Raw genomic sequence first — 72,089 nt, forward strand, 5'->3', positions numbered from 1 at the left:
TAAGCAAGCTCGTCGTTCCAAAATTTGGAAGGAAAGGTAGAATATCTATTTGAAGATATATTTAAATATACTTTTAAAGAATTTGAGGAGGTCATTAATTAATTATTTCATAGGTATGAGAGAATAAATTTGTAAAATGAAGAAAAAATTTCAAATCTTAATGTTGAAAATGAATTTTTTAAAAATGCAAAACTTGAGATAAAAAAGGAAAATAAAAAATTGAAAATGGATTTTAAAAGATGTGAGATGAATCTCAACATTGCAGGAAATGATAATGAAAAACTACAAAATGCTCTTAAAGGTTATAAAAAAAAATTGATTGAATGGGTTTCAAGAGTGAAACTAATAAATTCTTATTCTAAGTTTTTAGAGAGTTTTATTTTTGTATACTAACAAAAGGATCTAAAGAAATTTTAAATACCAAAAAGCAAGTGAGAATCTATGTTGCAAGCAAATCAATGTGATAAAAGGGAGAATCAGAATGTCTAGAATCGATATCTTTATCTTAAAGAATCGTTTCTTTTGGCATGAAGTACTTTTCAAAGGACTCAAAACTCCTTATGTAGCTTGAAGTAGGCATGAGAATCAAGATGAGAATAATGATGAAAAATTGATAATATTGTTGTAATTGTCTTGAATGTTTTGTCATGACATGAAACGCCTACATTCCTCATGGGAAGTCATCCAACTTTCTCTAACCCTTAGGCATAAAGACAAAGAATCTAGGTTTGAACTTAGCATCTTAATGATTTTCACTGAAAAGGTCAGAGAATGTGATCATAGTACTCAAATAAAATAAATGTACAAGTCAAAGTGATAGGATCCATTTAAAGAATGTTAAAACTTCGAAGAAGGATGATGAAGGGGTAAATAGCTTTTCTTATAAGATTAAACGAAATGTTATTGGTCTATTTATCTACCATAACTCTAGTGCAAGTCTGCTATGAAACTTTCCCAATTCTCTTCACCCCAACCGGTTCATCAAAATAATCACCAGTCATGGCCACAAGGCATGGAAATTCTACTAGAGACCAAAGAGGAGAATCATTGTCAGGGTCTAATCACAGTTTTAAGAAGAACTTCACTAATAAAAAATAGAGACAAAGGTATTTGTATTTGTTTTCACACCTTTAAGTAATTCCTAGTTGTGAACAGGTAGGGTACTATCACAGCCCAAATTCTCGGGCCATGACCGGTGCATGGGCCCAATGGGCATAGCCCACCAAGCCCAAGCAAGCCTATTATGTAATCTTGCTTAACATCCCATCAACTATTCTCAAGTCACCTTTCATAATTCCAACTTATAATCACTTTAATAATGGGCTATAGCAATCAAGAATTTCATTAATATAAACCCAAAATAATGTTAACATTTCAACTCATGGTGGCATTAACAGTTAAAATATACATATTTCGTCTAAGACATGTATCTTAGTATTTTACATCACATGAACGTACTCATAAAACAAAATGACTCTTGACTTCCAACGGAGTGACCACAGTGAAGATGCGGCTATTGAGATGCCATAGTACCTACCAAGAAAGCGAGCATATGTGTGCAACTCAATCTAGGTCCCAACTGTCTCCAAATCTAAAAACATGAATTTTAAAAACATGAGTATAAAACTCAGTGAGTGAACATAAGAAGGGAACAAGCAATCAATAGGAAGAATTTGGAAATCATGATGCACTTGTTTCCAAAAACAATGCAATTGATTTAATTTCTTACTAAAAACCCCTCATTTCAAACCTTGATTAATACCCTCATAGTGTTTCACAATCCATGATCAATCCATGAAGTTAAATGGGTGAAAAATATGTCAAAAACCGAATAAGGTAGCATGTAGGACAAAATGTTTCTCGCTGCAGCGAGAAACAGTACCAGTTTGCATGTGTTTCAGTTTTTCTAAAATATCTCCCACTACAGAAGTCCAATTGACCTGAATTTTAGACCATTAGAAAGCTAAGAGGCGGGGATACAACTTTGATGTTTACCACTTTTCCCAGTTCGGACGAGAAAGTGGTTAAAATCTTCATCACAAATGAACGCACTGCACTAGAATCCAAGAGTTTCTCACTGCAGCGAGAAGCAGGGCACCTAAGTGAAAAGGGGCCTCCTTTGCACAAAAAATCCATTTGGTGCTGCAATAAAGATCAATTTCCAAGAAAACGAGAATTTCTTAAGATTCATCATGCCAAATTTCACATGCATTACAACCATATACCATTACTCATAAACTTCCTATAACACACATATTTACATATGTATATATATATATATATATATATGTACCCATCATCATCATGCACACCATCCCATCATCATCGACTCATGTGCTCTCCCTACTCGCACATGGCTAGGTCATCACCGGTTTATGCGCACTCCCTACTCGCACATAACCTAGTCATCATCGGCTTATGCATACTCCCTACTCGCACATAACCGAGTCATCATCGGCTTATGCGAACTCTCTACTCGCACATAGCCGAGTCAATATCATTACACAACAATATATTCATACGTATATATATATCAACATAATGTAGCAACATATGTGTCAAGCCCAGCTCTATAATATACTTGCCATATCATTCATGTACTTGATAGCATGTCTGCATATTTGGATGCCTCGAAATATCGTTAAAAGTTGGCATTGTACTTAGTGGTACAATTAAGTCGATTAAAACCTCGAACTAGTTTAAATAAAGATTTTAGGATGTATTTGAGAGTTATTGAACCTTAGAATGTTTTAATATGATGATTCGGAGTTCGAGGATTAACTTGAAGTCAAATTAGGAATTTTTATAACGTAAGGGCAAAATGGTCATTTTGCCACCCGAGGGCAAAATTGGAATGTTGGACAAAATTTTTGACCAAGTTTGACTAATTGGAGCATGATTTGAATTTTAGAAGTGAAAAATTTTAATTCCAACATTTTTTCCGAACATAAACGCAAAACAGTCATTTTACGTGTCCATGGGGACGTAATTGAAATTTTTAAAATTTTACACCACCATAACACTTATCAAGCCCATGAATTTCACCTATTATTATTTTATACTTTGGATAATTAAGAAATTACATGTGGTGGTGAGCAAATGCTTAATTGTTAAGTTATTAACCATGAACCAATTATATGGTGACACGTGGTAAATTTTAATCCTTTTATAATTCCCTTTAAAAACCTGCACACACTTCTCCCAAATCACTCTCTCTTGGCCGGCCAAAGCAAAGAACAAAGAGCAAAGAATAAGAACAAACCCTAAAGAAGAAAATCCAAGAGAAATTTGTTGAATTTTAAGGAACCAAACAATCAAATGTAAGATTTATCAATTTTAGCTTAAGATCTACCTTTGCCATGCTCTCTTTTTCATTTTTCCATAGTTGAAACTCAAGATTTCATGAAGGATAGATTGCTGGCCGAACCTAGGGGGAGAGGTTTTGATCACGGGTTTTGTTAGATTTCATGCTACATACGCGTTTTTAGTTGTTTTGTGATACTCGGTGTGAAAAACAAGCATGAAAACCACATATTCTTCATCAAACTCTCCTTGGTTGAATTTACTAAAGGACATATTGATGATGAATCTTGTTATATCTCATGTTACTTAGCTCATATTTGATGAATTGTGGTGCCAGATATTGGAAACGGTTATGGAAACGTATGGTTCCTTTAGTAAACGATTTGAACAAAAATGAGAAAATCAAGTTCATTGAGGTACGTAGGTGTATTTGGAATTATGGAAGTGAAATGAATGTATTTGAAGTTGAATTAGATGTTTTGGTTAATTCAATAGTATATAGTTCGAGTTAGGTCGAATACAAATTCAGTCCGATCATAATTGAACCCGCGTAGAACACCATCTTTAAGTGATTATTCGGACAATTCTCATTCAATTTCATGCACTCATATAGAGCCTGAAATAGTTTTATAATAGTTTGGCACAAATATATTGGATTACGTGTCATGTATTATGTATAGGTGATGAGCCCTCTGACAAGAATAAAGATATTGCACCCAAGGATCAAGAATAGGAGTACTCCAAACTCTCGCTATTATGAGTAACAGACTTTCATCTTAACTATCTAAAGTTGTTTCTACTCGTTTTTATGTTTTAAAGAATGAGTTTAAATGGTAAATTATTATGTTTTAAAATTGAAGTGTTGGTTAAATAAAGTGAGTTTTATAACTTATTTTGAAATTGAATACTGGTTTTGGAAATTGAGTAAGTGGAGACTATATACTTGTGTTTGGTATATGGTTTGAATTGATGGCTTATGACAATGTGATGGCATGAATGGCTGGATTTGTGTTTTGTGTGGAATATATATAAACTGTTTTGTTTTGCCGTGACACAGGCTGGATAATATCATATTAGCCATGTCATGCTGTCGAAATGTTTATTGATTTGTGGGTTATTTGATTAGCTTACTGTACTGGGCGGGTTTTTGGGGACCAACTATTTGAGGGGCACGGTAAACCCCATTATATTTTACCTTAATATGAGAGGCGCGGAGGGTATCTCCTAAGGTATATTTAGAGTTCACTTCACACCGAACCATCACGTGAGGGTGAAACTCAGCCAACGCCAAGGAGCGGCTACGTTTTTAAACGTAAAAACATGTTTTATGTGTATATATGGTTTTAACAGCCTTGGTGGACTCGGTTGGATGCCCAGGCCAAGGTGTCACCGAGTACAAGTTTTAGCACGAGCTAATTTTTAAGAGAGTCATAAACCTTACTAATTGTTCTTGTTGATTATTTTGATGAAATGTAATTGTTTTATATGAATTGAAATGAGCTTTGGAATGTTATGAATTATATTATGATTGAATGATTTAACTATCTCCATTTACTCGGCTTTAGATGTTATAGATGAACTTTTGCTTACTCACTGGGTTTATAAAAACTCACCCCTTCTTCTCACCCATTTCAAGCTCTGGATAGTCTGTAGATAGCTGATTTCGTTGAGGATCTACTTTAAGATTTACATCCTTAGAAATCGAAGGTCTACCTTCTTGTACATATTTGTTTATTTTGGGAGCCCACATGTCATTGTAGAATATTTTGTATACCTGGCTGTGTGTGCCACTGTATGTATGAATTTATTTTGCTTTTACGCTACAAAAATTATTTACGCAGAGTTCTATAAATATTGTTTTATAAGAAAATGGAATATTTTATTTAATATTTTTATTTAGTTTGATTAGCCATAATTACATTTCAAATGGATGATTTAGATTACAAAAATTTTTTTTAGATAAGAAATGTATATTTTTCGATCGTATACTGTACTTTTACCAGGTTTCAAAATTTTTGGGTAAAAATGACCAAAATACCCCTAAGTGGCAGAAATTATTTTTTTGTTTGTTTTGATTTAAAAATAGTTTATATTCCCTTAAAACATGATATTTAGTAACTATTGCTCACAGGGGAGATGTAAAACTGATGCGAGAGCCTTGCGAGGTTTTGGTTAACATTTTGGGTAATGAATGTCTATCAAGACATCGTAGCGGATGTCACGAGCTCGAAGGGAGTACCAGGTCGTGACATTTCGATTGGTATCAAAGGTTTTGGTTTTAAAGTTATTTTCAAAACTACAGTGTCAATGTGGCCCCAAGTTAGATTAGATTGAGTTGAATGCATACAATTGCATATAGAACCTAAAGTTGTCTAAATTTGTTCTGTCTTTTCTTAAAGATCATTATGCCTCCTTGATGTGGATGCCCACCTCTCTCTAGATCAGTCGAAAGGGGAAGAGGTTGTTCTCAACATCGTCAGCCAGATCTTGTAGAGGAGGAATCGGCTGCGTCTACTTTTCGAGTAGCACCTGCTGCCAAACAAACTGAGACTCCTTCACATCCTCCACCTCCTCCACCACCTACTGGTATTCCTACCATGTCTCCTAAAGTAGTTCAGGCATTGGTAGTTTTCCTCACTGCTATTACTAGCAAGGCTCAAGCTAGTCAAGCTCCTTTTGCTATTCCTTCGGCCACTCCTTCAGTGCCACCACCACCTCTTGTTCCACCACAAATACCTGATGTATCCATTTCTAAGAAACTTAAGGAGGCTAGGCAACTCAGTTGCATTTCTTTTACGGGTGATCTGGATGTAACCGCAACTAAGGACTGGATCATTCAGGTATCGGAGACACTTAATGATATGAGACTAGAGGATGATATGAAATTGATGGTGGCCACTAGATTGCTGGAGAAGAAGGCTCGTACTTGGTGGAACTCAGTGAAGTCTCATTTTACAACTCCTCCGACCTGGTCAAATTTTTTATGAGAATTCGACGGTCAGTATTATACTCATTTTCATCAAAAGAAAAAGAATAGAGAATTCTTGAGTCTGAAACATGGGAGTTTTACAATAGAGGAGTATGAGGCTCGTTTTAACGAGCTAATATCTTATGTGCCCGATCTGGTGAAGATTGAGTAGGATCAGGCTAATTACTTTGAGGAATGGCTCCGAAATGAAATCAAAGACCATATGATAGTAACGGGTAAGAAGCCGTATAAAGAGGTTGTGCAGATGGCTCTACGGGCTGAAAAGCTCACGACTGAGAATAGGAGGATTCGGGCCGAGTTTGCTAAAAGGAGGAACCCGAATATATCTTCTAGCTAGCCCTCGAAAAAGGGCAAGGATTTATCTACTTCAAGGAGCTATACCACTACTTTAGTAGCATCTACCCGACCCCAATCTCAACAGTCGTAGTAGAAGTCTTCTAGATTCAGTAGATCAGTGACGAGTGCTCTTGGGAAGAGTTTTGTGAGTTCTAACAGATGTCGAAATTATGGAAGATTTCATATCAAGCAATGTAGGGAGCCCGTACGATGTTTTTAGTGTGGTCAGCAAGGTCACATGAGGAGTGTTTGTCCGTAGTTAGGATGAGATACTATAACTGTTTCATCTCCCCAAGCTCGCATAGATATTTAGAGGAGAGATTCTTCTGGGTCATAGCCGAGATAAGGTGTAGCGATACGGTCCAGTGTGGGGAGTAATACCCCGTTGTGTCCACCCTCTAGACCACAGACTCATCCTTCGACGAGAGTTTATGCTGTGACAGAGGAAGAGGCACGGGTTCGACCCAGTGCAGTGACAGGTACCATGTTTTTATTTGATAGAGATGCTTATGTCTTAATTGATTCTAGTTCGAACAGATCTTATGTGAGCACGACATTTGCATCCTTTTCTGATAGGAACTTGTTACCTTTAGAGGAAGAAATTGTAGTTCATGCCCCTCTAGGAGAGCAGTTGGTTAGAAACACTTGTTATAGAGATTGTGGAATAAGGGTTGGTGAGGAAAAATTCAGGGTTGATTTAATTCCCTTAGAAATTTGAGATTTTGATTTGATATTGGGTATGGATTGATTGACTACACATCGGGCGAAAGTGGATTGTTTTAGGAAGGAAGTTGTACTTTAAAATTCTAAAGGAGTAGAGGTTGTATTTGTAGGGGAATGTCGAGTATTACCATCTTGTGTAATCTCGACTATCAAAGCTTTAAAACTAGTACAAAAAGGGTATCCAGCTTATCTAGCAAATGTGATTGATACCTCAAATGGGGAACCTAAGTTAGAGGATGTCCCAATAGTAGATGAGTTCTCTGATGTGTTTCTGGATGAATTACCGGGACTACCTCCTGATCGATAGCTGAAGTTCTCTATTGATTTACTTTCAAGTACCGCACCTATTTTCATTCCCCCGTATCGGATGGCTCTGGCCTAGTTAAAGGAGTTGAAAGTCCAACTACAAGAATTAGTAGATAAAGGTTTTATTCATCCTAGTACTTCTCCCTGGGGTGCACCAGTATTATTTGTAAAGAAGAAGGATGGCACTCTTCGATTATGTATCGACTACCGTCAACTGAACCGAGTGACCATCAAGAATAAATACCCTTTACCAAGAATTGATGATCTTTTTTATCAACTACAAGGTCTACGGTGTTTTTTAAGATTGATCTGAGGTCTAGGTATCATCAGTTGAAGATCAAGGAGCAGGATGTACCCAAGACTGCTTTCAGGACTCGTTATGGGCATTATGAGTTTCTGGTTATGCCTTTTGGTTTGACTAATGCCTTGGCAATTTTTATGGACCTCACGAACAGAGTGTTCCACCCGTACTTGGATAAATTTGTGATAGTATTCATAGATGATATCCTGGTGTATTCGAAGGACGATAATGAACATGCTACTCATTTGCGCATTATGCTGCAAACCTTGCGCGAGAGACAACTCTATGCCAAGTTCTCCAAATGTGAGTTCTGATTGAAGGAAGTAGTTTTCTTGGGACATATTGTGTCTGGAGCTAGAATTTAGGTCGATCCCAAGAAAATTGAGGCAATCTTACAGTGGGAGCAACGAAAAATGGTGATAGAGATTCGAAGTTTCCTTGGTTTAGCCGATTACTATAGGAGGTTCGTTCAAGGGTTCTCATTGATAGCTGCTCCTCTAACTCGTCTGACTCGTAAAGGAGTCAAATTTGAGTGGGATGACGTCTACAAGAGTCGATTTTGGGAGCTGAAGAACAGGTTGACCTCCGCTCCCGTTTTGACGCTTCCTATTAATGGGAAAGAATTTGTGGTGTACAATGATGCCTCTAAATTGGGATTAGGGTGTGTGTTAATGCAAGATGAGAAAGTAGTAGCTTATACTTCTCGGCAGCTAAAAAAGCATGAGACGAATTACCCTACCCATGATTTAGAGTTGGCAGCAGTAATTTTTGCATTGAAAATCTGGAGGCATTACTTATATGGTGAGCGTTGTCAGATTTTTACTGACCACAAAAGCTTGAAATACTTGCTCACCTAGAAAGAACTCAACCTGAGACAGAGACGCTGGTTAGAGTTGATTAAGGATTACGACTTAGTGATTGATTATCATCTGGGGAAGGTAAATATTGTAGTAGATGCCTTGAGTCGTAAATCCTCATCTTCATTAGCATTACTTCAGAATTCTTATTTTTCGATACTACTTGAGATGAAATCTCTAGGGATCCAGTTTAGTAATGGCGATGATGGAACCCTACTTGCTAGCTTTGTTATGAGACCCTCACTGTTGAACCAAATTAGAGAATTGCAGAAGTCTGATGATGAGTTGAAACGAGAAGTATAAAAGTTGCGAGATGGAGAAACTAGTGAGTTCAGACTTGGTGATGATGGTATTTTGATGCTTGGGAATCGGGTTTGTGTCCCTAAGGATGATCAGCTGAAACAGGCTATTTTGGAGAAAGCTCATTCTTCTTTCTATGCTTTACATCCTGGAAGCACCAAAATGTACAAGACTATCAAGGAAAGTTACTAGTGGCCGGGTATGAAACGAGACATAGTAGAGTTTGTAGCGAAATGTCTCACATGCCAACAAATCAAAGTAGAACATCAGAAACCATCGGGTACTCTTCAGCCTCTACCTATCCCTGAATGGAAGTGGGAGCACGTGACTATGAACTTTGTATTGGGTTTACCGCGAACGCAGAGTGGGAAGGATGCTATTTGGGTAATTGTGGATAGATTGACTAAGTCCGTCCATTTCTTGGCTATCCATAGCACGTATTCCATTGAGAAACTGGCTAAGCTTTATATAAATGAGATAGTGAGATTACATGGAGTTTCAATTTCTATCGTGTCAAATCGAGACCCCCAGTTCAGTTCTCAATTTTAGCTGAAATTCTAGGATGTTCTCGAAACTAATTTGAGGTTTAGCATTGCCTTTCATCCATAGATAGATAGTTAGTCTGAAAGGACCATTTAGACTTTAGAGGATATGTTACGGGCGTGTGTCATTGACTTTACAGGGAGTTGGGATAGACACTTGCCGTTGGTGGAGTTCGCATATAACAATAGTTTTCAGTCTAGTATTGGGATGGCACCATACGAGGCTCTATATGAGATAAAGTGTTGAACTCCACTCTGTTGGGATGAAGTGGGTGAGAGGAAATTGTTTAATGCAGAACTGATTGATCTGACCAATGACAAGATCAAGGTTATCCGAGAGTGATTAAAGACAGCTCAAGACAGGCAGAAAAGTTACTCGGATAAATGGAAAAAGGATTTATAATTTGAAGTTGATGATAGAGTTTTTCTTAAGGTCTCTCCTTGGAAAGGTAATAATTTGAATGCTTTAAGGTATTAAGTCTTATTTGATTATATTATTGTAATAAATTGTGGTATCTTATTGGATAATGAAAGGTGTGATCTGGTTCACAAAGCGAGAAAAGCTCAATCCGAGATACATTGGACCCTTTCGTATTATTGAAAGGATTAGGCTAGTGGCATATAGACTAGAGTTACCCCCAGAGTTCGATCGGATTCACAATGTCCTCCACGTCTCAATGTTGAAAAGTATGTACCTGATCCCTCCCATATCCTCGAGGCACCTCCGATTGAGTTGCAAGAAGATTTAAAGTTCGAGGTACGGCCTGTACGTATTTTAGATCGAAAGGATCGAGTATTGAGGAATAAGAGCATCCCAATGGTTAAGGTGTTGTTGAAGAATGCTCGAATGAAAGAGATGACGTGGGAAGTTGAGCACTAGATGAGAAACCAATATCCTTATCCTTTCTCCGAGTTTGGTAAGTAAAATTCTGAGGTCAAAATTTTATTTTAAGGGGGGGTAGTACTGTCAAGCCTAGCTTTATTATATACTTGCCATGTCATTCATTTACTTGATAGCATGTCTGCATACTTGGATGCCTCGAAAAATCGTTAAAAGTCGATATTGTACTTAAGGATACAATTAAGTTGATTAAAACCTCGAACTAGTTTGAATAAATATTTTAGGATGTATTTGAGAGTTATTGACCCTTAGAATGTTTTAATATGATGATTCGGAGTTTGAAGATTAACTTGGAGTCAAATTAGGAATTTTTATAACGGAGGGGCAAAATGGTAATTTTGCCACCCGAGGGAAAAATTGGAATGTTGGACAAAATTTTTGACCAATTTTGACTAATTGGAGCATGATTTAAATTTTATAAGTGAAAAATTTTAATTTCGACATTTTTTTTGAACTTAAGGGTAAAACAGTCATTTCACGTGTCCATGAGGATGTAATTGGAATTTTAGAATTTTACACCACCATAACACTTGTCAAGCCCATGAATTTCACCTATTATCATTTTATACTTTGGATAATTAAGATATTACATGTGGTGGTGAGCAAATGCTTAATTGTTAAGTTATTAACCATGAACCAATTATATGGTGACACGTGGTAAATTTTAATCCTTTTATAATTCCCTTTAAAAACCTGCACACACTTCTCCCAAATCACTCTCTCTTGGCCCGCCAAAGCAAAGAACAAAGAGCAAAGAATAAGAACAAACCCTAGAAAAGAAAATACAAGAGAAATTTGTTGAATTTCAAGGAACCAAACAATCAAAGGTAAGATTTTTCAATTTTAGCTTAAGATCTACCTTTCCCATGCTCTCTTTTTCATTTTTCCATAGTTGAAACTCAAGATTTCATGAAGGATAGATTGCTGGCCAAACCTAGGGGGAGAGGTTTTGATCACGGGTTTTGTTAGATTTCATGCTACATATGCATTTTTAGTTGTTTTGTGATACTCAGTGTGAAAAACAAGCATGAAAACCACATATTCTTCATCAAACTCTCCTTGGCCAAATTTACTAAAGGACATATTGATGATGAATCTTGTTATATCTCATGTTATTTAGCTCATATTTGATATATTGTGGTGCTGGATATTGGAAACGGTTATGGAAACGTATGGTTCCTTTAGTAAACGATTTGAACAACAATGAGAAAATCAAGTTCATTGAGGTACTTAGGTGTATTTGGAATTATGGAAGTGAAATGAACGTATTTGAAGTTGAATCGGATGTTTTGGTTAATTCAACAGTATATAGTTTGAGTTAGGTCGAATACAAATTCAGTCCGATCATAATTGAACCCGTGTAGAACACCATCTTTAAGTGATTATTCGGACAATTCTCATTCAATTTCATGCATTCATATAGAGCCTGAAATAGTTTTATAATAGTTTGGCACAAATATATTTAATTACGTGTCGTGTATTATGTATAGATGGTGAGCCTTCTGATAAGGTTAAAGATATTGTACTCGAGGATCAAGAATATGAGTACTCCAAACTCTCGCTATTGTGAGTAACAAACTTTCATCTTAACTATCTAAAGTTGTTTCTACTCGTTTTTATGTTTTAAAGAATAAGGAGTTTAAATGGTAAATTATTATGTTTTAAAATTGAAGTGTTGGTTAAATGAAATGAGTTACATAACTTATTTTGAAATTGAATATTGGTTTTGAAAATTGAGTAAGTGGAGACTATATACTCGTGTTTGATATATGGTTTGAATTAATGGCATATGACAATGTGATGGCATGAATGGTTGGATTTGTTTTTTGTGTGGAATATATATATACTGTTTTGTTTTGCCGTGACACAGGCTGGATAATATTATATTAGCCATGTCATGCTGTCGAAATGTTTATTGATTGGTGGGTTATTTGATTAGCTTCTTGTAGTGGGCGGGTTTCTGTGGACCAACCTATTTGAGGGGCACGGCAAATCCCGTTATATTTTACCTTAGTATGAAAGGCGCAGAGGGTATCTCCTAAGGTATATTTAGAGTTCACTTCACGCCGAACCACCACGTGAGGGTGAAACTCAGCCAACGCCAAGGAACGGATACGTTTTTAACTGTAAAAACATGTTTTATGTGTATATATCATTTTAACAGCCTTGACGAACTTGGTTAGATGCCCAGGCCAAGGTGTCACCGAGTACGAGTTTTAGCATGAGTTGTCACGACCCGAAACTCCCATCGAGCCCGTGACAACCGCCGCGACGTCCCGATAGGCATTCGTTACCCCGAATGTCGATCGGAACCCTACAAGGCTTAGCATCAGCTTCTGCATCTCCCCCGTGAGCGACAGTTATTAAATTTCGCATTTCAAGAAATCATAAGTCGTTTCCAAATCAAAATAATAAAATATTATTTTCTAGCTCACAGGGGTATTTTCGTCATTTTCTTTTTTAAAAATACCCAAACCCGCCAAAAACATGGTGTAAAAGCTAAATATGTTCATACATACTTTAATTCAAATAACTGAAGTATAAAATTACTTTTACAGTGACACGTGGGCCCCCAACTGACCAAGAAGATGTAAGGCTACGAACCCTTACTTTCTAGGATGCAGCTCCGAGATTAATTCTCATCTTAGTCAACTATCGACAAACTGTCCTGAGCTTGAAAAATGGATTAGAAGAGAAGTGAGATTACATAATCTCAGTGAGTAAACAATTACCATCAAAAGCATCTAAAGCCGAGTAGATGGAGACAATATAAAAACGTTATATTTCAATAATGTTCATAACGCAAAATTTGTTTCAATCTATACCAAACAATTTCTTTTCTTCAAAATTTTTCGGCTTATGAATTTCTTAAACTTGGCCCCTATCGGAATAATTCTCACGAGTACCTTCGTTAAGGTATCCCACTGAGACCGCCAAGGTTGTTAAATGTCTCATACCCATAAACATGTTTTCACATCTGAGACACAACCGTTCCTTAGCGTTGGTTGAGTCTCACTCTCACGTGGTGGCCCGAACGTAAGGTGCACTCAAATCTTACCTCAGGAAATACTTCATCCAACATCTCCCCCCGGAGGTAAATATATAACTGGGTTACCGTGCCCCTCTCATAGGCAATCCACGGAAATCTCTACCACTGCAGTGACCATGTTATATACCACCAGACCCATAAAATTTTCAGTAGCATAATATGGCGAATAAAATTTAATTCAGTCTACCAAAACCAATCCAAAACTATTCATATATTTTATGCCAACCCCAAAAATTTAGCCATCATGAACCATAGTGTCATAAGCCACAATTTCAATAATATATAAAATCATAAATTTCAACACAGTCTCCATATACTCAATTTTCCCAAAACAATATTTGATTTCAAAACCAGTATAAATCTCATTTTTATTAAAAAAAACATTTTAATTGGAAAACATAATATTTTATAATTTAAACTCATCATTCAATAAAAGCATCAAACAAGTATAATTACTCTAGATATTTAATATGATAAATTATCCACTCAAAGTATTAGGAGTAGAAATACTCCTATTTTCAGTCCGCAGGTACAGTCCTTTACCCTATCCAATGGCTCACCACCTAGCCATAATCCATGACACATATTCTAATTAAATTGTGCCTAACAGTCATAAGCTATTTCAGGCTTGATATATATGCATGATATGAAATGAAAAATGCACAGGTAGCCATCTAGACTCGGTATTGGCCTAAGTCGATTTTTCATCCGATAAATTGGTCAATGCGTCCAATTTCACTCCAACTTGCTCCATTTCTTTTCCAATCCCTCAACTCACCAAACACAACTAATTAACACACAATTAGGCAAAATTTATCTTCACTTTTCTTCTTGGAACTTTCGGCCAACAATGGTACACTAACTCTGTGATTTTTCCTACTTAATTTTCTCTCCATAATTCATTAATTCCTACACCAAAACTATTATTTCTTAATCAAATCACCTAGAATAACATCCCATTCTTCCTCATTATTCACTTAGAGAATTCGGCTATTGATGGGCACCAAACCTTTGGTGGTTTTCTTCACTTGTTTTCATGCTACACATCATTAATCACCTAAAAACACTAACATACCTAAAAATTAAACCAATCCAAGATCATTCTCTCTCCATACCCATTTGGACCAGCCATGAATTCACCATGAAAGCATGCTTTTCAATGATGGAAATTAAGAGAAAATGCATAGGGAAAATAGTTCATAAACTAAAATCAAGAAATTTTACCTTTTTCGACTTGATTTCCTTGAAAATCCATACTTTTCTCTTGAATTTCTTTCCACCTAGGGTTTGTTCTTCTTTTTCCTCTCTTTGTTCTTGCTATGGCCGGCCATAATGAAGAGAAAATGGTGGTGTGGGCTGATTTTTATAGTTAAATAATATAATAATTTAAACTTGCCACATGGCATTCCATGATTGGTTCATTTTTTAAATTCTTATCTTTTAAGCTTTAAATCTCCACCACACATTATTCAAGGGTCAAAAATGATGATGGGTGAAGACATTGTGCTGGAAAAATGTTCTGGGGGTGCAAAATTACCGTTTTGGCCCCGGGGTGATAAAATTACCATTTCGCCCCTATACTCTAAATTATACCGAAATTAAAATTTTTCACTTATAAACCTCAAATCATACTCCAATAAGTCAAACGGGGCCAAAAAAATCTTTTCTCAAAATTCTCATTTTGTCTCCAAGTGGCAAATGACCATTTTGCCCCTAGATAATGAAAATTTTGATTTGACTCCAAATTGATCCTCGAACTCCGAATTACCATTTTGAGTCATCCTTGGACCGTGAAACTCTTAATTTCACCTTAAAATTCCTATTTGAACTAGTTTGAGGCTTAATCGACTTAATGGTACCATTAGGGGTAATATCGTCTTTTAACGATTTCTTAAACTTCTTAAATATACAAACATTCTATTGAGCATGTAAATGACATCGTAATTATTTTATAGAATAGGGTTTGGCACGAGCCAATTTTTAAGAGAGTCATAAGCCTCACTGATTGTTCTTGTTGATTATTTTGATGAAATGTAATTGTTTTATATGAATTGAAATGAGTTTTGGAATGTTATGAATTATATTATGATTGGATGATTTAACTATCTCCATTTACTCAGCTTTAGATGTTATAGATGAACTTTTTCTTACTCATTGGGTTTATAAAAATTCACCCCTTCTTCTCACCCATTTCAAGCTCAGGATAATCTGTAGATAACTGATTTCGTCGAGGATCTACTTTAGGATTTACATCTTTAGAAATAGAAGGTCTACCTTCTTGTACATATTTGTCTATTTTGGGAGCCCACATGTCATTGTAGAATATTTTGTATACCTGGCTGTGTGTGCCACTGTATGTATGAATTTTTTTTGCTTTTACGCTACAAAAATTATTTACGCAGAGTTTTATAAATATTATTTTATAAGAAAATAGAATATTTTATTTAATATTTTTATTTAGTTTGATTAGCCATAATTACATTTCAAATGGATGATTTAGATTACAAAACTTATTTTTAGATAAGAAATGTATATTTTTCGATCGTATACTATATTTTTACCAGGTTTCAAAATTTTCAAGTAAAAATGACCAAAATACCCCTATGTGGCAGAAATTATTTTTTTGTTTGTTTTGATTTAAAAATAGTTTATATTCCCTTAAAACATGATATTTAGTAACTATTGCTCACAGTGGAGATGTAAAACAGATGCGAGAGCCTTGCGAGATTTCGGTTGACATTCTGGGTAATAAATGTCTATCGAGACATTGCGGCTGATGTCACGGGCTCGAAGAGAGTACCGGGTCGTGACAATATGAATCCATAATAGCCACATATCACAACACAAAGATAATCTATCAAGGGCTTGTTCCCAAAGCACCCATTCTTAAGAAAAGTTTGATAAAATCGTTTAATGTCTTGTGCAAACACATTCACATTCCCAAAAATACTTTGAAATGCAAGTCACTCACCGGTCTTGTTGATTCTTTTGCTTGACTCTAACCTCAACTAATGCTCCAAATGGACATGTGAGGCCTTGTTGGAACCTATACACACACAATATCACAACCAACCCAAATTGGCATTAATACCATTCCAAAACTATTTTCTAAATTGGGTTCTACTAGTCATTCCTAACTAGTTTCCAACCACCATTAAATGGCTATTGTTTGCACTACTCTAATCACACTAAAAATAAGTAAACAACTCAACAATAAAACAGCTCATAATCCCAATTACTAGCCATTACCAACAACTTAAAACTAGGCTTAGTTCATCACTCACCTTAGGGTTTATTTGTAGTTGAATTCTCTTTCAATAGCTTCCAAACAAATGTGGAAAATCTCTTTTTCTCTCTCTAAAACCTCCAACTAGTGAGAGAAAGTGCTGAACAAGGACTTTTTGAGGGTTTTAAAGTGAGAGAGTGAAAGAGCACAAGGGTTCTAGTTAAAAGGGCTCAAGGGTATGAAAATTAGAGCTAAAGAGAGAAAGTTGTGAAAGTTTCATATCAAGCTTCCATGGAAGATGGAAGCAACGTGAGATGGAAGAAGAAGAAGGAGAAGAAGCTGCTGGAGAATGAAGAAGATGCTGGAGAAAAAAAAATATTTATAGCTCAAGCTTATCCATTCCACTTGAAATTACGAAAATGCCCTTAGCACATTAACTTGTTCTCCTTCAATCCTTGGTGCAATCTTTTTACTCTTTTGATACTAAAACAAGTCCATAATGGTCTAGACATGCTCGGGTTTACGAAACTTAAAAATTTTGACCCGAGGTGAAAAATGACCATTTTGCCCCTGTGGTGAAAATTATTGAAACTTCTAGTTTTCTTTGTGTTTTCATCATTACACATTATTTATTCAGTCTTATGCCTATTTAGACCCTAAAATATCATAAAACCTTCTTCTGTGAGCTTTTTAGAAGAAATGACGAAACTACCCCTAGCTCGTGTTATTGCGTCTATGCGTAATTATGAGCCTATAAGGGTTGAGGTCTCACAAGTACTTACTAATTTTAAGGTACTTGAACCCTAATCTTTTAAGAAATAAAGTACTAGAATCCTATTAAGTACTAGAATATTTTTTAAAATTACTACCCTAACCTTAATCCTAATACATCACCACCACCCTGTAATTACCCTAACTTGTTTAAAAACCCGATTATGTAAAAAAATTATTAAAATGTTATTCATGAGTACCCAATTACCCAAACCCGAATCCATACCCATATCTATATACAATAATATTTCTCCTACATATTCCATATAATTTAGTAATAATTAAATTAATAAAAACACACAAATAATAAAATTTAAATGTAAATAATCAAAAACAAATATCTCAAACATAATTAATAATTTTATAAGTTATAACTTTTGTAATGTTAACACAAAATAAAAAGTAAATATATTTATATTTAAAGTGTATATATACTAAAATACTTTTAGTATATATATAATAGTAATTATATTTTTTATAAATGAACCCAATGTATATAAAGTACATATATTAAAAGACATTACAAATCAATTAATAATCATAGTTTCATTAATTAATTTAATTAACTATATGGGTTTGTCCTTAATTACATGAAATTAAAAAAAAATTAGGTTTCAAAACTACTCTAATGTCACAACTTCCCTTTAGATTTATATATTATAAGTTTATATATTGTAATTAATAATTTTATAAGTTATAATTTTGTAATGTTAACACAAAGTAGAAAGTAAATATATTTATATTTAAAGTAGATATATATATACTAAAAGTATTTCAATATATATAATAGCAATTATATTCCTCATAAATGAACCTAATATATATAAAGTATATATATTAAAAGACATTACAAGTTAATTAAAAATTATAGTTTCATGAATTAATTTAATTAACTATATGAGTTTGTCCTTAATTACATGAAATTTTAAAAAACTAACTAGGTTTCAAAACTATTCTAATCTCACAACTTCTCTTTAGGTTTATATATTATAAGTTTATATAAATAAAGGTATATATATTATAATTAATAATTTTTATAAGCTGTAATTTTTGTAATGTTAACACAAAATAGAAAGTAAATATGTTTATATTTAAAGCATATATATACTAAAAATATTTTAGTATATATATAATAGTAATTATATTTTTTATAAATTAAGACAATATATAAACTATATATATTAAAAGACATTACAAGTTAATGAATAATCATAGTTTCATGAATTAATTTAATTAACTATATGGATTTGTCCTTAATTTCATGAAATTAAAAAAATAGTTAGGTTCCAAAACTATTCCAATCTCAAAAGCTTTCTTTAAGTGTATATATATTATAAGGTTATACAAACAATGGTATATATATTATAATTAATAATTTTATAAGTTACAATGTTTGTAATATTAACACAAAATAGAAAGTAAATATATTAATATTAAAGTATATATATAATAGTAATTATATTCCTCTATAATATGATATGATATTCATATTATTTAAACACAATTAATAATCTAATAATTTTTTAATTTAAATATATTAATGTCATCACATTAATAATTAGAGTAACCATAATTTTCATATATTTGTTAGTTTTTCACAAAAAGAATAGCTTGTAAAGTTGGTAAAAATTGTATATTTTTAATTTAATTATTGAAATAAAAATAAAATATTTATAAATAGTAATCGGGTTCAAGTAACGAGTACCTAGGGGGTGGTACCCAAACCCGATACGGTTAGTAAAATCACTATCCAGACCCATTCTAAACCCAGTTATACAGTACCCTAACCCTATATAACTGAGTCAGATATCCGCGAATACTTTGTAATAGAGTACCCATTGCCATCCTTATACTAAAACACATCAACTTCTTAATAAAGTTATATTAAAACATATTAAGTTCCTAATAGAGATACACTAAAACATATCAATAAACAATTTAAGAAATTTCATTGTTGGGATTTTCATCACCAATCAAATGATCAATTCGTCCTTCAGCAAAAAAATCAACTACATCCAAGTGTGTTTTATCAACTTGGCTATCATCTTCAACAAAATTTGTTTCAATATTTTTTCCTTTATCTTTCAGTGATGTTTGATAAAATTCAACAATATGTTTTGGCATGTAATAGGTACGTGACCAATGGCCTTGCATACCATATTTTTTATATTCTATTTATTTTGTCCACCTTTGTTTTTTTCTTATATCTCTCCAATATTCATCCACTCCTAGTGAGTGTTCTTATTATCAAAATAATAGTTTGTGTAATCACAACAATTGCAATAATTATGGCGACCTCTTGCACATCCATGGCTATGACCATGATTACAACCACAACCACAACCACGACAAGTGCAGACAAGTGCATACAAGTTTTAACTTTCTATAGTTCAAATCTCATTCAAGGCTTCTAAAACTTGTTTCTAATTGTTGGAAGACCCTTTTATACTTGGAGATTCAACTTTGATGGCAATTTGGCAGTTTTATGCCCTTTGAAAACAATTGAGGATGATTTCTAGCCGTTAATCTATCTTGTAATGTTCTGGTTCAATTTACAGACAGAGAACTCTTAGTCGACTGACTTGGTCGACTAAGTTGGTTCTGTTTCAGGTTTAAGATTTTGGCATAGAGCACTTAGTCGACTAACTTGGTCGACTAAGTTGGTTCTGTTTCTCAAACTCTTCAGCCCACCATTCCTCCAATTTGAAACTTGGTCAACCAACATTCTTCTTTGTTTCACCAATAGGCTTCCTCCTTGTTAGACAATTACATCTTGTTATTTTTATCCCTCTTTTTCTTTTGATATACTCTTTGAAGAGTTAAATAATTAATTTCATATATTAATTTTCCTGCACACTCAAGTAAAGACATTAGACACAAATAAATGGGAATGTTTTATTATCATCAAAACCTAATGGAGCCAACAATCTCCCCCTTTTTGATGATGACAAAACATTCCTTCATTAACAGCATAGTATCTTTTTACTCTTTTCAATTTTCTGTAGAAAATGAGAATTGCTCCCCCTAAGTATATACTCCCCCTTAGTGTGTGCATATTTTGCTTACTTTATTCCAGCGAATTTTATTCTTGTCATATAGAGAGAATGACATTGTACACTTAGATTATATATGTGTATATACATGTGCAGAAATCTGGAATGATTTACAGCAATGAATGTTGACAGATTTTTCATAAAGAATTCAGCAAAGTTTTGTCAATAACATACAGTCATCAGATTTTATTTATTCCCTTCATAATTCAATTGACATTCTATACATAACATCTATATCTATTTATAAACAAAAGTTATTTTTAATGCCATATTGAAAATCATTTATTAGCGTGTAAATCAATATCAACATAGCATCAGCAGATTTTGTTCATGACAGTAAAAATACCAGGATATCAAAATATCAGTAGACTTCAATTTGTAGTAGTTAGACAACATAGACATATCAGCATTCACGTTTCACACACAACTATATAAACAACAGAATTAAACTTAAGTGTTCAAGTGCCATCATGGCACAAATAGCAGTAATCAAAAAATATTCTGAAATTGCCCTTGGACTGTTTTGCTTCTTATCTCTTATTTTTTTAAGTTCCTACTCCTGGTTCTGCTTTCTTTTCTTTCTTAGGTTCTTGGTTTCTCCACCCTAATATTTTTTTTATTATTATTTTTAAAAAATTTATTCTCTAGTTCCTGCACCCTTAGTTCTGCCATTCTACTTCTCCTTTTTGTCAGCATCAAAGGCAAGGGCTTCTATTCATCTGATGTGTCAGAGGGTGAGGATTCAGTGCCATAGAAAGGGTTTAGAGGAAAATGAGAGGGCTCTCGGAGAGGTGATAACTTTCTAAGGGAAGGTTCTGGTGAGGACTTGTCTGACACATGGATTGAACTCTGAGAAGAAGAGGCTGAATGTCAAGCCCGACCTTATAAAATACTTTCCATGTCATTCATATGATTGACAATATGCTTGGATACTTGGAAAGCCCCAAAAGAAAAATCGTTAAAAGACGACAATATACTAAATGGTACAATTAAGTTAATTTAAGCCTCGAACTAGATCAAATAAAGAATTTAAAATGAAATTAAGAATATTAAAGTCCCAGAATGGTTTAATATGGTGATTTGGAATTCGAGGATCAATTTGGAGTCAAATCAAAATTTTTACTGTCTATGGGCAAAATGGTCATTTGCCACCTAGGGACACAATGGGAATTTTTAGAAAAGAATTTTTTTTTTGGCCCCATTAGACTTATTGGAATATAATTTGAGGGTTTGGCAATGAAAAAGTTTAATTCCAGTGATTTCTAGAGTGTAGGGGCGAAATCGTAATGTTACCACCCGTGAACAAAATTTTAGATTTTAAGAGAATTTAGATCAAATTTGACAAATTGGAGAATGGTATGAGTATAAGGGATGAAAAATATGTCTATGGGCAATTTTTCAGTTTTTGGGGTAAAAATGTAATTTTTGACTTTTACGAGGGCAAAAGTGTAAATTTCAAAAATTACTCCACCAAGACTTTGGATAAGTCTGAGAATTTTATCTAAGCTATGGATATGTGGGACAAGTGTATGGTGAAAATTTGGAAACAAATGGATGGCTAGAATTTAAGGAATTAATAAAACATTAAAAAAATGAATGAAATAATATTATATTATTTTAGCCTTTAAAAAGGTAAAAATTCCAGAATTCTCATCTTCTTCAGCTGTCCAAACCAGGGGAGAAAAGGGGGAAAAAAACAAATAAGAACCCTACCTGAAAATTTGGGGAAAATCAAGAGAAATCAAGAAATCAAGCATTGAAAAGGTAAATTTCATTGATTTTCCTTGTGATTTTCACTACCCATGGATTTTTTTCTCATTTCCATGCAAAATTAGAAAGTGGGTATGGACACCCATGCTGGCCAAACCTCCATGGATGAGTTTTGAGCTTGATTTTTGGTTGATTTTAATTGAATTAAGTGATTTTAGTTAAGTTATATTGAAATATAGCAAAATAAGCTAGAGATATAATTTTCTCCCATTGAAACCCATTATGCTGAATTTTCTAGGGGAATATTGGCTGCTGATCTTGATGGTTATTTTAGGAATTATGATGAATAATGATGAATTATGAGCCTAGAAAAATAATGGAAATTTTCGGAGCAAAAATACAAATTTTTACCCACTAGCGGTATTTTCGTAATTTGCTATCATGACTGATAATTTGCACCACACTAAGGGACATTAAGTCAATTTGGGTGCAATTGAGGTATAGAAACTGAAAAAAATTAATTTTGAGTTTAAACGGACGCGTATATCAATTTATTGGGTAAAAGACCGAAATAGGCTAACACCGCATTTAGGCAAAAATTTAGACATTTTTGCATTCCATATCAAGCATTAGTAGTCTAAATTAGTTTAATTTCAATTTAGTACCAATGTGGTAAATTTCTCGATTTTGTGCTGTATCAAGGTGGTGAGTCCTCCGATAAAGGCAAGGGAATTGCACTTGAGGACCAATAGTCTGAGTATTTCAAAAATCCCCACTCTAGACACGGTGAGTAACCTTACCATCATTTTAATTATCTAAAGTATGTTTTTATTCGGTTTTGGTGAATTTTATGAAAATGAGTTCAAATGGTAAATTTTTATGTTTTGTAAACAAAATGAGTTTAAATGAAAATATTTTATAAATTGTCTTGAAACGAAATAACGATTTTGAAAATAAAGTAATTGGAGACCACTGATATGTTGTAAATTTAAAATTGAATTAATGGCTTATGTTATTGTATTGGCATGACTGGCTAGGCTGTGTTTTTTATGATTTGTATGAATTGCTTTATTTTACCCTTGCAGGCTGGGTAGTAATATATTAGCCCTGTCATACTGTCAAAATTTTATTGTATGGTGGGTTTGACCTGCTGCAGTGGGCTGGGTTCTGTGGACTAGCCTATTAGAGGGGCACAGAATCCTGTTATATTTTTACCTCTGTTGGAGAGGCGAGTAGGGTAACTCCCGAGGTATAACTTTAAAGTTCACTTCACGCCAAACCACCGCGTGAAGGGAAACTCAGCCAACGCCAAGGAACGGCTATGTTTTCAAAATAAAAACACGACTTTCTAATAGCCTTGGCGGACTCAGTTGGGATAGCCCTCGGCCAAGGTATCCTAGATAACTTAGTATAATAACAATTTTTGGCATGAGCCAAGCTTTTTAAGAAATTCATAAGCCATACTGATTACTTGCTTTAAATAAATTGATTTCATTTGGTTGAAATAAGTTGAAAGATGATAAATTACAATTTGATGAAATGTTTTAATAGTCTCCTTTTACTCGACTTTAGATATTTTGAGTGATGTTTATTTACTCACTGGGATTTTATAATCTCACCACCCTCATTTCCACCCATTTCAGGCTCAGAATAGATTGTAGATAACTGATATCGACGAGGATTACAGTTGAACTTGCCACATCCAAAGACTGTAGGTTCATTTCTTTTTATACTTTTGGTCATTCGTGGCCCACGTGTCACTATAAATTAAATTCTATACTTTGGTTATCTGTATTACGGTATGTAAGAATTTATTTTGCTTTTACGCTATAAAAATTATTTATGCAGTGTTCTTAAAATATCTTTTTATGTGAAAATTGAATATTTTATTTAATATTTTTATTTTATTATAACAGTCATAATTCCATTTTAAACGAATGTTTTAGACATCTAAATTATTTTTTATTATGAAATATGTGTTTTCCACTTACATACTATATTTTTAGATGATTTTGAGATTTTTGGGATAAATGACCAAAATACCCCTGTGAGATGGAAATTATTATTTTATTTGTTTAAGTTGGAAACAGTTTAAAATCTTTTAGAATATGGTATTTGGAAACAGTTACCCACAGGGGAAATGAGAAGCTGATATTAAAGCCTTGCGGGATTTCGGTTGACATTCCGGGTAATGAATGTCGATCGAGACGTCGCGGCGATTGTCACGGGCTCAATGGGAGTTTCGGGTCGTGACAATTAAGTTGGTATCAGAGCTGTTGGTTTTGAATATTAGAGTTTTGGGTTTAAAGTTATTTTAAAGCTATTTTAAAAATTTACAATGTCAGTGTGGCCCCGAGTTAAGTTAGGTTAGGTTGAATAAAATACATGCGTAAGCATATAGAGCCTGAGGTTGCCTAAACTCACTTTGTTCCCTCTTATAGATTATTATGTCTCCTCGACACGAATAACCACTTTTCACTAGATTAGCTGGGAGGGGAAGAGGTCGTTTCCAACGTCGTCAGTTAGGTGCAATAAAGGAGGAATCGACTGCATCCACCATTCGGGCAGCATCTGCTGCTGAATAGACCGAGACTCCTCCACATCCTCCACCTCCTCTGCCACTTACTAGTATTCCTGCTATGCCTCTTGAGGCAGTTCAGGCATTAGCAGCCTTCTTTACTGCTATTGCTTGCCAGGTTCAGGCTGGTCAAGCTCTTCGTATAGTTCCTCTAGCTGCTCCTTCAGTACCACCATCCCCACCTCTTGTCCCACCACCAGTGCTGGATGTTTCTGATCTAAGAAGCTTAAAGAGGCTAGGCAACATAGTTGTGTTTCTTTTATGGGTGAGTCGGACGCAACTGTGGCTAAAGAGGTGGTGCGAATGGCTTTAAGAGTTGAGAAGCTTGCGAATGAAAATAAGAGTTTGCAAGCTGAGTTAGCAAAAAGGAGAAATCTAAGTGTATTTTCTAGTCAGCCACCAAAAAGGGGCAAAGATTCCTCTGTTTCAGGAAGTTCACGTAGATGCAGAAATTGTGGGAATTATCACGTTGGGCCGTGCAGAGGGCCTGCACGATGTTTTCGTTGTGATCAACCGGGTCACATTAGGAGAGATTGCCCACAGTTAGGACGAGCTACAGTAGCTGCTCCATCTCCACCAGCTCATACGGATATGCAGAGGAGAGATTCCTCTGGATTGCAACCGAGACAGGGATGATTTTGACATACCACCAAGGGTAGATTAAATATGTTGAAATTACTGCTCTAATAAAGTACATATGATAGAAAGCTAGTTTGTAAGTTGTAGTTTTCATGATCATGAAATATATAAAGATTATCAATATATGGACATACATTTGGAGTTGTAATTTACAAGTTTGAAGTATTTAAGATATGATTAAATGGAATTAGCATTAGTTAAGGTACGTAAATCTTTTAATTAATTTCTATGGAGTATGCGTGATAGTAGAATGGAGGAACATAGTGCAGTGATGTTATATGGTGAAATCACTATACAATATGGAAAGGGTATTTTCGAGTGGGATTTATTGACTGATGATAAGTGATGAGCAATTTGAGATACATGTAGTTATGAATAAATTTGGAGATTTTTGCTTAAGCAAACTTGTATTAAATGTTATGGTAAAGATATATGACTGTTAGTGGCAAAATAAATACGTTAAATCAATGTTTTGATCGCACACTTGTGATAGAAAGTTAGTCTTGCTAATTGTGGTATAGACTCAGAGGGAAGCCACACGATTGTGAATAATTGAGGTAGTAGCTTTAAAGGTGAAAGAGTTGCTAAGATAAAGTGAATTCAAACCGTTGCAACGCCACAGTACTGACTATCAAACGCTGTCACGTTAAGAACCCCTAATGGCTAGAAAGTAGAGCAAATTGAGAGTGGCATGAAGATGAAACACACGAGTTGAAGAATGGTCATTGGTTTTCATGCTAAGCTTTGTTGTTTGGAGTCTTAAGTGCATTGGGAGGTATTAAGATAAAGATGATGAGTGAAATTGCAAAGTTTTTTTTTATTGCCTTATATATATTGGCATGTGAGAGAAAGAAAAGTTAGAGAATTTTTGAGATGGCTACATAAAAATAAATTAACATGTGGAGTGTTAAGATGAATAATATGATGACTGAAGTCAAATCTTAAGAAATAAAGAAGACAAGAGATTAAGTCTTGTTAAAGACTAAAGAGGAAGCGAGCGAAAGGTTAGATGAATGTATGAGATACTGATAAGAGATGTCAATACCAAGTGAGGAAAATGTAAATAAAGATTTCAATAATGATATAGCAAATGAGTTTATATAGAATATTGTTATGAGAATATACTGATCTTGTCTTGACCTTGTTGAAAGGAAAGGATTAGTAACAACACAAGTAAACTAGGTGACATGCTAGAAACCCATGGAGATAAATTGAAGCATGAGTAGTTGGGCATGCCTTTATGGAAATGATATACTTGGTGTATAAAAGAGTAAATAAGTGATTAAGTGTTTCAAGAATGTTTAAATGCCCTTGAGAAAGAATTATAAGTTATACATGATGAGCAAAAGATGCGTGACTTTGAAACTTGCTAAGGAGCCAAATGGCTAAGTTATGGGTTAAATAATCATATGTTGTGAGACATAAATTTAAAATAAATATCCCTAAGGAAATACTCAAGAGAAGTTCTGCCATGGATCTTGTGAAAGCAAGCACTAAGTTATGTAGTTATAAAAAGGAAGCTATAAGTTGAGAGTGGTATAAGTATTAACATTAAAAAGTACTTGAGGAGAATTTAGTTTCAAGTCTTGTAATTTCAAGTACAATTTGTAAATTAGTTAAGGAAGAATGATGTTATATTCATATGAAATAGTGGAATAAAGGATGATAGAAGTTAACCCTGATAATGAAGTCAGATAATGAAACTTTCTTAATATATTATGGGAATTGGAATTCGGAAATGCGTGAGGCATACATGATTCAAATGAATCTGAGTTTTAAGTGACAAATCAATATCGGAATGCAATAAGGATACAATATATATAAAAGATATGAAGGATAATCGAGGAATAAGGATGACTTTTAGGAATTGTAGTATTGCATAAGATGCAATGATCAAGTCAAGATAAATTTTTGAGATACTAGTGGGATTATAAAACATACACGCATAATAGATTATAATTCAATGGAGATGACATTGTGATGCAATGATATACAGTACAAGGAAACTTAAGCATATAATTGGAAATGATAAGAAGAGAATATAAGTATATAAATGATGAGGAACTATGCATAGGCATGATGAGAATTTGTATGAATTATGAAGATTATTCTATTGAATCTTGATTGTGGATGGGAATGAATTAAGAGAAATTAGTCTGAAGGCATTTGAAAACAGAGACTCGTATACATAATGAGGAATATAGACATTTGAATGTATATGTATATGTATGTGTGGAGTAGTGATGTACCTAACTAAAATGAATAATGGTTTTAGTGGTTCGAGATTTGAACTCAATATATTTGATGAGTTGTATAGATAATGTAACAATTAAGAGTCTTATCAGAAAACGATTTATGGTGACCTAAGGAATTTTGGAGAAATAGTTAAGGGAATATAATCTATAGTATGATTAAGCCATATGAGATGGATTAATAGGATTAAGATGATTGAAATTTCCTAAATGCAAAGTAAACATGAAATATGTAGAAATAATTAAAGCCATTAATTTTCCCGAACGCTGAGGATATGTACAGGAATGAGTATGGCGTGTTAATGATATTGTAAACTACACAATAGTGTATGAGGATAGGATGAATGAATGAAAGTCTTGAAGTTTGATATGGAATGAAGTAATAAGATAGTGATTGGTATACCTAAATAAGAATAAAATGTGATCGAAATTGGTATGATTGAGTTGGAGTTATGGTTCAAGCTTAATGATAGTAATAGAAGCATGCTTGGTGTCTCGATATAAGAGATCATAATTGTGAAAGTTATTGTTGATCTAATTTTAAAGGATAATAATAGACATAAGCGAAGTACTTGAGTTGAATTGGAGGTAAATGAGGTGAACAAATCGAAATTCCCTATAAAGGGGAAGACATAAGAAGTCAAGCATTAGATGAGAAAATAATACCCCCACCTTTTCTCTGAGTTTAGTACATGAAATTTTGAGGTCAAAATTTTATTTTAAGGGGGGTAGTGTTGTCAAGCCCAACCTTATAAAATACTTTCCATGTCATTCATATGATTGACAATATGCTTGCATACTTGGAAAGCCCCGAAAGAAAAATTGTTAAAAGACGACAATATACCAAATGGTACAATTAAGTTAATTTAAGCCTCGAACTAGATCAAATAGAGAATTTAAAATGAAATTAAGAATATTAAAGTCCTAGAATGGTTTAATATGGTGATTTGGAGTTCGAGGATCAATTTGGGGTCAAATCGAAATTTTTACTATCTAGGGGCAAAATGATCATTTGCCACTTGGGGACACAATGGGAATTTTTAGAAAAGATTTTTTTTTTTGGTCCCATTTGACTTATTGGAGTATAATTTGAGGGTTTGGCAATGAAAAAGTTTAATTCCGGTGATTTCTAGAGTGTAGGGGCGAAATCGTAATGTTACCACTCGCGAACAAAATTTTAGATTTTGAGAGAATTTAGATCAAATTTGACAAATTGGAGAATGGTATGAGTATAAGGGATGAAAAATATGTCTATGGGCAATTTTTCAGTTTTTGGGGCAAAAATGTAATTTTTGACTTTTACGAGGGCAAAAGTGTAAATTTCAAAAATTACTCCACCAAGACTTTGGATAAGTCTGAGAATTTTATCTAAGCTATGGATATGTGGGACAAGTGTATGGTGAAAATTTGGAAACAAATGGATGGCTAGAATTTAAGGAATTAATAAAACATTAAAAAAATGAATGAAATAATATTATATTATTTTAGCCTTTAAAAAGGTAAAAATTCCAGAATTCTCATCTTCTTCAGCTGTCCAAACCAGGGGAGAAAAGGGGGAAAGAAACAAATAAGAACCCTACCTGAAAATTTGGGGAAAATCAAGAGAAATCAAGAAATCAAGCATTGAAAAGGTAAATTTCATTGATTTTCCTTGTGATTTTCACTACCCATGCATTTTTTTCTCATTTCCATGCAAAATTAGAAAGTGGGTATGGACACCCATGCTGGCCAAACCTCCATGGATGAGTTTTGAGCTTGATTTTTGGTTGATTTTAATTGAATTAAGTGATTGTAGTTAAGTTATATTGAAATATAGCAAAATAAGCTAGAGATATAATTTTCTCCCATTGAAACCCATTATGCTGAATTTTCTAGGGGAATATTGGCTGCTGATCTTGATGGTTATTTGAGGAATTATGATGAATTATGAGCCTAGAAAAATAATAGAAATTTTCGGAGCAAAAATACAAATTTTTACCCATTAGGGGTATTTTCATAATTTGCTATCGAGACTGATAATTTGCACCACACTGAGGGACATTAAGTCAATTTGGGTGCAATTGAGGTATAGAAACTGGAAAAAATTAATTTGGAGTTTAAACGGACGCGTATATCAATTTATCAGGTAAAAGACCGAAATAGGCTAACACCGCATTTAGGTAAAAATTTAGACATTTTTGCATTCCATATCAATCATTAGTAGTCTAAATTAGTTTAATTTCAATTTAGTACCAATGTGGTGAATTTCTCGATTTATGTTGTATCAAGGTGGTGAGTCCTCCGATAAAGGCAAGGGAATTGCACTTAAGGACCAATAGTCTCAGTATTTCAAAAATCCCCACTCTAGACACGGTGAGTAACCTTACCATCATTTTAATTATCTAAAGTATGTTTTTATTCGGTTTTGGTGAATTTTATGAAAATGAGTTCAAATGGTAAATTTTTATGTTTTGTAAACAAAATGAGTTTAAATGAAAATATTTTATAAATTGTCTTGAAACGAAATAACAATTTTGAAAACAAAGTAATTGGAGACCACTGATATGTTGTAAATTTAAAATTGAATTAATGGCTTATGTTATTGTATTGGCATGACTGGCTGGGCTGTGTTTTTTATGAATTATATGAATTGTTTTATTTTACCCTTGCAGGCTGGGTAGTAATATATTAGCCCTGTCATGCTGTCAAAATTTTATTGTATGGTGGGTTTGACCTGCTGCAGTGGGCTGGGTTCTGTGGACTAGCCTATTAGAGGGGCACAGAATCCTGTTATATTTTTACCTCGGTTGGAGATGCGAGTAGGGTAACTCCCGAGGTATAACTTTAAAGTTCACTTCACTCCAAACCACCACGTGAAGGGAAACTCGGCCAACGCCAAGGAACGGCTATGTTTTCAAAATAAAAACACGACTTTCTAATAGCCTTGACGGACTCAGTTGGGATAGCCCTCGACCAAGGTATCCCAGATAACTAAGTATAATAATAATTTTTGGCATGAGCCAAGCTTTTTAAGAAATTCATAAGCCATACTGATTACTTGCTTTAAATAAATTGATTTCATTTGGTTGAAATAAGTTGAAAGATGATAAATTACAATTTGATGAAATGTTTTAATAGTCTCCTTTTACTCGACTTTAGATATTTTGAGTGATGTTTATTTACTCACTGGGATTTTATAATCTCACCACCCTCATTTTCACCCATTTCAGGCTCAGAATAGATTGTAGATAACTAATATCGGCGAGGATTACAGTTGAACTTGCCACATCCAAAGACTGTAGGTTCATTTCTTTTGATACTTTTGGTCATTCGTGGGCCCACGTGTCACTGTAAATTAAATTCTATACTTTGGTTATCTGTATTACGGTATGTAAGAATTTATTTTGCTTTTACGCTATAAAAATTATTTATGCAGTGTTCTTAAAATATCTTTTTATGTGAAAATTAAATATTTTATTTAATATTTTATTTTATTATAACAGTCATAATTCCATTTTAAACGAATGTTTTAGACATCCAAATTATTTTTGATTGTGAAATATGTGTTTTTCACTTACATACTATATTTTTAGATGATTTTGAGATTTTTGGGATAAATGACCAAAATACCCCTGTGAGATGGAAATTATTATTTTATTTGTTTAAGTTGGAAACAGTTTAAAATCTTTTAGAATGTGGTATTTGGAAACAGTTACCCATGGGGGAAATGAGAAGCTGATATTAAAGCCTTGCGGGGTTTCGGTTGACATTCCGGGTAATGAATGTCGATCGAGACGTCGCGGCGGTTGTCACTGGCTCGATAGGAGTTTCGGGTCGTGACACTGAAACTGGTCTGGATCTCTCTGCCAACCTGGAAGACTTTCTTCTCTTGAGAAAAGCTGTCTTGGTGGCCATAGTCTTCTTTCCTTTGGTTGGTAGTTTTGCCTCAATTGATGGTGTTGCAGTGGCTTTTTCTTTCCCGGATTTTGCCTTTACTTTGGGAGCTGATGCAGGTTTCTTTCCTTTTCCTACATCTCCACCATCTTTTTGAGTTTTTATCCTGGCATTGTCTTTTTCAGCTTGTCCCTCCATAACCATTTGGTGGAAGACATCCATAATGGAAACTTCCTCTGAATTTAGAGGAGAGGCTTGGTGTTTCTCTATTTCTGAACCAACCACTTCAGTCTCTTGTTCTAATTCATTTTTGCTTTAAAGTTCAGGAGAAGGTGTCTTGGCTGGCTGATCATCCCCTTGGTGAGAGTCTTTAGTCTGTAGAACAAGACTAACAGATTTGTGGGTGGAACCTTCAGCTTGAATGCCATAACTTCCAACATAAGGAACAAATTTTTTAGTTGGCTTAGCTAAACCTTCAGCACCTTGCTATGTTAGTGCAGTGCTAGATGTTACAGAGTTGTCTGCAGTCATAGGTTCAGATGGCATGTTTTCCTTCTCCTTCAGCTTGTTTTTCAACTCAGTGATTTTCTCTTCAATTTTCTATAGCTTTTCTCCTTGGTCAGTCAGCTTTCCATCGATCCTCATGAGCAAATTAAAATTTACTTCATTTGAAAATCTAGAATAAGCTCCTTCAGGTTGAGCAGGTAGGTTGTGTTCTTTTCTTGGACCAGTCTTGGAGGTCTTAATGAACTTTTCCCCATCGAGTATATACCCCATTTTAGCCAAGCTCCCATAATAAAAAGCTTAATCTCTAGTTTTTACCAAGTTCAAATCATACCTTTTTACCCATATTCCCTTCTTCTATACAAGGGATGTAATGACATTCCCATACGGCAGATTAACCTTATCAAGTCTGTAGGCACTTCTCATTTTTTCAATCATATATCTTCCCAGATTTAGAGATACCCCGTTGAAGGCATGTTCCATCAGCCAAAGGTCATAGAGGCTAATGTAGCTAAGGCTTCCACTTCTACCCTGAGGGTTGAATATCAAACCTGAATTGCTTTTTGAATAATCTTTTTCCTTCCTCCCGGTGATGATCTCCCACAATAAGGATGGATCATATTTTTCAGGGAACTCATACTCACCTTCTTTACATTCTATTCTCAATAGGTTTCCTAAATCTTCAGCAGTCACAACAAATTCTTTTCCATTCAAATATACATTCAAACCAACTTCAACATAATCATCAGAATCTACTAATTCCTTTCCTTTCAAAGCAATGCCAGAATAGAACTCTTTGACTAGACTTGCACTATAAGACCTATTCTTAAAGGTGTTGTAACCTTTTAGTTTCAGTTCATCAAAGTACTCAGATAAACTAGTATGAAATTCTACATTTTCAACAAAACTCTTTCAATCAATAAATTTGCCATAGGAGATTGGTGCATTCTCAATATTTTTGAACTTATATTCATGCAACTTATTCCTGAACTTCGAAGAAGAAGAATTAGTACCTTTATGGAGTGAGGATTTTGTATCTTTCTTCTTGTCAATTTTCTACTTCTTTTCTCTTAGTTTCTCGGATATTTATTTCACTAAAGCAGGCATGATTTTCCATTTCTTTTTCAGACTTTCCATTCTTGTTCCTTCCTCAATTGGCCTTTGCCCTTTCTTCTTTTCTAATATCTCTTTACTTTGAGATATTCTAGCCATTTTGATTCCAGAAATTTCTGACCAAAGTTTTTTTTTTTTTTAAAAGGTGAGGGTTTGAGTCAGTTTCAAAGGCAAATAGGAAGATTTGGGTTTTTGTTTTTAGAGCAACAAGTTTCAGGGGAGAGAAAAGGAGAAGTTGTCAGTAGTTATTTCTAAGAAAAGCTGCTCACCTTCTCTTAAGTACTGCCCTACTTTTATTTCTTCATAATTTCAAAATTCCAGCTAAAATTTTGGTTATTTACCTTTGGCAGTTTTTCTTCTTTCTGTTTGCACCCGGTAATCCCAATTTTTACCTCATTTTACTCCTCTTTATCTAAACTGACTGAGTCTTACTATTTAATACTGTCAGACCACTCTTTGTTAACTAAGATTTCCTTAGTTGACTGAATGCACTCTGTTTTCTATGTGAGAGCCAAAGGTTTTCCTATAATTCCTTCATACTAATCATCCCTCAATTTCTTCTAATCTCACAAAATCTATCTTCATTCAGAGGTTTGGTAAAAATGTCTGCTAATTGATGTAAAGTGTTCACAAATTCTATCTTAATATCATTTTTCACTACATTGTCTCTAATAAAATGGTGTCTAATTTCAATGTGCTTTGTCCTAACGTGCTGCACAGGGTTTTTTGATATATTGATTGCACTTATGTTATCACGGTATATTGGTACGTTATGCATAGTTATTCCATAGTCTTTTAATTGTCGCTTGATCCAAAGAATTTGTGCACAGCAACTACCTAGTGATATATACTCAGCTTCAACTATTGACAAAGCTATTGAATTTTGCTTCTTGCTAGACCAAGATACAAGCATGCTTCCTAAAAATTGGCATGTTCCACTAGTGCTTTTCCTATCAGTTTTGCTACCAGCAAAGTCAACATCTGAATATCCAACTAAGCTAAGAGTTGAGTCTCTACAATACCATATTCCTAGTCCTTGAGTGTCTATGAGATATCTAAAAATTCTCTTAACAGCTGTTAAGTGTGTTTCTTTAGGTTGTGACTGAAATCTAGCACACAAGCACACACTAAACTGAATATCTGGTCTACTTGCTGTTAAGTAGAGAAGAGAGTCGATCATACCTCTATAGAGCTTTTGATCTACATCCTTACCTTTTTCATCTAAGTCGAGTTTGGTGGATGGACTTATTAGTGTGGAAATTGATTTCAGCTTCAGCATATCGAATTTCTTGAGCATATCTTGAGTGAATCTTTTTTGGTTGATGAAGATTCCTTCCTCACTTTATTTAATTTGAAGACCAAGGAAGTACCTCAACTCTCCCATCATGCTCATCTCAAATTCACCCTGCATTTTCTTAGCAAAGTTCTTGCATAAAGCCTCATTAGTTGCACTAAATACAATGTCATCCATATATATTTTCACAACAATTAAATCATTTAGATATCTCTTAATGAACAGTGTAGTATTGATGTTGCCTTTATCATACTCTTTTTCAACTAAAAATTTTGAAAGCCTCTCAAACCAAGCTCTAAGAGCTTGTTTCAATCCATACAAGGCTTTATGAAGTTTGAAAACATGATCAGATTTTTCAAAGTCTTCAAAACCAGGTAGTTGTTCTACATATACTTCCTCTTGAATTAATCCATTTAAGAATGCACTTTTTACATCCATTTGGAGCAGTTTAAAATTCATGAAACATGCAAAAGCTAGTAACAACCTTATGGCTTCAATCCTAGCAACGGGAGCAAAGGTTTCATCATAAACTATTCCTTCCTTTTGGTTGTATCATTTTGCTACCAAGCTAACTTTATTTCTAACTACATTTCCTTGCTCATCTATTTTATTTCTAAATACCCATTTTGTACCAACAATAGGGTGATTTAAAGGTCTAGGTACCAATGACCATACACGATTCCTTGTGAATTGATCAAGTTCTTCTTGTATGGCCATTATCCAACTTTCCTCTTTTTCAGCTTCTTCAAAGTTTTTAGGTTCAATTTGAGATATAAAAGCTAAAAACTCACAAGTTTCTCTAGTTGCTTTCCTAGTTCTAACTCCTTGTGAAATGTCACCTATTATTTGGTCTTGTGGGTGATCTCTTACAAATCTCCAACTCCTTGGTAGATTATCATGCTGATTTTCTGCTCTTTGCAAATTTTCTAGAGGTGGAGTTTCATTTTCTCTTCTAGGTGAGCTTTCTTCATTATTTTTGTTGTTCTCTAAGCTCATTTCCTCCATTTGCTTTTCTAGGATTTCTACATCATCATCATCATCATGAACTTCTTTTTGTACAATATTTGACTCATCAAAAACTACATGGATTGATTCTTCAACAGTTAAGGTCTTTTAGTTAAAAATCCTATAGGCCTTTGAGTTTAATGCATATCCTAAAAATATTGCTTCATCACTCGTTGCATCAAACTTCCCTAGGGGCTGTTTTCCATTGTTCAATCAAAAGCACTTACAACCAAAACTCCTAAGGTGAGAAATATTTGGTTTCCTACCCTTGTAAAGTTCGTATGGAGTCTTTGAAATCAAGGGTCTTATTGAGACTCTATTAAGAATATAAGTTGCTATATTTACTGTTTTAGCCCAAAGATATTTAGGTAGATTGTTCTCACATAACATAGTCCTAGCCATTTCTTTTAGGGTTCAGTTTTTCCTCTCTACAACTCCATTTTGCTGGGGTGCTCTAGGTGCAGAAAAATTGTGATCAACCCCTTTTCATTGCAAAATTTTTCAAACTCATCATTTTCAAATTCTCTTCCATGATTACTCCTTATGCTAACTATGGCTAGTCCTTTTTCATTTTCTACTTTCTTACAATGACTTAAGAATGCTGATAAAGGATCATTCTTATGAGCAAGAAAATAAACCCAAGTATATCTAGAATAGTCATCAACTATTACAAAGCCGTAAGGTTTTCCTCCTAAACTAGTTATGTTTATTAGACCAAATAGATCAATATGAAGCAATTCAAGAGGTCTAGATGTTGACACAATCTTTTTAGACTTGAAAGATGTTCTAAATTGTTTTCCTAGTTTGCAAGCATCACATATTTTGTTGCTTTCAAATTTTATATTTGGTAGCCCAACAACTAGATTTTTCTTGATTAATTTTGACATGGTATGCAAGCTAACATGTCCTAATCTCCTATGCCATAACCAACTATCACTATCAGCATTTGCAACTAAACATATTTCATTATTTATTTCAAGATCCTCAAGAAATATCACATACATATTCTTTAATCTCTTTCCTATAAATGAGATTTTGTTTGTACTTATATCTATTACTTCACACTTGTTTAAATCAAAGCATACTTTAAATCCTTTGTCACATAATTGACTAATGCTCAACAAATTATGCTTCAAACCCTTAACTAACAACACATGACTAATTTTAGTTTAGGAGTTCTTACGAATTGTACCTATCCCATGAATTCTACCTTTTGAATCATCACCAAAGGATACGATTCCTCCCTTTCTTTTGTCCAGCTGAGCAAATAACATTTCATCTCCTGTCATGTGCTGTGAGCAACCGTTGTCCATGTACCAAAACTGCTTCTTCTTGAGTTGAGCTCTTGAACATGTCTCCTTTAAGTGCAACTAAACCTACAAAACAACATTTCAGTTTTTTTTTATAGTTACACATACTTTGATGGGTCCTTGAGTGTTAGTTGCAATATAGGATCCTTTAGGAACCCAAATTTTTCTGATTTTCTGCACATTTCTTTTCTTAAAATAATCATATGATAAATGACCATGTTTACCACAATTATAACATCTAGATAATGCTTTAGCTAAATTTTTATTGTGGTATACATCTCTTTTTGAAAATTCATTTTTCAAACATTTGAGAGTTGTGTTTTCATCAAGTAATTTTTGCAAAGCATCAGACTTATTATCTAGCTCTAATTTTAAAACTTCAAAGTCTGTTTTTGAGTGTTCTAACTCAATTTGTAAAATATTTCTTTTCTCAAAAACAGAATTGAACTCTTGTCTCATCTTTTCCAAATCATTTACAATAGATGAAGCCTTTTTCTTTAATGTTTTGTATTTCGAAAAACGTTTTTCAAACTCATCATAAAGGCACTCATACTTATCTTGTAAATCATCAAAAGAATTAATGCAGGGGGATGAAGTTACCTCGGTTTCATCCTTTTATGCCATTAAACCGATGTTTGCTCTTTCCTCAAATTTTTCATCATCAGTTTCAGAGCTTGATGTGTCACTGTCTGACCATGCAGCTGCCACCATGCTTTCTTGGATTTCTTATTTTTCTTTGGAGTCTCATTTTTTAGCAATGGACACTCAGACTTGAAGTGACTAGGTTTCTTGCATTCGTAGCAGATCAGCTCCTCCTTTTTGTTGGAGTCATTTTTGTTCTTTATTTTTCATGAAGCACCTTGATCTTTTCTAAATCCTCTTCTAGCTAATCTCTGATTTCTTCTGCCCATAAGCTTTCTGAATTTTCTTACAACCAAAGCTAACTTTTCATCATCATCATAAGACAACTATTCTAGCTCTTCTTCAAAGATGTTGGCTTTAAGTGCAATGCTTTTTTTCTTTTCTTTTGTTTCCCTCCTATCTTCTTCTTTTTTCTCTTTAAGCTCCAGCTCATGAGTTAGGAGAGAGCCACAAATCTCATCTAAGGTGATAACATTTAGATCTTTTGCCTCTCGGATTGCAGTCACTGTAGGCTTCTAATTTTTTAGTAGACTCCTAAGCAGTCTTTTTACTAATTCATGTTCAGGGATAGGCTTGCCTAGCTGACTCAATTTATTTATGATGTTTGTAAACCTATCAAACATGCTGGTGATGTCTTCACCAGGGTCCATTTTGAACATTTCATAATTATATGTTAAGAGAGCAATTTTAGACTCCTTTACTTGATAAGTCCCTTCATGGATTATTCTAAGTTTTTCCCACACTTGTTTAGCTATTGTACAGCTTAAGACTTTGTTAAACTCAGTGGGGGTTAATGCACAATGCAATGTGTTGATGGCTTTAAAGTTTATTTGAACTTTCTTAGTTTCAGTCTCGGTCCATTCAGACCTTGGCTTGGGCATCAACTCATTTGTCACCACATTCAAGGTTGAGTGCATAAAAGGTCCATCAATTACGACGTCCCACATTTCATAGTCTATAGCTCTAATATAAATTGACATTCTAGTGCTTCAATAAGGGTAATTAGAGCCATCAAATAGAGGTGGTCTGTTTGTTGATTGTCCCTTAGCCACTACTAATTTTTGGAGAGCCATTTGGATCCTCCCTATGGATGTTAAGCCTTAATAACAGGAAACTAGCTCTGATACCACTTGTTGGTCCCAATTATATGTATTAGAGGGGGGTGAATAGCACAATTGGGCTCTTAACAATATTGGAAATTAATTTCTAGAATTTAAGAAAATAAAAACAAAGCACAAAATGCACAGAAATTTAGAGTGGTTCAGTCCAAGACCTACATCCACTACCTTGATTATCCAACCAAGGATTTTCCTAACAAATCCACTAAGAACTGGTGAAATTCACAAGCTTTCACCAAGCTTTACAATGGCTTTTCAAGGCTCAACCAAAACCTTTTACACTAGTTTTTCACGGGCTAAACTAAAATCCAAAGTGGTTTTTCCAAGGCTCAACCACAACCTACAATAATCAAGCTATCCCAAGCTTGAATAACCTCTTAGAGTGACTTCCTCACTCTAAGAATACAAGAAGAGTAGTAAAAAAAAGTACCTATGATCACTGGTTGATCTAATTGGTACAAGATTGAGTGCAAAATACAAATGCAAAAGTAGGTGTTCAAGTGCAAACAAGTGCAGTGAAGATTTTCTGGTTTTTTTAACTTTTTATAGCTCAAATCTCATTCAAGGCTTCTAAAACTTGTTTCTAATTGCTGGAAGACCCTTTTATACTTGGAGATGCAACTTTGATGGCAGTTTGGTAGTTTTATGCTCATTGGAAACAGTTAAGGATGAGTTCTAGCCGTTAATCTGTCTTATAGTGCTCTGGTTCAATTTGCAGACAGAGAGCTCTTAGTCGACTAACTTTGTCGACTAAGTTGGTTCTATTTTAGGTTGCAGATTCTGGCAGAGAGCACTTAGTCAACTGACTTGGTTGACTAAGTTGGTTCTGTTTCTCAAACTCTTCAGCCCGTCATTCCTCCAATTTGAAACTTAGTTAACCAACATTCTTCCTTGTTTCACAAATAGGCTTCCTCCTTGTTAGACAGTTACATCTTGTTATTTTTATCCCTCTTTTTCTTTTGATATACTCTTTGAAGAGTTAAATAATTAATTTCATATATTAATTTTCCTACACACTCAAATAAAGACATTAGACACAACTAAATGGGAAGATTTTATTATAATCAAAAACTAATTGAGCCAATAATAATTTCTAAATAACGTTGCATTCACTTCAAGGAATGAAGCAGAACCAGCTGGGCGGAATTCATGATTTTTCATCAATAGCTCGTTATTTTCCTCAATCACAAGAAAACATGAAATTAGTTTCTTAAATCCTTTTTCATGGTATTGCAGCTGCAGAAGTACATTTGAGCCATGAAAAGTAGAGAATGTTTTTTCTAACATATTGGCATTAGTCATCTTTTCTCCACACAATTTTAGTTTAAAACTGATTCTATATAATTTCGAGTAATACTAACGCAAATGCATCCAATCATAATGAGCTTTTGACAAAATTACTATTTTTTGGTGGTCATATCTTCCTTTTAGACTTTTTCAAAGATCGACTAGATCTTTTATTGTGGAAATACTCAATTTTTAATCCTTCATGAAAATAGTAGTGAAGGAAAATCATTACTTTTGCCTTTTTCTAATTGGATGCTTTATTTTCTTATTTGATTGTTTCTCCAAGACCCATAGCATCTAAATGAATATCAACATCTAGAATCTAAGATAAATAATTCTTGCCAGTAATATTAAGGGCCACAAGTTCAAGCTTTGTAAAATTTGGCATGGTAATAGCTTAAAAGAAAAACATAGATGTTAGTATTACATAAAATATTATTATTGGCAGTCAAAACAATAAATTGGCTGATGAAAATAATTAATATAAAATTAGAAGTTGACTTATTATAGATTGTTAAAATATGGGCAAAACAATATGTTGGAATGAGCTCTGCAGCCAATTGGGATTGGTTAAGGCTTGAATCCAACCATGCAACAACATCATTCATGTTGAATGATTAAAGGTTTTCCTTCATCAATAAGACATCAATTATAACAAGTTATAAGTCTAATTGGATGAAGTCCATGAGATTAATAAGCCTTGCAAGGGAACTGCAATGGGTTGCAGTTATGAGATCTTTATGCATCAAAGTATAATCTCAAAATGTTCCTGGTCAATGTATCATTGAGACTAGACATCAATGATACTTAGAGACTAGTACATTTTATGTTCCTTACTTGAGAAATAAGCAACCGATCTCATAGGTTGAAGTATAGAGATACTTGGAACTAGAATGTAGGTGCTTGCCTAAGAGAGCAAGTTCACTGAACATGACCCACCATGGGAAGTGCATTTGGTATTTCACTCTAGTGTCTATGCAATACTTCTCAGGTGTCAATTGTGTAAATACTCCCTAAACTTGAGACACCAAGTTGTCTTATGTGTGGAGTGCTATACTTTGATTTTATCCCTATAAGTGTCTAACCAAGGATGCCAAAACAGGATGCTTTTGGGTATAGTATGAAGCATGTGAAGACAAATGAGTGGTCAAGATAGGAATCATCACCCTGAGTGATACAAGGGACATATCCTAGTTGTTCTTGGTTGATATTAGCTTATTAAAGTCCTTGGCCAAGGCGACTTGAAGACTATGAAAGGAGTTTCATAAGTCTTTATAAAGCTGATGATCAAACTTTAAGAACGAATATGGAGATCAATAAGAGTAGACACTGCACCATACTCTTATCATCTCTAGGATATTGATGAGGGAATGAATGACACTAAAAGACTGATCACTGAAAGGTTGAGTCAAACCATCTTGACTCTTCTAACATTTGGGTGGCCATTATGGATTGCTAGATCCCAATCTTGATCTATGAACTCTAGGTAGTTAACTTGATCAATGATAAATTTAAAGTAGTTTAAATTTATCTAATTCAAAGTTTAACTTAAGAATTATATATTGAGTTCATTGCCAACATGTTAGAAGCCTAATGGGTCACACACTTAAAATGAATGTTGAAAATAAAATGAGAAAGGTGATTAAGTTGGACTTAATCAAATTAGAAGTTATGAGCTTCTCAACAACTTGATTAAAATTGTTTAATTAAGTTGTGCCTAATTAATTAAATTGTTTAATTAAATCATTGAGCCTAATTAATTAGATTATTTAATTAAGTCATTGGGCCTAATTAATTAAATTAAATAATTAAGTTATTGGACCTAATTGATTAAATTTGTTTAATTAAGTCATTGGGCCTAATTGATTAAAATTTTTTAATTAAATTGTTGGGCTTAATTAATTAAATTTTTTAATTAAGTTATTGAGCCTAATCGATTAAATTAAACAATTAAGTTAATTGGACTTCTTAAGGACTTAATTAAATTATTTAATCAAATTATTGGATTAATGGGCAATTACAAAATAGTTTTGTAATTAGGGTTTAAAATTAATCCAAGGTATAAATACCTTGCTATAGCCTCTAAACAAAAGTGTGAAAAACGGCTGGAAAAAAAAAAGGGGAGTGAACAGCACATTAGAAATTCTTTTTGCTTGCCATTCCTTGTGTGAAGAAAAAATAATTTTTCATTCATTTCATTTGTGTGTTCAGCCCCACAATTTTGTGTGGATTATGAGTTTATGAAACTCATCTTTCCTAGCACATTGTCAAGGCATAGCACTCTTAATCCTTAAAGAAGGATTTTCTCATTCATTGGTGTGGATCACCATTAAAGACTGCACATGGATTCCTTAGACAGCTTTGGTTTACAACAACCAGGCTGAGGTGGTTGAGCTTTTTGAAGGCTGATTTGGTAGTTTAACAAAGGATTCATCAACCTTTGTTATTTAGGTAAAGTGATATGATCACATACTTTTATTTTAATTTAATTTTGTACTCAATTTGACATGAAAAAGATTCCAGGAAGGTGAGGCGTAATTTAATTTTTTAAATTTATTTTCGCTGGGTTTTATTTGTATTTGATGCATGATCAACCCTCACCCAACAGTGGTATCAGAGCCCCTTTCATGCCATTTGAGTGCTTGTTCATGTTCAAAGGATGCTTAATTAACAAATAGTTGTTTTGTATTTTGATTTGGTGCGATTTTGTTAAAATCGATTATTCAAAAATTTGCTTTGCCAATTTCATGTAATTCTGTCCAGCAACCTTTGTACCCTCTTTTAATCTTATCTTAACTTATTTGAATCATATATAGACTTAACTAATGTGTGTTTTACATTGTGCTAAGGAAGCACAAGGAAAAGGGACACCATAAGGCACGGTTTTGGAGGCTGTCTTGCAAGGCACCACACACACGGTTTTAGGTGCAGAATTTTGCTTCTATTTGTGCTTAATTTTCAGCAAATAAAATATGTAATTGTTACACATTTATTGTTGGATATGTGGATAGCAAAATCATGAAATGTTCATGATTAAATAGGCTGATTTTAAGCAAGAAATTGGAGTAAAAAGTGAAAGCAGTCCAACTCACTGTTATGACATGAATTTCAGTTTTAACTAACAAGAAAGTCTTGGAAATTAATTCTAAAAAATTCCAGGAAAATTATCTTTATCAAAATGTTCAATAAGGATTATTTCTGGAAAATATCATGGTCAAATATGCTGATTTCGAGCAAGAAAATTGGTGCAAATATAAATCTGTCCAGCTCGCTGTTTTGGCGTGAATTTCAGTTTTAATTGACAAGAAACTCTTGAAAATTAATTCTAAAAAATTCCAGAAAAATTATCTTTATTAAAATGTTCAATAAGTATTATTTCTGAAAATCTTCATGGCCAAACAAGCTGATTTAAGCTATTAATTATTGAAAGCTTGAAAACAGTTCAGAGAATAGTTATAGCTTGGAAATCGGTTTTGAATGGCAAGACAATCTTGCAAAATTAATTCTGGAATTTCAGAATATTATCCTCATTTGAAAGGTTCAATTAAATGATAAAATTTTGAATTTGAATTAATTTTTGAGTGGCTGGACACTTAACTAAATTAAAGGAATGTCCTTTACATGTGAAACAGCACTCATGACAAAGGTTGTGCATGGTGCTGCCACACATGGATGTTGCACCTCCCGTTGCCATGGATGCAACCGCTTTATGGAAAGAGGTTGTTTGTTGGAGAAATTGGACACTCAATGATCAGGAAGGATTCTTTCCTTGGCTGATCATTGACTCCTAATACCGCTTTATGGAAAGAGGTTGTTTGTTGAAGAAATTGGACACTCAATGATCAGGAAGGATTCTTTCCTTAGCTGATCATTGACTCCTAAATATTAGGGATACATGCCTAAAATCAAGGAGTTTGAATCCTTGATGGAATCAATCAATTTTGAATTGATTGATAGTAAATCTCCAAAATATTAAGTCTTCCTCATTTGATGAGGACTCCCTAAATTAAGGGATTATGATTTAAATTTATCCACATCTAATTAGATTAGATAATTTTAATTAAAATTGAAAGTCAACATGAGTAGATGACATCCTAATCCGATTAGGATAGATTTTAATTAAGATAAATTTACTAATAAATTAGGACTTCTAATAATGATTAGAACTCTACAATTAGTGAATGGATAATACAAGATTAAAAGGTGGATAAGGACCTTCCTAAAATATTTAGGACACATGATTTGGATCATGAAACCTTTTAAAATGGTTTATGATAGATACTCAAACTAGGAAGTTTCCTAAATTGGTTTAGGTTTCTAATTAAAGAAGTTTAATTAGAAAGAACTTACTAATAGAATTAATTCAAATATGATTTGAGCTAGTTAAAGGCCTTGATATGATCAATTCCTTTACGAAGTAATTTAAAAAAATAAAATAAAATAAAAATTTTAAAAAAATTACTAAATCTTTTCAAACCTAAGCACCAAATGATTTGAACTATGATCCTCAATTGTTGAGTGACATTTTTCAAATGAAATGAAAGATCATCATCATATTGAGCATGTTTACTTTATATGTTCATAACTAGAGTAGAAAAATCCATAACCGTCTTAGTAGAACAGCATGTGATAGATTTAATTTTATGCGATCTATTAAATGCTATGCATGCTAATCAAATGAGACCTTAATAAAATGAAAAGGATAAAATCCCTCGAAAAATATTGAGTCACATACCTCGTATGATTAAGTTGCCTTCCACCATATAGCAAGATAACCTGGCTGCCTTTTTAATCGGAGGCTTGTTGAGCACACTCAAGGCCACACTTTTACACGAGTATGTTTGAGCTATTGGTGGGTCTTACTCAACTAGTTTCATAAAATTCGGATACTTGAAAACTTGATTATTATGGAAACTAAAGGCAAAGGCTAGGCGAAACATATATGATATGTTTAGGCAATGTGTTGTCACCTAGCTGATCTAGGAGTTGTATAGAGATACAATTGGTAAGCTCAGTTACCTACCTAATCTATCTATCATGGTTTGTTGAGCACACTCAAGGCCATGACTACTTGGATAGGATCCTAGCCCACTAAGAGAATCTTAGTAGAGATCTCTCAAGGTGATATTGAGGGTTAACATCTTGTAGAAAATAGTGGGAGAACTATTTAAAATTTTAAAACTTTGTTTTAAATAGTTTATGCATGATATTTACTTATTGTTTTATTTTATCTATTTAGGCATAATTTATATACATGGCTAATAATCTGTCTCTACGGAGCATCTTGGATGCAAATAAACTCACTGGCCCAAACTTTCTCGATTGGTTTCAGAACCTTAAGATCGTCTTGAAACAGGATAAGAAATCCTATGTCCTTAACACTCCTATTCCACCAGTCCATGTTGTTGATACTAGTGCTAAGGATAAGGAAGCATATCAACGTCATACATGTTTGCAACAACCGAGTTGAGGTGGTTGAGCTTTTTGAAAGCTGATTTGGTGGTTTAACAAAGGATTCATCAACCTTTGTTATTTAGGTAAAGTGATATGATCACATATTTTTATTTTAATTTAATTTTGTACTCAATTTGACATGAAAGAGATCCTAAGAAGGTGAAGCATAATTTAATTTTTTAAATTTATTTTCGCTACGTTTTATTTTTATTTGATGTATGATCAGCCCTCACCCAACACAATAAAGCAACAATAGACAAAAATTACCTGAAGAAAAATTGAACTTCGACTTTGAGATAATGATGAAAACTAAATGATATCAAAGCTTGAGAGATTAGAGAATCACGTTGATAATGTGTTATGAAATATAACTTAAAAGAACAAATAAAAATAACTTGAAAGAACAACTAAAGAAAGAGAAAAAAGAGAAGAAAGAAAGAGAATAACTATAAAAGAAAGTATTCAGAGAGAGAAAGAAGATCTTATTGAAATATATGTTTACAAATGAAGTGAATGGCCTATTTATAGGCTAATAACCTCTTATCTAGATAGAATTTATAAGATGAAAATAATACAAAAGGATTAGATGGATGGATTAAATCCTAATGTTAAATCTAATCTAATTTAAATCTAAATTTAGATATAGGTAATATAAATAGATATTTACAAAAATATTCACAATATATATATAACATATTTAAAAATAATTTCTTATGTCCTTATCTTTTTTGTTTTCCTTCTTTTACCATTAATGATACTGTAATGTTTCACGACTTAGAATTTGTAATCTTGTAGTCTAACATTTGCTTATTTATGCTAAATTTCAATTAGTTATGGCTTACACTTTACTTGATTGGTGAGAAAATCATTTTGCTTTTTGCATTTTTTTTCTATATATAGCAAAAAGCTGAAAATCGTAACAAAGCCATGTGACTAAAATTCTTTAATTTACGGAACTTTAGTGTATTCTATACTTGATTTGGGAACCTTAATTCATAACATTGTTGAATTGTTATGAATTCTTTGCCATAATTTTGGAAATTATGCTTTGCCTCTTTGTTCTTGCGGTCCCCGCTTTTGTATCTGCCCGAAAATTGAAGCTTTAATTGAGCTAAATGTAGTCGCATAATAGGTTGCAATGTGTCTTAATATGTTTTAGGAGGGCAGGTAGGTAGACTGTGCACCCTGCCAATGGTACGGCTGCTTGGTTGAGGTTGGTAGAGTTAAGTATTACATACATGCCTCGTTGCCATATGCCTTGAGTTAAAGACCCTTTATTATAAATACATGAATGTATTTGGCAAAAGTAATGAGCCATTATTGTTAACATCAATACAACAACAAACTAAGCCTTTTTCATCTATAGAGGGTCAGAGTGAGACAAAGAGAAATAATAGGCCATTAACTGATACTGGTAAATCCATGTTCATGGAAACTTTTTCTCACTTGCCTTCATTGATCTCATAAATGCTTTTATTTTTCACTGTCTTAGGTTCATCCATCCTTGAAGGCATAATTAGAGAACCATTAGTTGAGAAGGATTTTCCTTTTCAGTTTGTGTGTTGTTTTACCAAAATGTTCTGTGAGAATCATTTTCCTCTACACTATTAGATTATGATTTCAGATAAGATTTGAACTTATTTTCTTAAAAGAGATCTTTTTCTTTGAAGGCTGTGCATTAATTCCTCTTTCCTCTTTTTCCTGGTCCACTAAATTTGCACTTCAAGTGAACTTAATTAGATGAACAGGTTCAAGTCTTGCCAAGGAGTTCCTCATGTAAGAGGAACCTTGAGAAGTTTCAAAAACGTTTTCTTATGCATCAATCATGGCTGTTGTTATGTTCTTCCCCCCATGTGAGAGGAACCTTGAGAAGTTGTGATTGGCTGCGATTTTTGGCTTGAGGGTTTCAAAGCCGTGTTCTTATGCATCAATCATGGCTGTTTTTATATGTTCTTTCCCCCACTACTCCGCTCATGCATTGGCAGAAAAGCATATTAATTTGGAATACCAATAATGTGTTTCATGGCCTTCCTATGATGATATGGGCTGCATAGCTACTGTCAATTATTGCTCGTTAAATGAAAACCTCAACTTAACACATGACAACATACCAAGGAACATGCAATCAACAGAGGAAGGGGCTGTGGCTGGGCAGCATCTCTAAATCAGTAATTATACAGCTTTTGTGTTAAAAGTAAAATGAAAGCCAAGTTATAGTATTTTATGTTTGCTACTGGAAGGTAGTGTGCAAATCGACAAAAATGGGTGGTTTGAGGCTTTCAAATCTGGTGCAGAAAAATATTGATTTGCTTTGTAATGTAAATGATGGTGTATATATGGAAATGACCAGAATGCCCTTTGGAGGAAGTTTATTTGTGAGAAATATGGGGAGGGGTTATCATCATGTAATCAGACAGGGAAGAAGTCTAATGCCGGGAGAATATCATCTGATTACAAGAAAAAGAAAAAAAAAAAAAAAGAAAGGTTGATAAAGTGATAAGAAAGGAGAGTTGTCGATGGGTTATAGGGGTTGGGCGTAGCCAAGACTCTTCGAAACTGTGAAGACTAAATTTGTAAAGGTGAGAGGGGCTTGGCTTGCTAATAGCGAGTAATGAGAGAAAGATAGTATACAATAACTGTTGGAACTGTTGCAAGGAGTGTTTATTGGTGATGAGATAAAGGATGTTTTAATTTGGGAGCTTGATAAGAAAGGAAAATTTTCTGTTAAGGAAGCTATGAGTGTTTTAGGAGGTCAATCTCAGGGGGGAAATTATGGAGTTTGGTTTTCATATATCTGGAAAATTATAGTTCCCCAAGAGTGTAGTGCTTTCTTTGGTTGGTGATGTTGAATAGTAGTCCTACTGTAGACACCAGTTGTTTTGCGTCATTCAGAAAAAGTATTCACTTTTATTCTTATCAGTATTTTTAATTCCATTGATATTTTATTGTTATTTGTATTTATATTTTCATTGCTGTTTTTTAATGGGCTAATATTAAGCCCAATTCAAAGTTGGGTTCAGATACCTTTTGGACTTTAGAATCTATAAGGTTTGGGCCATGGTGAAATGGGCTTTTGGGCTTTCAAAGTCCACAGGTTGTTAAAAAACTTAGGACTTAATTAAAAATTTCTGTTAGAAAGATTAACTGAAGTAATAAAATTTTTTTAAAAAATAAAAAGAGAAATACATAACTATATTTAAAATAATGAAATTACATAATAAGTAACGAGAGTTTGAAATTATAGAAAGAAGACTTAAAGGAATCTAAGACAATTGATGATAAAAAAAAAAAGACCAAGATCATTATGCATCCTCATTACATCTTTTAACTACCATTTCATTCATTTCCACCCTATGTTTTGTACAAGTTCCGATGATGAGACCTTCTCAAGAAGTTTGTAAGGATAGACTTTCTCGAGAAATTCTCTAACTGAGGATTCGTTCTTCAATTTTACCAAAAGGATGCAAGGATTCGATAAGCGTTTTCAATAAAAGACTTTGACTCGTGTTTATTAATTAGGATTTTACATCATGCCATGAGATACGTATTTTGTATACAAAAAGAAACTCCGACGATCGGATTTGCTCGAAGAGCTTGTAATGATAAGTTTCCTTGAGGAATTCTCTAGATGAAAGGACATCTCGAATTTTACCAAAACGATGGGAGGATCCGAAAAATGTCTTTGATAAAATGTTGTCAATTGTATATCTAATGTATCCCGATGGTGAGATTTCCTTGAGAAACTTGTAAAGATAAGTTTATTGAAAAATTCTCTGAGTGAAAGAGTTTTCTTGGATTTTACTAGAAAGATAAAGAGGATCTGAGAAATGTCCTTAATAAACGATCTCAATTTGTATTAAATAAATTGAAATTCATAACACATTTATCATACATTTATTACATATTCATTTCATGCATATTTTAATTTTGAAATAAAGCTCAATTGGCACCCCGAGCATTTGGCTCATTGGTTAGTGCATGATCCCCTTGCCTAAATAGTAAGGTTCGAATCCCCCATCTCCCAATTATAAAAAATAAATAAATAAAGCTCAAATGATAATCTCAATGATGAGATTTCTCTAAAAAAACTTGTAAAAGATAAGCTTTTCGAGAAATTTGCTAGGTGAGAAGACATTCTCGAAGTTTACTAGAAAGATGGAAGGACTTGAAAAATGACTTCAAATAAAAAAATTATCATTTGTAATCAAGTAAAGTTAAAAATGGAAATAAATAAAGAAACAAATAAGGATAAAATTAAGGATTAAGGTGAAAATAGGATAATAAGTGATTATTTGGTACAATTCATCGAATGGGCATAATGAGATCTAACAAAAAATATTGATGGCGACTCCTAAATTTCATGTCGAGGCAGACAAGTTTCTGAACCCGCACATTGCAACACCTGCAACGAGTTTTCTTAATATTAGGGGGATTTCTTTTGAGCAAAGTGATGTCTAATGCCCATGGTGTAAACAGGTAGAGGAAAAATGTATGCATATTTTTCTTGCATGTCATTTTTCATAAGAGATGTGGAGCTTGATTTTTAGTTGATGGAACCTTCAATGGGTGGCTCCTTGCTTTATATAGTGTCTGTTTGGCCTAATTTTTTTTCAGTTTATTTACCTCTTAAAAGTAGAAGTCAGGCAAACAAGATTTTAGAAAAAGTTCTTAAAAAAAATAACTTTTTTTAAAAAACAAGTTTAAAAAAATTTTTTTAAAAAAAAAGCTTAAAGAAAAGCTCCAGAGATGAGTTTTCCCTTCTCTTCTTTTAAAAACACACCAGTTTCTTAGAAAATATCCATCTTTTTCAATCAATATCCCTCTCCTCTCTCTCTGTCTACAAATCACCCTTCTCCAACGCAAAATCATGATCTCCCTCTTCTCTATCTCTCTCTACAAAGACTACTAGAAAAAAAAAATAGAAGACCCAGTTACTATATAGCAAAATCTAAGATTTTTTTGTTTTTATAAAAATTAAAAGAAAAGAAAACACAAAATTTAAAGCTACATTCAAGTATTATTTAAAGGTTTTCTCTCTTCTTCACTGAAAAATATAATATTATTATTGCTATACAACTTTAAGAGTTGTTCTGTTTCTTTATGGATTTCTTTGATTTTTAACATTTGAAATCACATATAATCACAAAGCATACTTGTTCTGCTTTGATTTATTAGGCAATTGAAGATTGCATGGATACTTGTTATGGTAAATTTTAACCAAAATTAGAGTTTATATAATTTTACCAAATAACTTACCAAACAATTTTAGCTTAATTTTAAAAGTTATTATTTTTCATAAAAGCTCCATAATAGTTTTTAAACTAAAAAGAAAAAACTAAGCCAAACAGGCTCATAGTTTTGAATAGAGATCTTGAAAATCTATTCTCAAATAGCACACTAAGAAAGATATGGATGTTAGTGTGGTTCTACAATATGGGTCTTTGTGGCTTGCAAGAAATGATTTGGTGTTTAACAATAACAAATGGGAGAAAAGCTAAGTGGTCTTCATGATTAAAATGACAGCTAAGTCTTAGATTAATGCCTTTGAGAAGGAGAATGATATTGAGGAACTTGGATGGTGGACTATTCCTTGGATAATTAATAGACTTCAAGTGGTCAATAATTTAAGAAGAGAAATTGTCCGGATTCCCCCAAATGAGGGGGAACTGAAATTTAAGGTTGATAGATCAACTAGATAGAAACTTGGGTTGTTGGAGTATGGGAAGTGCTTAAAGATTGTAATGGTAATGTAATGGGTTTATTTTTTTCGTCCTTTGGGTGAACAAGAGTCTTAACTATGTAGAAAATTTAACCAATTGAACTACTTTATATTTTCATGTTGATTCTCCAAGGAAAGGTATTAAATCTTTGATCGTTGAGTCAAATTCATGTATTGCACTTTAAAGGATCCATAACTTGGATACTAGGCCATAGACTTTGTGAAAGATTTTTGTTGATATTAATAGGTTGTAGAAGATGATTGGTGGAGTTAGAAACAAGTAGACTTACAAGGAGGCTAATCATTTTTTGGACACACCTGGAAAATGGGAGTGAATCGACTCAACATGTTCAATGCGTGCTAGTGATTGGATATGTGCAGCAAGAATGGGCATAAATATATACATGTCTAGGATCAATATGCATTGATTGTTTTGTGTTCAAAATGCAAAATGTTTCGTGAATTTAGGTGAATATTTGTCGCATGTTTTGATCTTTTATTTTTTTTGGAGGCTTTATGTGTATCAGGGTTAATGAAATTTATGTTATGTGGTTGTTTTTAATTGTGATGCTGTAAAGTTTTTTCTATTAATAAAGTAATTGTTTGAGAAAAAAAGAAGACACTGACTGTTTTGTTGATTTACTGACCGAAATTGTCAACAAAATATGCCATCGGTAATATACTAATGGAAAAACTTTTCCCAATTACGACACTTTTGACTAAATATCGATGAAATTTTCTATCGATAAGGGTTTTATTTTTTGTAGTGGCTGCTCGTTTTCAGTTACTTGGTTCCTGCTTTATTCTTATTAGCTTATGTCACTTGTTGGCGTTGGATGAGTTTTTACAATTTTTGGTTGTTGTGGTAATGTGTTGTTTTTGTTTGCGATGCACCACAGTTTGTGGTGTAAGGTTTTGTAAATGTCTGTATATATTTAGGGGAAACAACTTAGCTTGTAATTTGGTGTTAAGTGGATGTTTTTTGTCTAAGGTTTCCCCTATACTTTAGATTGTTCCATTGTTTTAGCAATTCTTTTGACCATTAAGTTTTATGATTGCTTGATGACTTTTCCAAAAACACAAAAAAAATGGAGTTTGTATTGCGCTACTGACTAGCAAAAAAGACGGAGAAGAAAAAATACTTCTATTACAGCGTCGAAGAAGATGAAGAATAGAGGGAAACTAGTGAGAACATTTTGACTTTTAATGAGTTCGGATAGTATTTAAGGTCTTAAGATATGAGTTCAAGTAACATTTTTAAATTTTAATGGAGTATTTATAAAATTCATATACCTTATCAGTTAATAGAGTTCGGGATAGGGTATCTCCAAAATACCTAATATCCTACTTGTTGATACGGCAAATTCTGAAGTAAGGTCATCATTTTTGATCTTACTATAAGGTCAATTAATAAAGACCATCTGATCTATGAAATTAAATTACAGTCATTGATTTAAAACCCATAAAGAAACTAATAAACCAATTCAACTGGTAAACAACAAATCTTCCTTTTGATGCACTCTTTTTATGCCTTATTAATAGAAACCATTTATTTTCATTTTTTTATTTTATGGCTGAAATTTCATATTATAAGTAAGATTATCACTATAATAAATCAAAAGTCAAAATTTAAAATGTATAATAATAAAAATAAAAACACGTGTAATTTAAAATTGTCATTAAAAAAACCTAGACATAAAGTTTTTAGAAGTTATGATTAAAAATCCTTAACGTAAAGCAATAAGAATTGACAAAAAAACTCGTAAAGGTAGAATAACTAAATTTAAAATCTTAACGTAAATGTGTAAAAGTTAACGTAACAAGTCAATTAAAGAAAAAATTTTAATTTTAATATAAAATAAATATTTAAATTTATATTCTCGGACTAAAATTAGTTAACGATATACAAATTTTAATTTTTAAATAAAAAAAATTATAGTTCAAAATTGATATAAATAAGTCTTTACGTAAAACTGTAACAATTGACGTAAAAACTTATAAAAGTAGAATAACTAAATTTTAAATCTTAACGTAAATATGTGAAAGTTAATATAACAAGTCAATTAAATAAAAAAAATCTAATTTTAATGAAAAACAAACATTTATATTTATATTCTTAGATTATAAGTGTTTAACAATATACAAATTTTAATTTTTAAATAAACAATAATAAAGATAAAAATAATTATAGTTCCAAATTGACATAGAAAAGTCTTGAAGTTAAACTGTGAGAATTGACGTAAAAACTTATAAATGTGGAATAACTAAATTTTTAATCTTAACGTAAACGTGTGAAAGTTAACGTAACAAGTTAATTAAGTAAAAAAAATTCTAATTTTAGTAAAAAATAAATATTTAAATTTATATTCTCGGACTAAAAGTGTTTAACGATATACAAATTTTAATTTTTAAGTTTTGACATAAAACTGTAACAATTAACGTAAAAACTTATAAAAATGAAATAACTAAATTTTAAATCTTAACGTAAATGTGTGAGAGTTAACGTAACAAGTCAATTAAATAAAAAAATCTAATTTTAGTGAAAAAAATTTAAATTTATATTTTTAGGCTAAAAGTGGTTAACGATATATAAATTTTAATTTTTAAATAAAGAATAATAATGAAAAAAATTATAATTCAAAATTAACATAAATAAGTTTTGACGTAAAACTGTAAGAATTAACGTAAAAGCTTATAAAGGTAGATTAACTAAATTTTAAATCTTAACGTAAATATTTGAAAGTTAACATAATAAGTTAATTAAGTAAAAAAATTTAATTTTAATGAAAAATAAACATTTATATTTATATTATCGGACTAAAAGTATGTAATGATATTCAAAGTTTTACTTTTAAATAAAGAATAATAAGGATAAAAATAATTATAGTTCAAAATTGTTATAAAAAAGCATTGACGTAAAGCTGCAACAATTGACATAACTACTTATAAAGGTGGAATAACTAAATTTTAAATCTTAACGTAAATGTGTGAGAGTTAATGTAATAAGTTAATTAAGTAAAAAAGTATAATTTTAATGAAAAATAAGCATTTATATTTATATTATCGGGCTAAAAGTGTCATGATCCGGTACTCTCTTTGAGCCCATGACAACAGCCGCGATGTCTCGATAGACATTCATTACTCGAAATGTCAACCCAAACCTCGCAAGGCTCTTGCATCAACTTTATGTCTCGCCTGTGAGCAACAATTACTAAATATCATGTTTTAAGGGAATATAAACTATTTTTAAATAAAAAATAATAAAAAGTAATTTCTGCCACATGGGGATATTTTGGTCATTTTTACTCGAAAAGTTTGAAACCTGGTGAAAATACAGCATACGATCAAAAAATATACATTTCTTATCTAAAAATAATTTTAGTAATCTAAATCATCCATTTAAAATGAAATCATGGCTAATCAAACTAAATAAAAATATTAAATAAAATATTTCATTTTCTTATAAAACAATATTTATAGAATCCTGCATAAACAATTTTTGTAGCTTAAGAGTAAAATAAATTCATATATATAATAGCACACTAAACCAGGTATACAAAAATATTCTACAATGACATGTGGGCTCCAAAATAACCGAAAATATACAAGACTGTAGACCTTCGATTTCTAAGGATGTAAATCCAAAAGCAACCCTCGACAAAATCGACTGTTTACAGACTGTCCTGAGCCTAAAATAGGTAAAAAAAAGGGGTGAGTTTTTATAAACCCAATGAGTAACCAAAGTTCATCTACAACATCTAAAGCTGAGTAAATTGAGACAGTTAAATCATCCCATTATAATATGATTCATAACATTTAAAACTCATTTCAATTCATATAAAATAATTACATTTTATCGAAATAATCAACAAGGCTTGTGATTCTCTTAAAAATTTGGCTTGTGCCAAAACTCATACTCGGTGACACCTTGGCCCGAGCATCCAACCGAATCCGCCAAGGATGTTAAAACGACATATACCCATAAAACATATTTTTACTTTTAAAATATAGTCATTCCTTGGCGTTGGCTGAGTTTCATCCTCACGTGGTAGTTCGACGTGAAGTGAACTCTAAACTTACCTTAGGAGATACCCTCCGTGCCTCTCGTCCTAAGGTAAAATATAACGGGGTTTACCGTGCCCCTCTAATAGGTTGGTCCACGAAAACCCGCCCACTGCAGTAAGCTAATCAAATAACCCACCAAATCAATAAAAATTTCAACAACATGACATGGCTAATATAATATTACCCAGCCTGTCACGGTAAAACAAAACAGTTTATATAATCCACAAACCACAAATCCAGCCATTCATGTCATCACATTATCATAAGCCATCAATTCAAACCATATATATATATAGATAACACAAGTATATAGTCTCCACCTACTCAATTTCCAAAATCAGTATTCGATTTCAAAACAAGTTATAAATCTCATTTCTTTTAACCAACACTTCAATTTTAAAACATAATAATTTACAATTTAAACTCATTATTCTTTAAAACATAAAAACGAGTATAAAATACTTTATATAGTTAAAATGATCATCTGATTACTCACAATAGCGGGAGTTTGGAGTACGCCTATTCTTGGTCCTCGGGTACGATATCTTTACCCTTATTAGAGGGCTCACCACCTATACATAATACACGACACGTAATTCAATATATTTGTCCCAAACTGTTATAAAACTATTTCAAGCTCTATATTAATGCATGAAATTGAATGAGAATTGTCACGACCTGAAATTTTCATCGAGCCCGTGATAACCGTCGCGATGTCTCGATTGACATTCATTACCCGAAATGCCAACCGAAACCTCGCAAGGCTTTCGCATCAGTTTTACTTTTTCCTTGTGAGCAACAGTTATTAAATACCATGTTTTAAAGAAATAGAGACTAATTTCAAATAAAAAATAATCAAAAAGTAATTTCTACTACACATGGGTATTTTAGTCATTTTACCCAAAATTTTTGAACCTTGATAAAAATATGATATACGAGTAATAAGCATCCATTTCACGTCTAAAAATAAGTTCCATTGTCTAATTCATCAATTTAAAGTGAAATTATAGCTATTCAAATTAAATAAAAATATTAGATAAAATATTCTATTTTCTTATAAAATAATATTTATAGAACTCTGCGTAAATAATTTTTGTAGCATAAAAGCAAAATAATTAGCGTAAAGACTATAGACCTGCGATTTCTAAGGGTGTAAATCCAAAAGCAAACCCTCGACATAATTAGCGGTCTACAGACTACCCTGAGCCTAAAATGGGTGAAAAGAAGGGGTGAGTTTTTATAAACCTAGTGAGTAAGCAAATTTCATCTAAAACATCTAAAGCCGAGTAAATGGAGACAATTAAAACATCTCTTCATAATATGATTCATAACATTAAAAGTCATTTCAACCATATAAAACAATGACATTTCATCAAAAATAATCAGTAAGGCTTATGACTCTCTTAAAACTTGGCTCGTGCCAAAACTCGAACTTGATGATGCCTTGCGCAGGGCATCCAACCGAGACCGCCAAGGCTGTTAAAATAACATATGAGTATAAAACTCATTTTTACATTTAAAAGCACAGTCGTTTATTGGCGTTGGCTAAGTTTCACCCTCACGTGATGGTTCAACGTGAGGTGAGCTCTAACTTTACCTTAGGAGATACCCTACGCGCCTCTCGTACTAAGGTACAATATAATCGAGTTTACCGTGCCCCTCTAATAGGCTGGTCCACGGAAACCCGCCCACTGCAGTAAGCTAATCAAATAACCTACCAATTCAATAAAATTTTTGATAGCATGACATGGTTAATATAATATTACCAGCCTGTCAAGGCAAATCAAAATAGTTCAAATATTCCACACAAACACAAATCCAGCCATGCTTGCCATTACATTGTCATAAGCTATCAATTCAAACCATATGTCAAAACATATATATAACACGAGTATACAGTATCCACTTACTCTATTTCAAAAATCAACATTTAGTTTCAGAATAATTTATAAATCTCATTCATTTAACCAACATTTAAAATGTAAAACATAATAGTTTGCAATTTAAATTCATTTTTCCTTAAAACATAAAAACGAGTATAAACTACTTTAGATAGTTAAGATGAAAGTCTGATTACTCACAATAGCAGGAGTTTGGAGTGGTAGGAGTACTCCTATTCTCGATCCTCCGGCACGATATCTTTGCCCTTATCGGGGGGTTCAGCACCTATCCATAATACACAATACGTAATTCAATACATTGCTGTCAAATTGTTATAAAACTATTTCAAACTCTATATGAATGCATGAAGTTGAATGAGAAATGTTCGGATAGTTACTTAAAGACGGTGTTCTACGTAGGTTCAATTGTGATCGGAAAGAATTTGTATTCAACCTAATTCGAACTATACACCATTGATTTAACCAAAACATCCGATTCAACTCCAAATATATTCATTACACTTTCAATAATCTAATACACCAAAGCATTACAATGAACTTGATTTTTGACTAACTTCACCATGTTTTGAAATTCATTCCGATTTTGAACTAACATACTAATCAATGTCTACACAGTCTCGTAAATCCATATATATCATTAGGAATCAAACCCAAGTCCATTTACTATGATTTTCTCAGTTTCCATCAAGCTATTTTCTAAAGGAACTATATTTTTCAATAACCGGTTTCGATATCCAACATCATAATTCATCAATTCCTAGCTAAATAATATGAATTACAACCAAATCCATCATCAACATGCCCTATAGAAAATTTGGCCAAATGAGGGTGGTTGAAGAACATGTGATTTTCTTGCTTATTTTTCCTTCCAAACATCACAAAATGACTAAAAACACTAGGATATTATGAAATCTAGCAAAATTCATCACCAAAACTTCTCTCTCTAGATTTGGCCAGCAAAGGTTCCCTCTTGAAAACTTGAATTTCAGCCATGGAGAATGAAAAAGAATGCATGGGAAAGGTATATCACAAGCTAAAATAAAAAAAATATTACCTTTACTTGCTTGATTCCTTGAAATCCAACAATTTCTCTTGGATTTTTCCTTCCTAGGGTTTTTTCTTCTCTTTTTCTCTTTGTTCCCTTGCTTGGCCGGCCATAAGAGTGAAATGGGAGAAGCTTAAATCGGTTTATAAAGGAAAATCATAAAAATATTAAAGCTTGACACATGTCATCACTTGATTGGTCCATGATTAAAAACTTAACCATTAAGCAATTTCTCATCGCCACATGTAATCCCATAATTATCTAAGTATAAAGTGATAATAGGTGAAATTCATGGGCTTGACAAGTGTCATGGCCATGTAAAATTTCAATTACGTCCTCATGGACACGTGAAATGACTGTTTTGCCTTTATACTCGAAAAATGTCGGAATTGAAATTTTTCACTCCACAATTTCAAATTATGCTCCAAATAGTCAAACTTGGTCAAAAATCGCGTCCAACATTCCAATTTTGCCCTTGAGTGTCAAAATGACCATTTTGCCCCTACGTTATGAAAATTCTCGAATTAACTCCAAATCAATCCTCGAATTTCCAATCATCATATTAAGACATTTTAAGGTTCAATATCTCTCAAATGCATCTTAAAATCTCTATTTGGCCTAGTTCGAGGCTTTAATCAACTTAATTGTACCACTAGGTACAATACCGACTTTTAACGATTTTTCGATACATTCACTTATGCAAACATTCTATCAAGCACATGAATGACATGACAAGTATATAATAGAGTAGGGCTTGACAAGAATTGTTCAAATAATCACTTAAAGACGATGTTTTACGTGGGTTCAAATATGATCGGACTGAATTTGTATTTGACCTAACTCGAACTATACACTGTTGAATTAACCAAAACATCCGATTCAACTTCAAATATATTAATTACACTTTCAATATTTCAAATACACCAAAGTAACTCAATGAGCTTGATTGTGACTTAATTCATCGTAACCGAAATTCATTTCGATTCTGAACTAACGTGTTAATCAATGTTAACACAGTCCAATAAATCCATCTATATCATTAAGAATCAAATCCAAGTCCATTCACTATGATTTTCTCATTATTGTTCAAGTCGTTTACTAAAAGAACTATACTTTTAAATAACCGTTTTTTATATCTGATACCATAAATCATCAATTACGAGCTAAATAACATGAAATACAACAAAATCCATCATCATCATGTCATCTATAACATTCGACCAAAGAGGGTTGTTGAAGGGCATGTGATTTTTTTGCTTGTTTTTCATGCCAAACATCATCAAACAACTAAAAACACTAAGATATCATGAAATCTAGCAAAATCCATCATCAAAACCTCTCTCTCTATGTTCGGCCAGCAAGTATTCCCTCATGGAAACTTGTGTTTCAACCATAAAAAATGAAAAAGAAAGCATGAGAACAGTAGATTTTAAGCTAAAATTGAAAAATCTTACTTTTGATTGCTTTGTTCTTTGAAATTCAACAAATTTCTCTTAAATTTTCCTCTCTAGGGTTTGTTTCTATTCTTTTCTCTTTGTTCTTTGATTTGGCCGGCCATGAAGAGTGAAATGGGAGAGTTTATAAAGGAAATTATAAAAATATTAAAGCTTGACATGTGTCACCATGTGATTGGTCTATGTTTAAAACTTAACAATTAAGCATTTTCTGACCACCATATGTAATCTCTTAATTATCCAAAGTATAAAATAATAATAGGTGAAATTCATGGGCTTGACAAGTGTTATGGTGGTGTAAAATTTCAAAAATTCCAATTACGTCCTCGTAGATACGTAAAATGACTGTTTTGCCCCTATGTTTGAAAAAATGTCAGAATTAAAATTTTTCATTTCTCAAATTCAAATCATGCTCCAATTAGTCAAACTTGGTCAAAAATTTCGTCCAACATTTCAATTTTCCCATCAGGTGGAAAAATGACCATTTTGCCCATACGTTATGAAAATTCCTAATTTGACTCCAAATTAATCCTCAAACTCCGAATCACCATATTAAGACATTCTAAGGTTCAATAACTCTCAAATATATCCTAAAATCTCTATTCAAACTAGTTCGATGTTTTAATCGACTTAACTGTACCACTAGGTACGATACCGACTTTTAACGATTCTCTGAGGCATCCCAATATGTAGATATGCTATCAAGTACATGAATGACATGACAAGTATATAATAGAGTAGGGCTTGACAATTTATATTTATATTATCGGGCTAAAAGTATGTAACGATATTCAAATTTTTATTTTAAATAAAGAATAATAAAAATAAAGATAATTATAGTTAAAAGTTGCTATTGAAAGGTTTGGCGTAAAGTTGTAAGAATTAATATAAAATCTTATAAAAGTGGAATAAGCAAATTTAAAATCTTAACGTAAATATGTGATAGTTAACGTAATAAGTGATAATAATAATTTTTATTAAATTAATTAATTAAATATGATTTTAATATTAAAAAGAATAATATTCTTATAGTTTAAAGTAAAAAAATAAAATTAAAAATTAAATAACTTTTAAAATAAACTAAATAAATTTAAAAATTATCTACTTTGTTACCCTAAAATGAATAAATTTAAAAATTATGTATATTATTTACCTGTTAACCTGTTAAACAGGTTTTTATTACTTTTGAAAATTTTATTTATTGACCTTACAGTAAAATTCGACTTATTGTAGCGTTCACCTGTTGCTACCCTTGCTAAGAATAAACCTGGAAAAGCCCTTCTTCAAAGCCTATAATCCGGCTAATGGATAGCCAACAAGTCGTTGAACTTGCACTAATTATTCCTTGAGACTTATATTTCTTTTCTATAAAAATATCTGCTGTTTTATCAATTTTTTGTGTTATATTTAAACAAAAATAATATATCAGAATTTTGAGCCAAAAATCCACCACATTCAACATTTGTTGGTGCTCACTGGTTCTATAATGTCATTTACTCTAATCTTTATTTTAGCACGAGTTGTGAATTTCACTTGAATTAGTACGAGTGTTTTGTCTTCCCTGTTAGTTGGAAAATTCAAATCCAATGGGTCTGCGGTGATGCAAAAATTTTCAATAATAATTGAGATAGATGATTAAGTTTGTTTGATTGATGTTTTTATTATCAAAATAAAAAAAAATTACCTTTTTTCATCCGTTGTGGGTGCCTAGGGCTATTTGGGCCACCCACGAGAACATGATGAAAGATGATGTCATCGAATGGATTCCATGCTAGTAAGTGATTTTTTTCCCCAAGACAAAAAAAAGAAATAATAAATAAAAATGTTCCCTCCTTTTGCTTGAAAGGCAGCCCATCAAAAACGGCCAAGCTTTTACGATTGGTGGTACTTAATCACACCGAATCAAGATAACCCTGCATTATTAAGTCATCACAAGATTTTTTAGACTCCATTTGAGTGATTTATTTTTTTTTATCATTTGTTTTAAGTTTTTTATTTATTTCTATTTTTCCCTTTTTCTTTTACAAAAAAAATTCTAAAATATCAATTAATGGAGTCTTAACATATGCTATTATTATTATTATTATTTTTTCATTAAGCCAATGATAAATGTTATTCATAAAAAAAAATAAAGAAACAACAAAAATCACTCTTAAGAATAAAAGACATCAGTCTAGAAAAAGAAAAAACATCAAATAAAACCAGATTACATCAAAACAATAACAATCTTATCAAATTAACACCAAAGAAAAAGCAATTTTGATTAATCCACCCCCAATTTTGCGACTATTTCTTATAAAACCGAACATGATTATTTTATCCAAAGGACTCAATTGGCACATTTGAAAATTTTCTTGCTGTCTCAGCAATATTGCCCTTATCACGAGTTGAAAATGAGGTGAACTGAACATTAATAATATATTTGATTGTTTTTATCAACATATTAAAAGAGATCTACTTGGTACAGGAATTTTTATACTTATTATAGAGTAGCAACATGAGCAATTAATTAAGGTCTGTTGAGGACCATATAAAATTAATATTTGTAGCGATTAGCTAGCCAAGATATTACAAAGGTACGTGCTAGCTAGAGCAAGTCTTCTTGATTAGAGATATTAATTAAGGCATGAGCTATGGATAAAAGAAATTGAATATAAAAGATGGGAAAAAATGGATTAGTCAATTAATCAATGAAGTTTGTACTAGTTGACAGAAATGATAATAACTAAATATCAAGCCAGCATAGCTTGGAAATACAATTTTGGTTACGTTATTGGCCCCCAAAATCATTAACATCATTTCAGGGCATCCCCAAACTATTTTCTCCATCAATTAGAGAACGAAGAAACCAAAAAAAAGAAAGAAAAATAAATAACAAAACCCATTAAAAAAAAGAAATAAGGAAGAAAGAAAGAAAATAAAGGTTTCATAACTTAAGAATAATACATCACATAAAGGAGGCAACTAAATTATGAGAAACATTTTTTGTTTTTGTTTTTTTTTTTCGTTGCTTTTTTCATTTGGAGTTTCAAGCGCTCCTACCATAGTGCAGCACCATGACATGATCAGCTGTTGAGGTTTCTGGAAGCAAAGTGACTGCGTCTCTTGAACTCCATATTTGATCTCTTACATTCTGCAACGTCAAGTAAGGTACAAGCTGTTGCCCTCTACATGTTATCTCTATCTGCTCTATCATCAATCGCAATCGTACAGTTGGTGTTAGCGATTCAGCAATATATCCATTAATATGTAAAAATAAAAGGAATACACATCAAACTATCATCGAGATGTGACTTAATGTTACTAAAAGATTAAAAAAATAAAGAAAAAAGAAACACAAACATGAACATGAAGTAAAAGAAAAAGAAAAGATTTCACATTAGAATGCTAACTGCGGGGTCTTGTATCATGATGGAAACAGTTTCATGAAAGCTAAATGTTCATGCATTTTTTTCCCTTTTTTTTTAAGTGTTTCAAACCCTTAGGATACCTATACTTTCAAGTAACTTAATCTTCGTTATTTGTTCTTTTTTGTTGACAGAGTGACACCAAATATCACTTGAAAGCAACGAAAGATGTGAACGTGTGTGGGGAAGAAGCTATTAAAAGCCTTTAAAGAAAAGGCAAAAAAAGAAAAAGTTACTCCACATGCTAAAAACTGAGACTAATTTTGTTTTGTACAGTAGTACTGAAGTCAGGCTTTGTCACTGGCTTACGTCTTACCCATGGTATGCCCCATTCCTCTTAAACGTCTACTTTACCCATAAAATTTCTCCATTTCTCTCTCTCTCTCCAACTTTTCTTCTTTACTCCAACAGATTCCTCATTCCTCCGAAATTGAAAAATGCTACACTACTACTGCAACTTAGGTCAGCGGTCAGGCAGGAAAATCGACCGTCTAAAGGCTGCCCGTTCATTCCACGATCTTAAATTGCCCGAAATTAATCATTTCGGGCCCCACCTAGACTTTACTCGTAAGCCAAAATCATGATCTCATAGACTTTTATTTTAATACTAGTATTATAATTCAAAAATAGTAGGCACAAAATAATTAAAAAAGATTTGCAATGGATCCAAAAAGCACGGCGAGGAATAGGCACCCATTTTTCTTTTTTCGTTTTTTGGTTTTGAAATGTTTATGTAGTTACTTTATTCCTACAAAACGTAACTCAACACTTGTCACATACGCCAATCACATCTCATGCACGTCTTCTTCACGTTGCTCTCTCTCCATATTCCCCAAAAAAAAAAAAAAAAAAAAAAAGAAAAAAAGAAACCCCTAATGTCTAAAGTGAAAGGTCAATATTCCTTTCTTGGTAGTTGATTTTTTGTTTCGTTAATAAATAATTCTTAAAATGTAATAAGGTAACACTAGCTAAGGTGGGGGAAAAGGGGTTAGTAGTTGTTTAATGGGTGGATGCTGATATCAAGGTGATAGATAAGGATTTATTTCTAATATTTAATTCTGCATGCATTCCGTTCACCATGAATAAAGAACTCATTTTCATGGGGCTCCTTATCTGTCTCTTTATGCTTTTATTTTTGTTCTTTTTCAACTACTAGGAATGATTCTGTTGTGGAATTATCCCTCATGCATTGCTTTCCCCCGACGTAAAATGTGTGGGGGTTTTTTTTTATAATATGTATCAATATATGTATTTTGTGGTTGGTTGTGGGAGTGATGATGGGGTCTTTTAAATTCCTTCAAAGTGCACCACTTAGGGTTTTTCGATGGCCCTTTTGAAGCACAATCTATGAGAAAAAAGGGGAGAGAAGGCTTCAAAAAAAGGGGGGGCCTACAATTAGCTGTCTGAAAGCTGAGATGAAAGAAGCGAAAGCGTGACGAAAGGAAGCGATAACGCATGCAGATGGGGGGTTTGAGAATGACAGGGTCCACGTGTGATTTCCAAGGCCCTACGATATGATTTTACCTTTATTAGATGTCTTAATATCAACCCTCATTTTTCTTTTAGGAATGTGTTAATGAGTGTCAACTTAAGGACGAGATATTCCAAAGATGAAGATGTTTTTAATGTTTTTCTATATATCTTAAAGTCAATGCACTCTTAAAAAATTGCGAAAAGAGGGATCAAACAAGCCTTACTCAATTCCCACCATGAGGACATCTTTTTGCTTTTCCTTGCACCGATTATTATTGCCCTAGACTGTTATTCATATCCATGTAAAAAGAGGGAAACTAGAGATAATGGGTAATCATGAAACAAAATGGTGTAAAACAATATCTGTGGCTAGATACCAGTATGGACAAAAATCAATGGTGGAAGAGCTAGCGATCCAGGATAATTGATTGAAGGAGATATCTTCCTCATCAAAGAGAGAGAGAAGAGTCCTACGTCTGCGCTAAAATCACTTATGACACTAATCATTGGGTATTTTGTTGCATGCCATGTGAGAAAGGAGAAATATCTTATCCCAAGGCGGCATAAACTAAAATCCTAGATGAAAATTTTATATGTGGCAAGGAGATTCACATCACCTGGCCGGTGCGAAGAATTTGCCAAATCAATGGCAGCCGAGTTGACCTAAATAGCTACATGGGGAAGTTTTTTTTATTATATAAAAGCAAGAGGAATGTTCAGCATGACAGGCATCCTATATTATCTAAACATATATTATGATGTTCTGAAGATTAGGTGTAATTTTGTAGGTGAAGAATACAAACAAGCAATAGCTGTAACATTTGGGGTTTGATTGATAAAATAAGATACTGTCATAATCTCAACTGGATTACTTCATGGCATGAAGTGCAAGGAAAGAAACAAAAGTATGTATGCATCCGTATCATGGCATAAGGGTTGACCTATAAATGTTTAAATTAATTAATTATATATAATATATATACACGAGAAAATACAATATATAATTGATACTAGTATAACAAAACATGAATGTCCAGGATATGTCATAACTATAAATATATACATATTCTAACCAAAGCTAACATGTATAGTTTAGATGTTTTAGGTGGCGGAGACAAGTCATACAAATAGTGCCGCAAAGGACAAAGAATGAAGGCCAATAAATGTAGCGAACAACCTTTTTATTCTAACATGATATGCTGTCTGAGAAGGAGCTTCTCCTTTCGTGAGATGAAATGACGAGATATATATATATATATATATATATATATATATGTATGTATGTATATGTATATGTATATATGTTTGTCAAAAGAAACAAAAAGAAGCAAAATGTTTCCCAAGCTAAGGCAAATAAAAGCTTCATTTTGGCTTTTATGGAAACAACCTATCCTCAAATTCTACGTAAAATAGTTCAACTTCTTTCTAGAGAGGATGACTTGGTATACCTAGAAGATTACAAATTTCAGAGTGAAAAGATGCCAAAGTTCTGTCAAAAGCTAGTAGCGCTAGAAAAACTTCAATGCACGTTTGTGTCCAGCTGTGAAACGCGTTTAGTATATTCTTGGGCGAAACATATAGAAAAAATTATACACAAGTATGTATCTATTTCCAGTAATGTTTCATTTGGGCCGTTGTTAAACCTAGCATCTCATCTTGTCCTATGACTCTGACAGTTGCGCAGAAGAAGTGGCAATATATATTCTCCCTCTTAATTTATGCATTTATAATTCTTAGATTACCTATAATATTATATGCATAGCATGCATTAAAGTAAGCACATATACAATATTGCAAAATAAACTACATAATCTTATGGCCTTGTGGCTTTAATGTACCTCATGATACTTTCTTATCCACTCGAAAAGAAACAACTGCCAAATTTTATTATTATTATTATTATTATTTCTTTTTTTGAAAAGGAGGCGTTTACTAATAAAAAAAAAATCAGAAGCTATTTCCCATCATTATTAGTGTCTTCTCCTAACTGCTAGGGACCTAAATTCTGAAATCAATAAAATGAAAGCATCTTTTTTCATCTCTGGTTGAAACCTATTTCCCTTCAATATATACAACTTATTCTTCTTATAAGCTATAAACTTACATTGTGCATGTTAAACTAACACCCATAATTAATTTCCTACTTGCTCATGTCACATGCATCTTCAAATTAATTAAAGTTTTTCTTTGATAATGTAGTTGTCTGTGACAAGCTGAAGCTAAATGGTAATTGATGATACTACAAATCAATCTATAAAATCCTTTTCATTGTGTAAATGTTGCATGACACGCACATGAACGGGAAGTTGCCATGACTTGTAGTTCAAATGTAATCAAGATTTTTATGTCCTTTACAGATTGTAACCTATGACTCCTTAGGGTGAGGTTTTTAACTAGAAATTGGAATGATCACCAAGCTGCTTTCATTGCTTCCTGTGAAAATTTTATGATTTACTTGGGACATCCATTTGTTGATTTAAAGGTGACAATTACTTTTGGCAGATGAAATTGGGGAACTCTACACACAAATTGTATCTCTTAGGTTTATAAATTATAATCCTAAAGTAGTATATGTGGAAGAACTTTACTTTAAAGTCATTATTGGGGAAGATATAATGGTATTTGATTGTGAAGTGTGCATGAGAAGCATTTCTTATTAAAGGGATGGGACGAAAAATAATGTGAATCTAACAACTTGAGATACACAAAATTATTCCCTTATGTAGTGCACCTCGTGCACAAATTATTGTGGTATAGACCAATATTTTTCCCTGATAATGACTACCTAAAAAAGAACTCGAATTCATGATACGAATATTTTCACCATTGAGTATATGCCCCACATCACCAAAATAAAGAAAACAACTTAATTAATTTGTATTCAAACATCATGTGTAAGTGATTTCCTCAATGTGTGCAGAAGGAGGACTTCGATTTCACTTTGTGTAACATGCGTGTCTTTTTGTGCAATCATAAAGTTGCAAACAATTATGTCCATACTTATAAAAGACTAGATACTTTTTTGATACGTACCTAATTAAATTTTTGTCTAATTATCAGGAGTATGGATAAAAACCCTAGATAATGAAAGCATTAATGAATTAATTATATCTATGTCGCTTTTAAAACAAAATATTTCTATCTCCTTCCGCTATGAACTTCTCTTTTTCTTTTTTTTTTCTTTTTTTTTTTGACATTTGAACAATTTTCATTCATCCAAAGAAATTTTAAACATTATATATATATATATATATACTAATTATCTTCCCTAATAAATTGAAGATGAACCTGTAAACCCTAGTGCTGATTCTCATTTCAATATCCAACCCCCTAGCCCTACGTACCCCTACCCCTTCTTTCCCTATCAGCGTTATAATGCACTAATCTTCTGACCCCGATCATTAATGCCATGGCCAAATTCATAATTCTGAACATACTTATGCCAGCAGCCCTAATGTATCTTTGCTCCATTTTACCGGCCGTAGTCGGCTGTTTTACGGGATTCTACTTGAGTTTTGAGAGCAAGTATATTTGCATGTTCAGGTGATTGAGGTGGTTAGGAGCTTTAACTACAGTCTTAAATTTTACATTCCCGGCGCTTTTATACATATAACAAAATGATTAAATTTCTTGTTTGGTAGATAAGTTATATATATTTCTCTAAGTCATTCCAAAGTTTTTAAGGCTAATGGCTATATATATAGTAAAAAATAAATGACATTTGGATTCTACGTAACCATGAATTTTGAATTTTTGTTCACCCTAACCTGATCAACTCATTTACTTAAAGCTAATTGTTCTATTATATGCCCTTTTTTTTTTTTTTCTAAACAGCTAATCATGAAGATTAATCTTTGTATAGTTTTACTTTAGACAATACTTTGCTTGTGGTTCATCCTGTTTTCTTTGCAAGTATGCCAGATCATTGATATGTTACTTTCATATATACAAGTTTATGGTGTGAAATAGTAAGCCCATATATAGAAGCAGGAAAGGCCATTCCTCTTCCATTTATTTTTGGGGTTGAGCATAGAAGGTGTTAGGTAGTTTTCTGTATGTTATCTCCAAACTTCTAAAATTGAACCCTACACCTTTAATCCTGTCACTAAGAACATCCATAACTAACTAAAACAAGAAGCTTATAACCATTTTAAATGACTCCTTACCTTGATTAACAAAAATTTAGGCAATCTTAAGAACGATAGCTGATGGCTTAAACGGCTAATGATACCAGATAAGAAAAAATGGCTACCAAGAAATACACTTCCCACCTAACTATGATGTTATCAGACAAGAAAAACTAAAAAAGAAAAACAGCACAGTAAGAAAGACGCATTTAGTTCTGCTGTTTCTGTCATGTCTCTAGCACCAACCAAGTCCTAATTCATGTAATTAATTTACTGGATAAAAAGAAGACTCTCATTTGCTCTTTTTGGCTCTTTTATGCCGTCATGTTTTGCTAATCAAAAGCAAGTGAGGTATGCAAAACGAAGCATGGCATGGGCAGCTCAACATGGTAGCATTTGAAAGGAAAAGGAGTTGCATTTATAGTTTTTATCAACGTACCTCTGATTCGCTATCCAGTCTCAGCTTGTTAACCAGATACTTCATTAATAACCGCACTGTCATCTTCCCGTCCCTGAAGATTTCAAATATGTTGAAGACCAAAAGAACCGAAATACAGTAAGTTTTGTGTAGCACAAGACTTTTTATAGTTTGGGAGTTCCTATGAAAGCCTGGAATTACAAAAAGGAACTAGAAAGTGATAAATTGGAATAAAACAAATGGATAAAATATATTACTTGATTCTCAGATAGCTCTTTGGTATTTGAGGCAAGAACGGTTCTTTAGCTCTGAAATGAAAAACCCAAGTGAATTTCATCAGAAAGTGAGCTCTAATATTTTTAAATACCCCAGAGTGACAATTAAAAAAAAAAAAAAGAAATTTTCAGGCAAAAACAAAAAGTGGTCTTTAATATTTTCCAAGTTATCTCCCTCCCCCCCTTTTTTCCTTATCTTATTTTGTACTTACTGATTTTGTGATGCTTGTAGCATAAACCAAATGCCAGAATGGGGCCTTCTAGGAGGATCAATGATTCTAACATCTGAGCTCGGCCCGGCAACATCCATTCCGAGTTGCACCTGAAATGGTCTGGCAAAATGGGAGCCCAATGGTACCAAAGAAGAAGAAGACGATGAGGAGGACGGAGCTGCTGCTATATTTTGCGATATAGGCCTAAATGCCCAGTTAATCTCTCCTTGAGGGAACGTGGAGCTACTTCCTTGTTGGTGTTGAAAGAATAAAGAAGTACTAAAACTATGCATAACCGGTGGACGTGGAGCTCGAAACTCGGGCATGTTGAAAGTAGGGGCTAATGGCCTTGCTTGTTGCGAGCTTCCTCCAGGTAATAGATCAAGCTCGATCAACCCTCCTCTTCTCGCTGTTGGATCCCCTTGATCATGCTTGCTGCTATCATATCTTGTTGCCTGGCCCCCTATGCCGAGTTGGAGCCAACCTTCATCTTTCTCTTCTTGATTGTTATCCTTGGAGCTGGAGCGTTCTTCATTAAGGCTATTAGTTCTTGATTCATCTTCAGCCATGGAATTAGCAACTAGATCAGATCCTAAGCAAGCTTCACTGTGATAGTCATACCCGTGAACACGGCTCATAAGACCAAAACTCTCTGTATAACTGCTACCACAACAACCATAAAAACCACCGCCGCCACCGTGAGGAAGATGATGTTGATTAGAAAGGTTTTCAGCAGGAACCATGGTCATATCGGATAACCCAGAAACCGACTATAATAAGAAGAAGGACGATGATGGTGATGATTTTGACTACGACTCCCCAGCTTAGTCTTGATCTCAGCATAAGCCATGGATGAAAAAAAGCTGTTCAATCTGTTGTTTAAATTGGAGAGAATAATCTATAACTACTGCCATAAGCATATCTCAGAGTCGAGAAATCAAGAAAGCGAGAGACACCCATTAACCAGAGACGAATTGGTGTTGCCTTCTGTTTCATTGTAAACATATCAGAGGACAACAAGGAGAATAAACGTTGTAAATCTCACTTTCCATTAATTCTCTTTGTTTGGAAGCTTGTGGAGAGATGAAATAGTTGCAGAAAGGGGGGGGGGGGGGGGGGGGGGGGGGGGGGGGGGGTGAAGAAAGAGAGATGGTGGTCAGTCAGTCAGTTAGATTAAATAATGATAATATTGTATATATATTCTTAGGGAGGTCGAACCGTAATAGTTTTTGACTTTGTTAAGACGAAATATATGTTCCTCCTGTTTTCTAATGGGGAAAAATACGCTAGGGTCCCCCAGCGAACAACTTTAGGGCATGTTCCAAGGAGAAAATGACTGTAAAGGCTCTTTCTTTTTAGAATATCACAAAAAGGTCCTTTTTAGTCCTAATGGGAGGCTTTAGGGAATGTCTACCCATCCCTACAAAAATTAAACTAGAATTTGGAATGTGTGAAAACAGACAACAGAGAAACCCCATCACGTCGCCCCCTTGGCCCCATCTGCTTCACACGCGTCTCATGCTTTTGGATGCTGCGGATCATAATCATAATTAACAATTAATACTAATACTAATGCCTTAATTCTTCCAAATCTCTCTGCTATTTAATTTCCTCAAACAATTTGGAGCAGCCTACAATATCAAACGCATTTCCCCTGCACCTGCAAAGCCTGTTCAAATTCTTTTTTCCTTTTAGAAAACAGAGATGTCAGTTGTCTGTTGAGAGTAATCTGATTATAGTATGTTCTTAACAGGAAAAGGGCAAGTTTAAAAACTTGCATGCTAAGGCCCTGGAAATGAGACAAGTGGAGAGGGCAGAGGAGTGGCAAGGCATAATGAGATTACCTGTCAAACAATAAGATATTAAGAACATCAGAGTATGTTATTAAGAGGTAATTATAAACAAATAAATGGGGACTTTGGCATGCATGATGGTGTTTCCCCATAACCCGAGAATCGAAACACAGCGACGTGGGCTTGGTAGGACATTCGTTGCCGAAGCATGTGCCCCCCACCCTCCCTGCATTAACTGTACGGGAGAGCCCTCTCATTTGTTATGCTGTTTTCTTTCTCTATTTATGTTATTGTCTTTGAGTTAAAACTTGGAACAAGTGATTTAATAGTTGATTCATGACAACAATGGCTGCTGTTAGCTGCCTGATCTGTTCCTGAAAAGCTGCTACTCTGTCTTTCCAGCCCATCAAACATGCCGCTCTCTCTCTCTCTAACAAACTAACAAGAAACAAAGGGGCTTTTCCAAGAGGAGTCAATCAACCAATTTTTCTAACTGAAAATTACATGGAAGAAAATAAACACATGACATGCCATTCTAGAGGGAGTTTGAGCGCCAGCATCAGGGATGAGACAATTATATATACCCCATTTAAAATGTCAATTAATTTTGAATAATTAATTACTTAAGATTTTCAAGCTTCTAAAACTAATGTCATCATCTGACAACATTATTCTTAATCCCCATCCTCTTGATAAGAAGCCTTCAGTTATTATTAAGGGATGATTAGCATCTTGTCGTATTTCGATTTCTAAGCTATACAATA

The 72,089-nt window shown here is 33.2% G+C and overlaps 1 protein-coding gene and 1 long non-coding RNA gene across 3 annotated transcripts; one reads left to right on the forward strand and one right to left on the reverse strand.

The window, feature by feature from the left end:
* Positions 1-22,329: 22,329 nt before the first annotated feature.
* LOC148764060 (uncharacterized) lies at positions 22,330-24,082 on the forward strand. The gene is made up of 3 exons (XR_016024536.1): positions 22,330-22,421; positions 23,070-23,153; positions 24,011-24,082. It is a non-coding gene; the product is annotated as an uncharacterized LOC148764060 (long non-coding RNA).
* Positions 24,083-62,281: 38,199 nt separating this feature from the next.
* LOC18608866 (RING finger protein) lies at positions 62,282-70,624 on the reverse strand. 2 transcript variants are annotated; one of them, XM_018114747.2, is made up of 4 exons: positions 69,533-70,624; positions 69,303-69,353; positions 69,067-69,139; positions 62,282-62,804 (listed from the first exon to the last, which is right to left on the reverse strand). In XM_018114747.2, the coding sequence occupies exons 1-4, from the start codon at positions 70,279-70,281 to the stop codon at positions 62,649-62,651; spliced, it is 1,029 nt and encodes a 342-aa protein (XP_017970236.1). In that variant the 5' UTR covers positions 70,282-70,624; the 3' UTR covers positions 62,282-62,648. The 2 variants fall into 2 exon arrangements, with proteins under 2 accessions (XP_017970236.1, XP_017970237.1); XM_018114748.2 differs by having other exon boundaries at positions 62,673-62,809.
* Positions 70,625-72,089: the final 1,465 nt, after the last annotated feature.

Source organism: Theobroma cacao, chromosome 2 (genome assembly GCF_053813885.1).
Source record: "Theobroma cacao isolate CCN51 chromosome 2, ASM5381388v1, whole genome shotgun sequence".
Classification (NCBI taxonomy): Eukaryota; Viridiplantae; Streptophyta; class Magnoliopsida; order Malvales; family Malvaceae; genus Theobroma; species Theobroma cacao.

What these genes read in the sequence shown, in the direction of transcription:
- LOC18608866 (XM_018114747.2), bottom strand. Translation starts at nt 70,281, where the DNA reads ATGACCATGGTTCCTGCTGAAAACCTTTCTAATCAACATCATCTTCCT. An exon ending in AAGAGCTATCTGAGAATCAA is followed by an intron (nt 69,140 to 69,302) that starts GTAATATATTTT and finishes TGAAATCTTCAG; the next exon opens with GGACGGGAAGATGACAGTGC. An exon ending in GACTGGATAGCGAATCAGAG is followed by an intron (nt 62,805 to 69,066) that starts GTACGTTGATAA and finishes ATGATAGAGCAG; the next exon opens with ATAGAGATAACATGTAGAGG.